This window comes from Rutidosis leptorrhynchoides, chromosome 9 (assembly GCF_046630445.1).
Source record: "Rutidosis leptorrhynchoides isolate AG116_Rl617_1_P2 chromosome 9, CSIRO_AGI_Rlap_v1, whole genome shotgun sequence".
NCBI classification, from domain to species: domain Eukaryota; kingdom Viridiplantae; phylum Streptophyta; class Magnoliopsida; order Asterales; family Asteraceae; genus Rutidosis; species Rutidosis leptorrhynchoides.
The window spans coordinates 269,390,547-269,462,635 of NC_092341.1; the positions used below are offsets into that span (position 1 = coordinate 269,390,547).

General features: G+C 32.9%; 1 protein-coding gene and 1 non-coding gene across 2 annotated transcripts; both read right to left on the minus strand.

Annotated features, from left to right (window-relative positions):
* Positions 1-26,362: 26,362 nt before the first annotated feature.
* On the minus strand, positions 26,363-30,235 carry LOC139866309 (serine/threonine-protein kinase SRK2E-like). The gene is made up of 9 exons (XM_071854506.1): positions 29,776-30,235; positions 29,009-29,083; positions 28,815-28,916; positions 28,389-28,442; positions 28,191-28,283; positions 27,955-28,047; positions 27,736-27,840; positions 27,543-27,641; positions 26,363-26,913 (listed from the first exon to the last, which is right to left on the minus strand). The coding sequence occupies exons 1-9, from the start codon at positions 29,950-29,952 to the stop codon at positions 26,635-26,637; spliced, it is 1,077 nt and encodes a 358-aa protein (XP_071710607.1). The 5' UTR covers positions 29,953-30,235; the 3' UTR covers positions 26,363-26,634.
* Positions 30,236-36,585: 6,350 nt separating this feature from the next.
* LOC139869792 (small nucleolar RNA R71) lies at positions 36,586-36,692 on the minus strand. The gene has a single exon (XR_011766371.1). It is a non-coding gene; the product is annotated as a small nucleolar RNA R71 (small nucleolar RNA).
* Positions 36,693-72,089: the final 35,397 nt, after the last annotated feature.

Below are 72,089 nucleotides of genomic sequence, written 5' to 3' on the forward strand. Positions count from 1 at the left end.
TCCACTACAGAGTCGGAGTACATTGCTGCCTCATTGGCAGCTCAGGAAGCTGCATGGATGAAGAAATTCATCGACGACTTAGGAGTGGTCCCTTCCATTCAGGACCCTCTTGAGATCTTTTGTGACAACGAGGGTGCGATTGCTCAAATCAAGGAACCTCGTGCTCATCAAAAGACTCGTCACATTGAGCGGAGATTCAACTACATTAGGGATGAGGTTGAAAAGGGAAAGATATGTATTCACAAAGTTCACACAGATCAAAATGTTGCGGATCCACTCACGAAGCTTTTACATGGGCCAAAACATGAGGGACATGTTTGTGCATTAGGGCTTCGATATTCTAGTGATTGGAATTGATCTAGTTTAAGTATTGTATCGGAACAAATTAGTTCAAACTCATTAATATAATTATGGTATTAATTTAATTATGAGTCATGTTCCAATTTAGCATATTTTATCCATGAATAAACTATTATTCTAAAATTTCGTAGTTGATCACATTTGTGGGAACAAAGTGTGAGGTCTAGACTATTATGAACTTGGATTGGTTAACATTCATATGGTGAATGTGGGGCAAGGTTGCAACCAAGGTTCATAGATGTTTGTGGGACACAAATATTGGAAGACCCGCTCTCAAGATTTACTATATGGAGCCTTTGTGGTTGATCACATGTAATCTTGAGTAAAGGAGAATATCATTATATCCTCTGACCTGAGACACATATTGGGTTCAGACATTCACCGAATATTGTGCCTTGATTCTTTCCTTCGCTATTCTGAAACATGGTAGTACATAAGGGAGGCTTCAGGTATGGTACGAAGTGTAGTGTCTAGGACGTATGTAGTCAAGATGGAATTTGTCCCTCTTATTCGTTGAGAGTCAGATGTCTAAGGCCAGATAAAGTTAGATCTATAAGAGAGTGATCATTCTATGTCTCTTGGATCTAACATGACATCTAGGATGAAAGGATATATTGAAAGATTCACCTAATCATATTCGAGATGGGAACTCGAAAGGGATGATGTTATTGAATGGCACTAAGTCATAACACATTGGGGGTGATGGACGGTCGTTAGGTGGTATCCATCACTTGCATTAATTCCTTATGTTTCTCGTGCAAGTGGGAGATTGAAGGTATTTCATATGCCCGAGAGACATAATTAATTATTGTGGCCAATATGTTATGATCCAAGTCGGGTCATACCCAATAACAAACCGTCAACACTTTTATGTATTTATGTTAAATGAGTGGATCTTTAAAATAAATACTTGACACTTAGACTTTAGAAATTGGTTTTCTAAAGATAAAATGCAAGAAATAATTATATGGATAATTATAAGTGAGTTTAATTATCTATATGATTAAACTTATATATGTGTGTTTTAATTTTATAAAAGGTTTATAAAATTATATATATATAAAATGTGTAAGTATCAAATATTGATGCAAGACAATTTATATATAAAAGAATGCAAAAAAAAAAAAAAAAAAGAGAGGGAGTATGAGGGTGGACGGTTTTGGGGGACTCCATATGGGGTTCCCCATGCTTGCTTTTTACCTAACTCTCTTTCCTTTTATTACATGCATTGGTGGATCAAATATACACACTTAATACTTGCATTTCAAAATAACTAGCCAATTTTTTTCTCTCCTTCCTCTTGGGTGCCGAAATTTTGGGTTGAAGAAGAGGGTTCTTCAAGTTCATTTTGCTAGTTAATAAGTGTACAAAATCCTAACCAAGAAGAAGGGTGTTGATTCAAGGTTTGTGGGTATCAAAGTCTTGAGGTTTCAAGTTAGAAACTTGCCATTCTTCATCTTCATCTTCATCTTGCTTCAACCTCCATTTAGGAGAAGGTATAAACCCTAAACTAGCTCTATTTACATTTTAGTATATTGTACAAGACTAGATCTATGAAATGGAATACATTTTAAAAGGTTAAAACACACATGCAAACTTGAAAATGCTTCCGCTTGTTCTATATATATATGGCCGAATTTATATACATACAAAATGGGTTTTGTGACTTTGTTTACATGTGGTATTCCATCAAAATGAACGATTATTCGTACATATAAATACCCCGCCCATCGTGTCCGATTGAGTGTATATGGTAATTTATAGGGACGCCCAATTGTAAATCTTTATATTAACATTAACAAACTATCATTTAGTTAAACAAATATAAAGCCCATTAATAGCCCATAGTCTAATTTCCACAAGTGTCGTTCTTTTGTCCAAACCCCAATTATGGTACAAAGCCCAATTACCCAATTTTAGTAATTAGCCCAACATCATGATTACTTCGTTTTAAATAAGCATAATAATAACTTAACTACGAGACATTAATGTAAAAAGGTTGAACATAACTTACAATGATTAAAAATAGCGTAGCGTTACACGGACAGAATTTCGACTTACACCCTTACAACATTTGCTAACATACCCTTATTATTAGAATTATAATTAAAATTAAAATATAAATTATAAATATAAATATAAATTTTACGTATGAATGAGGAAGAAAAAGATATGAAATTTTGATCAGAATTCGGTTGGCTTTATAAGCAGTTTTCAATTTTGGGGCTCCGCGACTCGCGGTGAAAACCTCTTCAAACTCCGCGAGTCGCGGAGGTTACTTTTACAGCTCAGTCCTTGGAGTTTTTCTCTGCCGACGGTTTTTTATTTATAAATAAAATATATATATAATTAATATAATTAATTATATATTATATTATATTTATATACATAGTTAACTTGTAATTTTTAGTCCGTTGCGTCGAGCGTTAAGAGTTGACTCTGGTCCCGGTTCCGGATTTTTGAACGTCCTCGCGTACAATTTAATATCTTGTACTTTGCGTTTTGAATCTTGTACTTTTGTAATTTCGAGACGTTTCTTATCAATAATTGGAACCTTTTTGATTGTCTTTTGTACTTTTGAGCTTTTTGGTCGTTTGCGTCTAAAATTCGTCGAATCTGTCTTTTGTCTTCACCTTTTATTATACAACCGAATATCACTTGTAAATAGAACAATTGCAACTAAAAACTTGTCTTTCTTGAGGAATAATGCTATGAAATATATATTCGTTTTTAGCATTATCAAATATTCCCACACTTGAGCGTTGCTTGTCCTCAAGCAATATTGTCTTGAAATACTAGAATCACTTCTTTATTCTTCACACTTTGTACATCAGTGATTTCTATACGGCGGTATAAACAATGGTAGTAACGATATAGTTTACAGTCCCACATGACTATAAAAATTTAGATCCATTAAGGAAATTGGATCTTTATGAAAACATTTGATCTTTTGAAAATTAAATCTAGTTTTTACCCTAGATAAGTTTTCCGGGATAACCCTTTACCGGTGTTTGCAAAATATTTTTGTGGGTTTGGTGAGTTTCAGATTTGAAAATTTTAGCTCAAAACTTATGGTTTTGTGTCACCCACTTGCTAACCTTGTATTAGGAAAGCAACACGTCCAGTTTACTTGTTCCGTATATTACCTTTCGGCAAACTACCGTCCGGTTGAAAGGAAAGCGTTGAACAAGCAACTGTTAAGGCAATGTCCCGTGACATGCTTTTGATTATGGTCTATAACGTGTCGGACGCAATTACTATCCTTGGTAGGAGCAATAGTAAAGCTCACCCTTATAATTTTTCGGTCTGGCACAAGGTCCTGTCTTTGACCACTATGCAACCACCGTTCTTACGGTTGACACCCGATTTAGTTCAGGTGACCTAATGAATTCCAGGTGAATTCCTAGGATTTTACGTTCAATGGTAATGAACGCATTGAAAATAGGGTTTTCAGAAAACAAATCGGTTTGTAATTTTGATCAAAATATTTTCTCGTTCAAGCTCGAGTTTAGATATCATTGAATTCCATGAGTTTGTAATTCTCAATCTTTAAGGTCAATCTCTAGGATTGAGTAATATCAGTCTTAAAAGCTGATTTTTAATCTTTAAGGAGATTATCCTTTCTGGGGATCTGATTCATTAGTCTTATCCAGCTAATTTGCATGGTGCCCCCCATTGTACGAGATAAATCCTTCTCATGGTTAGGATAAATCTGACCACTTGGCGACCCTGTTTAATGCTGAGGTCCGTGGATTTCCTGCTGATTTTAGTGATGACTTTTCTAGATTTTTCGTCAACCTACAGCTGGTCTGGACGACAACTTCATGACCTAAATCAAGAAGCGCGTGTCTTTTTCGGAAGACTTTACTTCCTTTTAATGATGGAATTGATTCATCGTGTAGATCCATCTCTTCTTTTCTTTCATCGGGTAAAACAGTTTAGTTTAGTCCAAAGCAAAAGTATTTTCAGTTATTTGTTACAGATATATGTGACATATGTTTAAAATAACTTGGTAAATTTTCCCACACTTGGCTTTTATTTTCCTTTTTATCGTCCTCTATTCCATTTTAAATGAATTTTAACATTTTAGTTTGTTTCTTAATTTATGTCCTTTCCGAGGTAACAATAATTTCGGTGTTAAAACCTAGTTTTATCGTTCATAAATATGTATAAACATGATTTTGAATTCATTTAATTGAAAATTTTGAAAAATTTTACTAGAATTGGGTGGTCAGTATATAAGACTAGGGCTGTTCTTTTTTATCAGAGAGCACTAGATTCTAATACAACTACTGCTTTACTAGTATTTTTAATGGTAACCAAGTGTTTAATATAAAAATTTTAAAATCCGAAAGAATTTAACCCCTTCCCACACTTAAGATCTTGCAATGCCCTCATTTGCAAGAAATCAGTAACAATTTAAATTATTGAGGGTGATTTGTGTGAAAATGATTAAATTTTACCAAAGTTTCCAAATATATTGGCGTTTGTTTGCTGAATGATAAATGGTGCACATCATTTGTTCATTCCGTCTTGTTGTTATTTCACATATATTTTGCATCTTGTCGTCAAAATTAGTTGCTTTTGCTGAACTTAATGCCAGTCTTTGAAAATGCGTTGTTTTACCCTGTTGTGTACATAAGATAAACTGCAAACATATATACATATTTTTGAAGTTTGGTATATTACCCCACATTCAAAAATTATTAAAGTCTAAGAATAAAAGTTAGATAATTATAAAAATGATTACAATATTAACAAAAGTATTAAACGTATCAATAATTACAAATTACAAAATAATAAAAAATAATAAGTAAACTAAGGATGATATTGGTACCAATAGGGGTTCCAGGCATAACCATAAGTGCTATAGAATGCTTCGGCAGGGTCATACGTAGGATATGGTGGCTGCATCTCTATCGACCAAGGAGGGAAGATGGGTTTCGGTGTAGGAATATAGTTTCTACCTATATGTTGGCAATGAGCTATGATCTGGTTCTGATGAACTTGCCAATCTTCAAATGCTCTCTGTCTAACATTTTCGTATTCCTGAGAAGCTATAAACCTATGCATTTCTTGCATCTCATTCCCCCCTCCTACATTACCTTGCTGCTGGTTTCTCTCCACCTGTGGATGTCTACCATGGTATCGTACTGCGGCGTTATTTCTCCTCTTCAAAACTTTCGCACCATGGTATACATTTAAACCTATAGTATCGCGGGGTTCCGGCTCTTCTAGTAATAATCCCCCCCGACTTATATCCACACCGAGATATTCACCAATCAAAGTAATAAAAATACCACCTCCTATTATGCTATGTGGTCGCATCCCCCGAACCATAGCTGATAAATAATAACCCACACAATATGGTATACTTACAGCGCTTTGTGGGTCTCGAATACACATATGGTAAAACAAATCCTGTTCATTTACTTTTTCCTTGTTTTTACCCCTTTGTGTAATCGAATTAGCTAAAAACCTATGTATCACTCTTAATTCGGCTCTATCTATATCCAAATAAGAGTAATTTCCCCCTTTGAAACGGTGATGGCTTGTCATTTGACTCCACACACCGTGTGTATCAAAATTTTCATCTATCTTTCTACCGTTTAGTATCAATCCTCTACAATCGGCAGACGCTAACTCCTCAGGCGTATATATACGTAAAGCCTGAGCCATGTCCAGTAAAGACATGTGGCGCATCGAACCGCCTAACAAAAATCTAATAAAAGAACGATCGGTTAAACTAGCTACCCGATCATTCAACTCTATACTACATAACAATTCTTCACACCATACTTTATATACAGGTCTACGTATGGTGAATAAACATATCCAGTCATTAAAAGAAGAATTACCATACCTCTGTACAAGTAATTCCCTAATTGGCCCGGCCAATTCTACAGCTTCTAAGGGTCCCCATTCTATGACCCTTGGTACCTCAACAACCTTAGAATGAAGAGTATGCAAACCCCATTGATATTTTGGATAATCTATCCAAAGTCTGTCAAATCTCAGGTTCGGGTGCAACTCTTCCAAGTGCATATCGGAAAAAGTCATGACTGGATGAGGTACATCCTGCTTGTAGTAGTTATCCACCTCCTGTTGTTCCAAATTCTCAGCAGGAGCATTGCGGGCTTGGGATGAAGATTCACCCCTTTCATTCTGCAAAACACATCAAACACAAATTTTGTGCATCCAAATATGCATTAGTGTCAGCAAAATCATCAATCAAAATAATTACAATGACATTATCAATTTATATCAAACTTAAGCTCATTTTCATATTTTCATCAAATCTACACTTTTTCAAATAAGCATATACGAAAATGTTCGCCAAGTTCATAAGCATTCAACTCAAATAACATGTCAAAATAATCATTACTAGCAATTAAACAAGTCTCAAATGGCATTATCTTTCAAAAATCAAGTTCATGAATTTTAGACTTGAAAAAGTCCACTTTAATTCTCAAAATCATGTTTAGGCTCAAAGTTTGGATCATTTAACTACCTAAACATGTTACACTACTTAATTTAGCAACAATTCATGACAAAAATCGGCCATAACCTGTTTATATCAAAAAGCCCCAAATTTGCTCAAGAACACAAACCCTAGATTACTCAAAATGTGAAGTTTAAGGCTTCTAATCATGTTAAACAGCATCAATCTAGGTTATACAAGCATAATACATAAACAATTTAAGTCTAATTACACTAAAAAGCATCAAAATCAAATTGGGGAAAAAATAGCTCAAGAACACCAAATTTCGGATTAAATGGTGTTTAGGTGTAGAAATTTACCGTTTTTCTTGAGTAATTCTTAGATAGCATCCTACTCAACATGATTTTAGCAAAAAAATTTGGTGATTAACGGTTAAAAATTGGGATTTTTGGGGTGTTTTTGGGTGGTTTTTCGGGGTTTTTTCGCTGTGAAATTCGCTGTGTTTTTGAGTTGTGTAGTGTACTGATCGTTCAGCTCTTTTTATTTTTTTTTTCTGATTTTCGGTACCTCCGCGAGTCGCGGTGAAATACCCTTCAAACTCCGCGACTCGCGGAGTTTGTTTTTTTTTTTTTTAAATAATCATTAACTTATTAAAACAATTAAGTAATTAATTTTTAAAATTTTGTTTCCCTTGTTATTTAGGACGAGGTCGTTTCGGATCGATGTCCTAGTCCGTCTCTCGACAAAATTTTAAAATTTGTCTTTTTGTAGCGATTGTTTTAAAAGCTAAGATTTTTGGGTTTTTTAATGTTTTTGGCATACTTTAAATTAATAAGATTAAAAATAATGATAATAAAAGTTCTCGTCCCTCCCTTGGGTAAAGCAATTTCGGTTTAAAGACCTAGTCTTCAACTTACGACGAATTTTAAAAATCATATTCTTAACTTAATGAGATAAAGTAAATTTTTGTTTTTAAATTCACACAACTTAAATATAAAATTCAAAATTAATATTAAAAATTCACACCAAACTCAAAATTTAAAATGCATAAAATTAAAATTTTATATTTTAAAAATTAAAAATTCACACCAAACTTAAAATTTGAAATGCATAAAATTAAAAATTTATATTTTAAAAATTCACACCAAACTTAATTTAAAAATTCATAAATTCATATCAAACTTATATTAATTTTTCAAATATTTTAAATATATTGTTTTTACAAAGTTTACAATATTAATTTAAGATTTAAATATTAATTTTAAAAATATGGTAAAAATAAAATTAAAAATCTTTTTGTCTTTTTATCCCACTTTAATCAATCAAATATTATCAAAAATATGCGCCCCTCTTTTCGGTAAAGTAATTTCGGTTCCAAGACCTAATTTAACTCATGACGAATTTTTGAAATATTTTGGGTTGATTGATTAAAGATATTTATACCTTAAGAATAAACGTTAAATTTCGCAGTGATGTAATAAATTTTTGAATGATATCAATAATTTCGGTCGCCAAACCTAATTTTATTTAATACCAATTTAATACTTTTTAGCGAACAAATTAGCGTTTATTATCAAAAGGTTAAAAATAAAAAATAAAAATAAAAACTGTACAGACATACCTGTGGAATAGATTTCTTAGTTATATGATCTATCCCATTCATAAGATAGTCGGTTTAATTGATTTTCCATGGCTACATAGGCGTAACCTCGAGCATTCAGTGTCTTTTCTTCTAAACATATGAACGGTCCGTCTCTACATAAAGTAACAAATTCGGTATTTGAATAGGTTTGATTATTTGAACATTTACCTCCATGTGACCATTTTTCGCATTTGTGACATCTTTCTAGGTGTCGTGCTCTTCTTTTCGCTGCGGATTTTGATTTTCCTTTACCAAATTGTAACTTATTATCTTCGCATCTGGATTCTTTTCTAACTCCGTCCATTCTTTCTCTGATTACTGATACTATTTCACTCGGTAGTATGTCATTATTACGTTTAGTGATCAAAGCGTGTAGCATTAGACCATGGTTTAGTTCACAGGCAGTCTTCATTTCGTAAAAACCTAAAAAAATAAAAATTCAGAATGGGGGGAGAAGACTAGTTCTTTAGGGTCTGCTAGGGAAAGACCATTCGGGTTCCATTTTCGAGAACTACACGAAAACAGACAATCTAACTCTAACAGAAATACATATTATCCTTTAAAGACTTGATTCTCCCCACACTTAGTTAGCTGTGGTGTCGAAATTGTGATTAACTTCGTTGTCGACTTCCATCGGACCATGTATGTAATGTTTAACTCTGTGACCATTAACTTTAAATTCTATCCCATTTGAATTTATTAATTCTATCATTCCGTATGGGAAAACTCTTTTGACTATGAATGGTCCAGACCATCTTGATTTCAATTTTCCAGGAAATAGCTTGAATCGTGAATTGAAAAGAAGAACTCTGTCTCCTTCTTTAAATTCTTTTGAACTTCTGATTCTTTTATCATGCCATTTCTTCGTTCTTTCTTTATAGATTAATGAATTTTCGTATGCTTCATGTCTTAATTCTTCTAATTCATTTAGTTGACTTAATCGTAGACGTCCGGCTTCATGTAAATCAAGATTACATGTCTTCAAAGCCCAAAATGCTCTGTGTTCAATTTCTACTGGAAGATGACATGCTTTTCCATAAACAAGTCTAAAAGGTGTGGTTCCAATTGGAGTTTTGTAGGCTGTTCTAAAAGCCCAGAGTGCATCCTCCAATTTAATGGACCATTCCTTCGAATTTGATCCTACGGTTTTCTCTAGAATACGTTTTAAAGCTCGGTTGGTATTTTCAACTTGTCCACTTGTTTGTGGATGATATGCGGTGGAGATTTTATGAATTACTCCATATCTTTTAAGAACTTTCTCAAGTTGATTATTAAAGAAATGAGTACCCCGATCACTTATTAAAGCTTTCGGTGTTCCAAACCTTGCAAAAAGACGTTTTAAATAGTTCACTACAACTCGTGCATCGTTAGTTGGGAGAGCTTGTGCTTCTGCCCATTTAGATACATAATCAATGGCTACGAGTATATATAACTTATTATGAGATTTTGGAAATGGACCCATAAAGTCAATACCCCAAATGTCAAATACTTCACATACTTGGATGACATTTTGTGGCATTTCATCACGTTGACTTATTTTTCCGGCCCTTTGACATGCATCACAGGATTTGCAAAGAAGGTGTGCGTCTTTGTAAATTGTAGGCCAATAGAATCCAGCTTCATAAACTTTTCTTGCTGTTAGTTGAGGCCCATAATGCCCTCCTGTTGGTCCTGTGTGACAATGGTTTAAAATTTTACTAGCTTCATCTCCAAATACACATCGGCGTATTATTCCATCGGGACAACTTTTAAACAGATGTGGATCTTCCCAGAAATAGTGTTTTATATCACTGAAGAATTTCTTTCGTCTTTGGTACGATAATCCTTTTTCAAAGAATCCACAAACTAAGTAGTTTGCATAGTCTGCAAACCATGGGATTTCTTTATAATCTATCTTCAATAGATATTCATCAGGAAAGTTGTCTTGTATGGCCGATTCATTTAGAACTTCTAATTCGGGATTTTCAAGACGAGAAAGATGATCAGCGGCGAGATTTTCTGCTCCTCTGCAGATTATGGTTGTTGCATTGCTCTATCAACTGAAAATTTAACACTCTCATCCTCTATACTTAGGGTCAGTTTCTTACCGAACACGTCTATCATTGCTTTAGCCGTGTTTAAGAATGGTCTTCCTAATATGAGAGGAACTTGAGAATCTTCTTCCATGTCCAAAACAACAAAATCTACTGGAAATACTAAATTACCAACTTTAACTAGCATGTTCTCCATTATCCCTCTAGGATATTTTATTGATCTATCGGCTAGTTGTATGCTTATTCTGGTTGGTTTTAATTCTCCAAGGTCTAGTTTAGCGTATAGTGAATACGGCATTAGATTTATACTAGCACCTAAGTCTGCCAATGCTTCTATTGAACTAAGACTACCCAGAAAACATGGAATTGTGAAACTTCCTGGATCAGATAGTTTTTCTGGTATCTTATTCAACAGCACTGCTGAACAATTAGCATTCATAGTAACAGCCGAGAGTTCTTCCATTTTCTTTCTATTTGAGATTAGATCTTTCAAGAATTTAGCATATCTTGGCATTTCTGAAATCACATCAATGAAAGGAAGATTTACATTTATCTGTTTAAACATATCCAAAAATTTGGATTGCTCGGCTTCAAGTTTTTCTTTCTTCATTTTACTCGGGTAAGGAAGTGGTGGTTGGTATGGTTTAACATAAGGTTTATCCTTAACTGTGTTATTTTCATTAACCTTTTCAACTACCGGTTCTTTTTCCTTATCTTGATCAGGTTGTGGTTCTTGTGGAGTAGGAATAGTTTCATCAGAAGTTACAGGTATTTCAGGTGGTTTAAGTGTTGTACCACTTCTTGTGGTAATAGCTTTAGCTGTTTCATTTCGGGGGTTAGCATTTGTATCACTAGGTAGACTTCCCGGTTTTCTTTCACCTATTAACCTTGCTAGGTTACTCACTTCTTGTTCCAGATTTTGAATAGAAGCTTGTTGATTTCTAAATGCTTGAGCATTTTGTTCATTAGTTTGTTTTTGAGATGTGAAAAACTGCGTTTGAGTTTCAACTAGCTTCGTCATCATATCTTCTAAATTTGGTTTTTTATCATCGGTTTGTTGTGGTGGTTTGTTTTGAAAATTAGGTCTTTGCTGATTGTAAGTATTATTGGATACTTGTTGATTGCTAGGACCTTGTTGGTTGTTGTATGGAATATTTCGGTTATAATTCTGATTTTGATTGTAAATTGGTCTTGGCGGTTGATAATTATTCTGATAATTATTTCCATGCCTTTGGTTTATGTATGAAATATTCTCTCTTTGTTCCATTGTTAATTCAATACTGAGACAATCTTTTGTCAAATGTGGTCCTCCACACTGCTCACAACTAATTCGTATTGAGTGAATATCCTTAGTCATCTTTTCCATTCGTCTCTCCACAGCATCTATCTTTGCGGAAATGGAATCTAAGTCATGACTAGAATCGGCTCTAGCTGCTTTAGATGATCTAATGATATCTTTTTCTTGGTGCCACTCATGTGAGTGGGAAGCAGTGTTATCAATAATTTTGTAAGCATCAGTTTCGGTTTTCTTCATAATAGAACCACCAGCTGCTATATCTATGTCTTTTCTTGTAGTGATGTCGCATCCTTGGTAGAATATTTGTACTATTTGACAGGTGTCTAAACCATGTTGCGGACATCCTCTTAACAACTTTCCATATCTTGTCCACGCCTCATATAGAGTTTCATTTGGTTTCTGTGTGAACGTAACAATTTCTGCTTGAAGTCTTACGGCTTTAGATGCAGGAAAGAATTGTTTAAGAAATTTGTCAATTAAAACATCCCATGTATCAATCGCCCCTTCAGGTAACGATTCCAACCAATCTTTGGCTTCTCCCTTTAAAGTCCAGGGAAATAACATGAGATATATCTGTTCATCCTCCACTTCTCGGATTTTAAATAGTGTGCAGATCCTATTAAAGGTACGTAGATGTTCATTTGGATCTTCCTTCGGCACACCACTAAATTGGCATTGATTAGTCACCATGTGTAGAATTTGTCCTTTGATTTCATAATCTGGCGCATTAATGTCTGGATGAGTAATTGCGTGACCTTGGCCAGTGCGTTTAGCTCTCATTCGGTCTTCCATACTTAAAGGTTCCAGATTCTCCATAATTGAATTTGTTGAATCGGTATCACTAGATGATTCTGATTTAATGGTTCGTTCCTCAACAATCTCTGTTTGAATGATTGGTGGTTCCGGAGGAAAGTTTAGTGGTTCAGGATCTACGAACCGTTCCTGAATATTCTCCGGATTCTCAATTGTGAGGTCGGGTTCAAAAAATGGATTATCGGAAATTTGAACTGAAGTACTTGGTCGACTGGATGACGATTCTAAAGAAAAATCAACGGCGGTTATATTTGTTAAACGATGTCTTGATCTAGTTACAGGTGGTGAACGTACAAAAGGTGATGAACGTCTTGCTCGGTGCATTCACTGAATATCCTATTAGTTTTTAAAAGGAAAGAAAAATTATAATAAGTTATCCAATCAATAGACTTTTCTGATTTTGCCCACGTTTCGAATAGCCAAAAGATGCAGCAGAGAGGCAGGATTCGTTTGGTCTCAATATAATTGAGGACTGTTTGGCTCCAATAACCCGGTCCACGTACAAATCCAACTATTACTACGAACCAGAAAATTTTGATGTCTATCAATTTAACCACTCAAAATAAATTTTCGTAATTTTAAGAAATTTAGATAAGAAGTAGAATAAAAATCTATGTCCTAAAAACTAGAATAGCGAGAAATGAGAGAGAAAAAGAGTTCGTCGAAAAAGGTTGAAAAAGAAAAAAATGGTTGAAAAATAAAAGGTGACGGAAAAATAAAAGAAACTTATAAAAATTTAAAAATACTTAACTAACCTAATCTTATTACTACAACTAACTTAAAATTATAATCGCAAATTGATATTACTAATTGGAATGATAATTGGTACATAGTAAAAGGTGTCTAAAAATATTAAAGCTTACAGGAAAAACTAAATTCCAAATGGAAATAACTTAAAAAGAAACTAAAACTTAAAATGGCGTCGCAAAATTCTAAAGCACCTAAATCTTAGTCTAAAGAAAAAGCACTTAAGGAATTCTACGGCAAAGCCTAAAAATCTAGGAGTAAAAATAACTATAGCAAAAACTAAGTTTAAAATTAAATATGAGCTAAAAATACAAATATTACGCTACAACGATTAAAAAGGGACAAAATATAAAAATATACAAAAAGTTGTAAAAAGTACAATTTTTATAAAAATATTATTTTTATATTATTTATTTAATAAAACTACTAATTTTACAATTTAATTAAAACTGATTAATACTAAATACATAAATTAAATAAAAAGTAAAAGTAAAAATAAAACTAATTATAATAATAATAATAATTAGGGTTAAATAATAATTATAATTAATTATAAACCATAATTAATGCTGAATTAGGGCTTCCTGTCGCCTGTCAGATACCCTCCGCGAGTTGCGGTAATTAATGAAGAAAACCCCGCGAGTCGCGGGGTTTAAAAATTCAGATGACAGCTTATAATTTCAACGCGTTTTTCTTTATTTATTTTTTTTTTTATTTTCTGTTTTCTGTTTTTTTTTTTTTATAAATAAAAGATATTTAATAAAACTTATATTTTTATAAACTAAACTAAAAATAAAGAAACTTATAAAACTTAAATATTTAACAAAATCTTAAAAATACTTATATTTTTGTTTTTCTTTTTATATTTTTCGAATATTTAAAACGTATTTTTACAAAACGAATTTTAATAAAAGTTAACTAAAAATCTTTTTTTTTTTATATATATTAGCGTTGCGCTTCCGGCTTTTAAGATAAGTTCCCCGGCAGCGGCGCCAAAAATACTTGATGTTATGCGAGGTGTATATAAAATAGTTATTAATTTTAGCAGAAAACACTATTAAATACGATACAATTTTACACAAGATATTTATTTATTTATAGAATGGATATACTTAAACCTTGCTACAACACTTATAGGCAGTGTACCTAATCGTACAGTAGTGTAGTTTTTAGTAAGTCCGGTTCGTTCCACAGGGAAATCTTTAAACAAAGCTCAACGCTATATTAGTTTACTTTTATAAAAATACAAACATATATATAAGTAATATTATTATTATAAAGGGGGGTTTTTACCGTTTAATGACCGGTTTGTCGATTTTAAAACTTTAGTCGCAGTTAAAACCTAATGTAAAATATTAAATAAATAAAAGACTTAAATTAAAACTTAAAGTAAATAACGATAATGAAATTGCGAATAATAAAAGTGCGATAAACTTGCGATAATTAAAAAGTACGATAATTAAAAGTGCGATTAAACAACAATAAATAAAAGTGCGATAATTAGAAGTGCAATTAAATATAAAATAAAGGAAATTAAATATGAAATAAAAGAATTATGCTTATTTAAACTTCCGTAATCATGATGTTTGACGTGTTGATTTTAGTTTTATGCCCATGGGTTAATTGTCCTTTGTCCTGGATTATTTAATATGTCCGTCTGGTTTTTGTCCATAACAGTCCATCAGTCATAAATATAAAGTGCGAGTGTCCTCATCAAATTATTCTTATACCCGAAGTTAAATATTCCAACTAATTGGGGATTCGAATTGTAACAAGGTTTTAAAACTTTGTTTAATGAATACACCAGGTTATCGACTGCGTGTAAACCAAGGTTTTACTACTTTGTTAACAATTATACCAATTACCCTTGAATGTAATTTCACCCCTGTTTTAATTATTCTAGTGGCTATTAATCCATTCCCGTGTCCGGTTAAATGAACGATTATTCGTACATATAAATACCCCGCCCATCGTGTCCGATTGAGTGTATATGGTAATTTATAGGGACGCCCAATTGTAAATCTTTATATTAACATTAACAAACTATCATTTAGTTAAACAAATATAAAGCCCATTAATAGCCCATAGTCTAATTTCCACAAGTGTCGTTCTTTTGTCCAAACCCCAATTATGGTACAAAGCCCAATTACCCAATTTTAGTAATTAGCCCAACATCATGATTACTTCGTTTTAAATAAGCATAATAATAACTTAGCTACGAGACATTAATGTAAAAAGGTTGAACATAACTTACAATGATTAAAAATAGCGTAGCGTTACACGGACAGAATTTCGACTTACACCCTTACAACATTTGCTAACATACCCTTATTATTAGAATTATAATTAAAATTAAAATATAAATTATAAATATAAATATAAATTTTACGTATGAATGAGGAAGAAAAAGATATGAAATTTTGATCAGAATTCGGTTGGCTTTATAGGCAGTTTTCAATTTTGGGGCTCCGCGACTCGCGGTGAAAACCTCTTCAAACTCCGCGAGTCGCGGAGGTTACTTTTACAGCTCAGTCCTTGGATTTTTTCTCTGCCGACGGTTTTTTATTTATAAATAAAATATATATATATAATTAATATAATTAATTATATATTATATTATATTTATATGCATAGTTAACTTGTAATTTTTAGTCCGTTGCGTCGAGCGTTAAGAGTTGACTCTGGTCCCGGTTCCGGATTTTCGAACGTCCTCGCGTACAATTTAATATCTTGTACTTTGCGTTTTGAATCTTGTACTTTTGTAATTTCGAGACGTTTCTTATCAATAATTGGAACCTTTTTTATTGTCTTTTGTACTTTTGAGCTTTTTGGTCGTTTGCGTCTAAAATTCGTCGAATCTGTCTTTTGTCTTCACCTTTTATTATACAACCGAATATCACTTGTAAATAGAACAATTGCAACTAAAAACTTGTCTTTCTTGAGGAATAATGCTATGAAATATATATTCGTTTTTAGCATTATCACAGAGCTAGGCAAACGAGGTTGAAAGTTTCTGGACTAACAGGAGCACCGATAAATGCCATGTGGCAGATTCGTTTGGAAGTTGTTATGGGCACATTCCCATTGTTGAGAACGGAAACAATTGATTTCACAATCATAGATGGCAATTCTCGTTTTAATGTCCTTTTTGGAAGAACAGCTTTGGCTAAGTTTGGAGCAATAACATCGACGGCCCATGCAGAGGTCAGATTCCCCACTCCAAATGGAGTCGCAGCCATACATTCACAGTATGTGCCGCCAACAAGGGAAAGATCAACGTTTGCAAATGGTCCAGAAGGCAGAATGAATCAGAGAAGGCGTGATAGGTTATTCAGCGAGGAAGAAGTTCAGGAGTTTTTCATTCCGTAAGCAAGTGTGAAGGCCGGACAGCGCTGGGCGCTCGGCATATGAAGAAGCAATTTGTCAACAAGTTATCAAGAACAGTGTTTATCTTTTCAATAAAGAGCAGTTTCATTTAGCATTTCAAATAAAAGCAGTCTTTTACAATCGTTGTACTCATGCCTGTTTGGCATTTGAAGAACACATTTCGAATTATATGATGAAGCAGCGTTTATCAAACTTACTGTGAACCATTGTGGTTATTTTGCAGTGCATACATTAGCAATTGCATACATTAAACATTCATGACGTACTAATTAGACTTGATCCACCTAAAAGTCGTCATCAATCGTTTATGTACTGCCCAGTACTGAACAATAATTTTATATTTTTCTTAAACAAAGTGCTGCCCGTGACAAATGTAAAACATTACATTTATAACCTGCCCACAGAAGGATCGTATTTTTAAATACCTCCGATGGCGGAAGCTTTTGTGCCGGCCAGTAAAGGCACAAGGGATCGGCTAGAAAACGTTTAAGTTTTACTAGAACGCACCGAGGCATGATACAAAACTCAGATACTTGTCATGACAAACATTATAAAAAATTACTTCATAGAACGAAGTTATATATTTTATGTATGAAGGCAAAATAATTAGCAATTCTTCCTCATATACTTTATGACGGAAGGCGTAAGACGGAGAGTTTATTGATTTATAGTCATTCTTCTAAAACACTTCATAATTCTTCCTCATTAATTTTATGATGGAAGGCGTAATCAGACATCGTATTCTTGATACTGCAAGGCATTTACATATGAGTTACCTTATGCACTTTTCAAAATGATTTACTCAAATTATACACTGTACAATTGTGTATAGAAATTTTATGCTCAGGTGCATAATTGATTGGTTTTAAAGCGGTAAGCATAAAAATATTTGCAACAAGCATATAAGCACACATAGTCATCACAATAAAGTCAGTATATATATATATATAATGTTAAAGTCAGTAAGAAATTTATTACAAAACATTGTTTGAAATTTTTACAAAGATCAATTAATCTGCACGCCAAGTACATATTGAGCAGAAGAGTCTTCTTTGCTGCATACTTCATCATAAACATTTATCTTCATATTTATCAATTTGTTCTTGGCCTCATCAACTTTTTCTTGAGTACCAGGAGGCATAAGTTTGGCAATGGTAGCAGAAGGAGTTTGGTTGGGAGCAAGGCGTTTGAACAGCTTGCCGGTCACATCAGCAATAGCATGGGCGCAGGCAGCATCAACATAATCATTGTAGGGATTCCCTACAAGACTGGATCCAAGCACTTTAGCTATCAGACCTGGCACACCTTTCTTAAGCTCAGCAAAATTGCCCTCGCCTTTCTCCGCCCTCCGGAGTAGCTCAGCAGACTTCTCTCTCTCTGCACTCAGCTGTTTCTCCAGCTCACCCACTTTCACCTGCTCAGCATCCTTTTCCCCTTGCAGAACAGCAGCAACATCTTGAGCACTTTTTAACTCAACTTCTTTAGCCTTAATTATTTTCTGCGCATCATTTAAGGCACGCTCAGCATCAGCAGCTCTTTTACGAGCATTTGCACTTTCAGCTATGTCTTTACGAGCAAAAGCAAGAATAGACTCTTGATGTTCCTGCAGTTGCAGCACAGAATCCAGGTGGTTGGTTAGCAGTACATGAGCTGCCATAGTTGATTCCCTGAGTTGATGAGAACGGAGAGCAGAGAATTGGGGTTTCAGCTCAGGGATAACACAACCCTGTACATCAATAAAATTTTATGAGTTATTTCAAACAGCTCACATCAATAAAATACAAGCATATATATGCAGATGGTCTTATCGTTCATACCTGAATAAGAGTTGCAAATTCTTTATCTTTAGTGGCGGGGTTTGCAATGATGGCTTGTAAAGCCCTCACATGAGCAGGAAGAGTTGGCTCTTGAACATTGGAGGAGGTGACAGCAGGATTAGTGATATTAGGAAGAGGAGAATCATAAGCAGAGTTGCCTTCAGGCCTATTTTCATGAAATTCAGATTCATCGAAGGGAGCAAAGTTTGGATCAGGCATTTTCAGGCCATTCTCTCCTTCACTTTCAAGATTCCTCTCCGGCCTCCGGTCACCGCCCTCCGTAGCCTTCCCTTGGCTATCATCCGACTCTGCTAAAATTACTAACAAAAACAAATTAGTATTATGAACAAACATAACAGTTATAAGCAAAAACATGTGCATTTTCAAAAGAGAGCAGAATGGACATACTTCTCCTACGTTTTTGCTTTTTGCCCTCCTCAGTACTCTTCACCCTTTTAGAGCCTATGCTCTTCTTTCTTGTCTTTTGGATTGGAGGAGGAGTAGGGTTGGTTTCACCCGTAATGTCAACAGATGCCGATGTTTGCTGATCGGCGGTGGTGGTATCATTCGTTGTCCGCTCAGTGTCTGTATGATCAGACCCGGATTCGATGTCTGAGCTGCTCACAACAATTTCTTTCCCCTTTTCAGTATCAGCAGCAGCTTTAGCTTCAGCTGCAACTCTCTCCGCCTCAAGCTCTTCAACAGTTTTGTCACGAGCAGTGACCTCCACGTCATCATCAAGATCAGGGGATAAAAGAGCAGAGCGGACCTGCATCACGGAGTTACCTGCAAAGATTACATATTAATAGCAATATAAGTACACATGACAAACAGTAGACAAAAATCTATATATATAATAGGATGATCATATCACATCCTACCCTGTTTTTTCTCACGAAGTACTGGCACAGAATTGCTTGGCCATTCTTGGCTCACTTTGCACAGCACAAGGATTCCCTCATACCTTTCGTATGATCTTGGTGGAATACGGAGTCCTTTCAAGCTATTTACTATCCGCTGTTCTGCGGGAGAAATTTTAACACCCTTTCCTATGCCAGCATCAATAGCACCCCACTCCCGGACAACGGAGTATTCTTCCGGAATAACAGTTTCATCAACAAAGAAAAATGGACTTTTTCAGTCCTTCAAGTTTGAAACTCTATTTAGACCAACAAAATGATTATTTTTCTTACTATCAATAGTAAGCCAGCAATCGCTAATTGTGCGAATTCTAAACAAAGAGATAAAAACATTAATGCGAGGCTTTATATTAATAGCATTGCAGTACATTTCAAAAAGGATGATTTTTTGAAGACCATGGGGATGTATCTGACTAAGACAGGCCCCGTAATATCTAAGAAGGCGAAGAAGAAAGTTAGTAAGGGGAACACGGAGGTTTCCGTGGGTAATTTGTAAAGCGTATAAAGTAATTTTTCCCTCAGGAGGATTGTCAGCAGTTTGTCCGATAGTGGGAAGAACAGGGTTGTATTGATTGAGATGGCGAAAAGCAATCTTTAATCCATCTAAATATTCACTTGTGACGACCCGGAAATTTCTGACCAAATTTAAACTTAATCTTTATATGGTTTCGATACGATAAGCAAAGTCTGTAATGTTGAAGTCTCAAAAACTTTGAATGGTTTTCATATATTCAATTACATTCATTATTATTAATACTAATATTTGTACTATTAATATATTTGAAAATTATTATATGAAATTTAATACATATGAATTGTTGTGTTATTATTATAATTATTATTTTTAATATCATCGTTATTATAATTAGTATTTATATAAATAATTTTAGCCACTTTGATTAATAATTGGTATTATTATTAAATATTATTATTACTATTATCATTAAAAATGATTATTATATATTATCATTATTTGTTTCATTTATATTACATGTTAATGTTGGTATAATTAATATTAGTATGTTTCTTTAGGTATTTAATATACAAATACATATATATATATAAATACTTAAATCCCGTATATATATACAAATACAGTTAATATACGTAGTTGGTTTCCTATCTTTATCAAATTGCTCCCTAAATTGATCTATAACAGTAACCCAGTACAAATTAGCATCAATTAGTCATATTATCAAATGAAATTCACTTTAGTCGATTGTTTTCTTCTCAAAATTCTTCTGACAGAATCCAATTATGTCGAGTAAACATAAACTAGCAAACAAATGATAAAGGTGATGCATTAGCTGTAATTACATTTAATAACACACATATAATACTCGCCTAAAAGTAATTGATAGGAAAAACAACAAAAATCATCAAACCCTCTTGTTCACTACTACAATTCCTGCTATCCTCTTCTTCGATTCACAAGCACCACCATGACACCATCACCTTTTCAACAAAGAATGAAACCCAAGAACCAATCGAAAGCCATCTAAAGGCTGCTATCAGGTATGCTTCTGTAAAGATATTTCAGCAACAACAATAATAATGAATTAGTTTTGGCGTTTCAATTATTATATAAATAATGAATGATTGGAACGATGAAGAATCACGGCTACCAACTGCATTTCTTTTTCCTTTTTGAACCGACATCTACAAAGCAAACCCACTATGAAAATTGCTTGATTGCTTGTAAGGTCAAGCCCTATCATTCACATGCTATATTGCTTCGGATTTCTGTCTGTTTCCATTTTTTGTTCGTATACCACAAAAACCAAAACCATGAGTAATGTGAAGTGGGACGGTTTTAAATTTTATGGCAGACATAATAAACCCTACTTGATTATTAAAGAAAGCTACTTTTGCTGCCATATTTCGATTTGTTTAATTAGGCTGTGAGGAAATAGAAAACATATACAGCAACCATGAAGATGTAAGTAATGATGAAGTTGAAAGGAAGTGGAGGGGTCACGATTGGGGATATTCCTTGGATTCTACAGCCCACGTATTTTTCTTCCTCTTGGGGCCGACACTCTCTAAAGCAAGCAAACCCACTTGATAAACTTTTGAGTTGTCTGAATTTTCATTTGGGATTCGCATTGAAGCCATACAATATAGACAATAATAAAGCATAAAGGCATCGAAGATTACCGCAGTTTTTTTTTTATTACGTTTCCTGTTCTATTTAATGAAGACGTGAGAGTGATATTAGAAAACGAAGACTCACGATGACTGATGATGAATATGACGGTATGATATAGATGATTATGAGTTAGATGATGATTAAGTATGATGATAACCGAACGATGTCGATGATGAAGCTAAAGGTGATGAGTTTAAGATAATTACATACGTTGATGAAAGAGATATATGATTAGGAATATGATTATGATTTGATCATAATTCAATAAGAATATATAAAGATGATAATGATACATATGTTGAATAAATAGATGGTGATAATTAATAATCGAAAAGATAATGATTATGATAATAATTCGAATGATAAATGATATAGGATGATGATGATGAAGGTGTTAAGTGGGTTTGGTTTTAAGAAGATGAAAGAAACAGATTAAGGGTTAAAATGATCTAATGGGAGGTTTATTTCAGAAAGATACAGATAGATCGATGGTTGGGCTTGTGGTTGTTGAACGAGAGGTCGCGTGTTCAAATCCGGACTTGAGCATTATTTTTAAGGGCAACTCCTTTGAGGTAGTACTACTATTACCATTATTATTATTATTATTATTATTATTATTATTATTATTATCATTAAAATAAGTATTGGTATTATTACTAACATTATTATCATAATTATTATAATCTTTACAAACTAAAAGACATTTATATAAAAATATATTTTTACATCTATATTAATATTAGGTACTGTTTTGTTCTAATAAAATGTTATTATAATTATGTTACAAATAATATATAAATATATTTTTAAGTTAAATCATATATAAAAATATTAATTCTAACACATTTTAAGCATTTATATATAATAACATATATTATATTCTAATTAAAATACTTTAATAAGAATCTGTTATATATGAATATTAGTTATTAATTATTAATTTATTTACCAAAATAACATATAAATTATGAATATAAGAAGTATATTAATAATATTAATATAAACTTGTTAAATGTTATTATGTGTTTTAATATATATAACTGGTATAAGTTCATGAATCCGAGGCCAACCTTGCATTGTTCAGTTCTGCTGTATGCATATTTTTACTACAAAATATCGTATAGTGAGTTCATTTGATTCCCTTTTACTCTTTACATTTTTGAGACTGAGAATACATGCGCTGTTTTTATAACTGCTTTATTAAATGCTTTTGAAATATATTTTGAACTGCGAATACATGAAATGCTTTTATAAATGTTTGACGAGATAGACACAAGCAAAACATTCCTCGAATGAATTACTATACAGACAGAAGTTTTGTGGATTATTATTGAATTAGTTGGACGTTATAATTGCCACTAATTGTTGTGAATATTTTCCCCTGATTATTATTGCTTGGTAACCTAAGAATTAGAATCGGGTATGGCCCTAATTCACGCGAATCCTAAAGGTAGCTACCGGGTTTAACACCCCCACCCAGAATGTTCACTAGACGGAAGTGTTAGTGGGCGTGGTGTTTAGTACTTCAAAGTTTATATGATTATTATACAGACAAAATGTTCTGTTTTGGGGATATTATTATGCGCATTATATGTTAAGGTCGGTTACCAAGCCAAGCTATGAAAGCAATGAAAAGTGAATGTTATGTATCGAGAGAATGCTTTTATACACAGGTTATGTGTATGTTATTTTTGTGCACAAGATATGTGTACGGTTACTAAGATTTATGAAAAATGATTTCGTACACGAGAAAGGTGTAATGTATTTAAAAGATATCGCATGTACATTACAGGTGGGTATAGGATTCAGGCCCATTTGTACCATGCAGGATTTAAATCTTGTGGTCTATCAAAATGATGAATTTTATTGTTTTATGATAAACTTATGAACTCACCAACCTTTTAGTTGACACTTTAAAGCATGTTTATTCTCAGGTATGAAAGAAATCTTCCGCTGTGCGTTTGCTCATATTACATGGAGTCGTTCATGGCATATAGAGGTCAGAACCTCGCAATGGGACCAACTGTTGAAGACTTCGTCCAGATGGATTAGGACGGGGCATTTCATCACTAGTCAATGATGAAGCCATCGTGCTAACTTCTGGAATGTCAGCAGTATTTGATGAAGAAGGCTTGGCGTGTTCTTGGCCAGTACTCCGTGAAGAAGCCATGATAATACAGTAACAGATATCAACAAGAAGAAAATAGAAGTAAGATGAAATGTACTGACCTTGGAAGACGGTAAACCTTAAAAAGTTGAAGATTGAAGAAGGTGATGAAGATTTGGGAGAAATATGCTTTTTGGATCTTGGCAAAGGTAAAAAAGTGATGGTAACAGGGTTATGACGGTTTTTATAAGGGTTCATCGGTGCAATTTTTATGGTCATGATTGAGACACGTGTATGGGTGAGTTTAAACGAAGGGTGCAAGATAACACTTTTTACAGCTGGAGGCGCGTGGATGATCTTAGCCGTAAAAAATTAATCATAACAGTGTCAGTAAAATTCGTCTGCATTTAATGCCTAAAATGTTTTCCCCGATGCAAGTGGGCAATGAACAGGCTGGTTTGGCATGCGTTTTCAAAAGTTTAACGACTTAATCATTCTTCAAATGCTTAAGTCATTAAACTGGGGGGACTTAATGGTGTATCCTATCGTATACACACATAAAAGGTATAATGGTTGCATAAAAGTAGCATCAAGAAGGCTGGAAACAACAGTTCTGTAGAGTTATCCGTCCAGCGTTCTCCGTTGTACAGGCTGCTCCGTCATGCGTAAGCCCTGAAGGCCGCCTAGCGCATAAGCCCTGGCCGGAGAGCGCCGCATTTAGCATAAATTTCGGAGCACATGTAACAGAACGTATCATCATTTGACACGTGTCCCCAAACAAATCTGGTAGATCTGACACTATAAATAGACCCCTTGGGTCGTCATTTTACACAGGTTCAGATATTCTGACAACTTTGAGAGCTGAGACTTCACTTCTCTTTCTCTCTCTAATTTCTCTCACTAGAAGTCATCCGGTTAGCACTCTTACGCTCTACGGACGTCAGATTGATTAAGCCACCCCACAAGCTTCTACACTTGTGAACCGGGTCTGCAGGGATTATTTTCCGAGGGTAAAAATCAATCGGCAACACTCCGCCCTCCTAAAAGCTAGATCACTTCTAGTCTCTTGTTGACATACTAAGCCTTACCTCATAAGGAAATAGGTGTTAACAATATTCAAATAGAAAACACAAAAAGACAAAAAAAAAATGACACTATTCATTTGAAACTTTTTTGCAATTTTGTCACCTTACCCTTGGTTTTTAATTTCACCACTTTTGACTACCTTTTTAATTTTGCCCAACCCTCTAATTTTAAAGGATATATATATTAAACAAACTATAAATTTATTAGAATGAATATGTAGATCAGTTGGTAAGGATGTTTGTTGAAATTTGAAGGGACGCAGGTCCGAACCTTGAAATTGACCTCTTTTTTTTTTTCTTCTTCTTCTTCTTCAGGCTAGCGATCTTGGGCCCAGCGAAGCGGGCCGACCCGAATACTTGTTTTCAATTTCAAATAGATGTAGATAAAATTATTGTTTCTTACTACCAACTTTGAGGGGCGTTTGGTTCGTGGGATTTCGTGGGATTTTGAGGGATTTGCATTTCAAATCTCATGAAATCCCATGTTTGATTGGAGGATTTGGTTGGAGAGATTTGCATTTCAAATCCCATGAAATCCCATAGATGAAGGATTTGAAAATCCTTTGTATATATGAGGGATTTGAAATCCAATGTTCAAAGATTTTACGTTTATGATTTACGTTTCGCGTTCACGTTTCGGGTTCGAGTTTCGAGCTCGCGTTTTGGGTTCGCGAATCTGGTTCGCGTTTCGTGTTCCATTTTGGTCACATTTCGATTTCGGGTTCGTATTTGTGTTTTGGGTTCGTGTATCACGGTCGCATTCCCATTTTGGATTCACATTTCGATTTCGAGTTTGCGTTTTGCGATCGCGTTCCCGTTTCGGGTTCGCATTACAAATTCTGAGATTTGAAAACCTCGAACCAAACAGAAGATAGGATTTCAAATCTCAGGATTTCAAATCCCCTGATTTTAAATCCTGGGAATTGAAATCATTGAACCAAACGCCCCCTAAGAAAATATTATCAACACACAACAAAAATTTAAGACAAAGTTCTACGGATGGTCCCTATGGTTTATATCGAAATGATCCCTTGTCGGAGTTATAACCTCGTTTCTAACACTTTCAAATAGTTTAAAGGGTTGTATTAAAGATGCTACCTTTAGACTATTTGGAAACGTCAAAACAAGGTTTTAAGGAGATTTAACACCCGTGGAGGTCATGAATAGGTTTTTATTGCTGTATAAAATTAAAAAAAAAAAAAAACAAAAAAAAGTACTTCGTGATTTATATACAAACTCAAAAAAAGATGCCTAAAGAAATCCAATTCCTAAATGTAGACCAAAGTCGCCAAAAGTTAAGTCGCAAGTCGCAACTTGTGAGCATTATCCTGGATTTGACCATATTAAACTTGCAGGAAGAGCCATTAAAGCTACAAATACCACAATATGCACACATTAGTGGCGAATCCAGAAATCTTATAAAGGGGCAAATAAAATAATCTAAAACTTTTGAATTGGAGACTAAATTAAAAAATTCAAAGGTTGTTGGTCGACTGGGGGCACCTGCCCCTCTGCACACACATGTATCCCTCCAAACTCCTATAAATCCAAATCACAGCAACATGCATTATACATTGTACATATTTCCAAATTGGTCATTCTGTTACACAAAAAAGTATACACAACCATAATCGGTGTTCATTTTCAAATCCGGCGGTTCATACAAAAAGGTCAGGTCATCTTTTTTCCCTAACCATAGAGAAAAAAAGGACCTAGCCAAGATACAAAAACCACAAGCTGACTCCAATCTTGACAACATCCAACCACAACCGACAAATGATTCTACATACAACGAACAACACGCTACAGCCAATTTGTATACCATTGTTTGACCATCAGAGAGCGTATATGACCTCACCACTGCTATCAATATCGAGTTCATCAGGGTCAGAGTCAAAATCGTCAAGATCATCATCCATCATATCAAGATCGTAAAGGCCAGCAGGTGGAATTGTGGCTTCTGATATAATCCGCATGATTACGTCGACACTCTGCATCGGCTGATCAGGCTCTTCGAATTGGTCGTTCATCATTTTATTATCTTCGTCCATGAGATTAGTCGGGAGGTTCTTTAGAAACCACTCGTCTTCTTTTATTTCCGCCATTGTGATTCTCTGAGCAACGACAATTACACAACGTCTGAGAACTTTAATACAAAGTACTACTACATATTAATAAATGATAAATCATGCTGTAATAGAAATTAGAAATACAACCTAATAGCAAAAAATGGTAAACAAACTTCCTACAAAGAATTTTAGTGATATAGTTCATCGGTTCGGTTTTCGGTTTAATCGTATTTGTTCAACTTCTTAACTTCTAGAAGCAAAACCAAAACTGAACCGAGCTGAAAACCGAACATAAAAATCAAAACCAAACCAACTTACATTTTTATCCATTCCAAGTTAACCAACTTATATTTATTTCCTACTTTAAGCTAACCAATGTTCTATTTTTGGGTTGGTAAATGTTGCCAAAGATGGGATACTTCAACACTTGTGCTCAAGTTGATACTTATGTCTCTTAAAGCTTATAAATTATCCAAAATGTGATATATACTTTACTTGCCTCGCACGTACTGGTTTACCCAAAAGTGAAACATATTGAAATTTGCCATTCTTCTTAGTTTCTTATATATCGATAAAATACTATATCGCATATTTTATGCAATTGGCGCTAAAAGACACAAACATAATCGATTAAAGAACAGTTTTTTTTCTTTCGAGGTTATAAAATGACGAACCTGAGCAGGGTCTCCAACAAATATTCTGGAGATGAGGTGCCGGCATTCAGGGGATATTTGAATATTTTCTGGAATTGAATACTGAACATTAAGAATTCTCTGTAGATCATAAAAGGGTAGATTTATATAAGTTAATATATAACACGAAACTCAGCATCGAAAAATTGTATATATACATAAGTCAACACCATACATGTATCGTCTTACGAAAGTCTTTTGGTTCATTCGGGTCTTCAAAAGGGTAGCCACCAAAGAGCATAACATATAAAGTCACCCCACAAGACCACACATCTGCAATCTGATAACGAAAAAATAATTAATAACACAATTGGAATTATTAAAACAATTAAAAAAATCAGAAAAATGGACCGAACAACTTCTTTGATAGTGAAATACACGTGCAAAAATGTACCTTTCCATCGTATTCTTGCCTAAGCAACACTTCGGGAGCTATGTATGCTGGCGTACCAACTGTAGACTTTGGCTGTGAATGCAGCACCGACGACTGCAATACGACACCCAAGAAAAAGATTATGATTTTTTAACCAAAAATGTATAACCAACTAACCCAAAAAAAAAAAAAAAAAAAAAAAAAAAAAAAAAAAAAAAAAAAAGCTAACAAGCTAACACAAGGTGTAAAAAGACTACCTTGGAATACCCAAAATCGCAAATCTTTAAACGAGGAGCAGGGCTGCCATCCAACAACGTGTTTTCGAGCTTCAAGTCGCGGTGACAAACTTGCTTCAATAAGTAAAAACGAGAGAAAGAATACAATCGCTTAGGCTAAGTGCAAATATAAAAGCTCAATAACAAGAAAATAAGGAAAAAAATTTAAATTTCAACTACCATAGAGTGACAGTAGCTGACTCCAGATATGAGTTGTTGAAAGAAGAACCGGGCCTGTGCAAAGTCAACAAAAGTTAACATTTGAAGCAAGAAAATAGCGAATACTACCTTCTGATTAGAGGTGGAAATCATGACCCATTTAGTTACAAAAAAGGGTTGACTCGGGTTACAATTCAATTTCAAAAGATTCAAAAGGGTTAAACAAATATTGCCTAAAAGTAAAGGCCCAACATTGGTTACAAGTCCCCGTAGTGTATATGCAATCTCACCGAAGAAATATACTTTTTGTAGTCATAGTTGACACCACATAAATAAAAGATCTCAACTTTTAAAACCAAAAAGTGTTTCAGTCCCATACCAAAAATTACCATTGTTGCCCAACCCGCCCATTTGCCACATCTACTAATAAGATAGCAAAAGAATAACCTCGTCCTCATTGAAACGTCCTGCATTGCAAATTCGATCAAATAGTTCCCCTCCAGAAGCATATTCCATCACAATCGCCAAGTGGGTCGGGGTCAATATGAGCTGCAATCGATCATAACATAAAATTATCAACCAAATTTAATCCCGATTCACAAATAAATAATCCATCACAAAAAAATTTGAAATGAACTCACCTCCCTGAACCTAACTATGTTAGGATGTCTTAAAGACCTATGATTGATTATTTCTCTTTGAACATTTTCATCTATCTGCAAACAAACGTGGCCTCGTTAAACAACAAATCAACAACCAACAACCTTCATAACTCCCACACAATACAATGTAAATTCTACTTTTGACATGATTTTAGAACACGAAGTTCTTATTTCATTTCGAGCTGCATTCCTAGAGATATGTGTATCATCAACGTGCATATATGCTAATCATCGTTAAAAATGGCGAAGCAATCACCCTTAAAAAACAACTTATATACATTTCCTCTCATGTAAACCCTATATTCTCATAATCACAATTTGATCAACAAAATTAGATTATTGAAATATGCAAAATTCATCATTTTTTGCTTTTGACTTCACACAAATCACTAATCTTTATGCAACACCAAAAAAAAAAACTTCCCATTTGCAGTACATATAGTGACATACAACACACACTTAATATATATGATATATATCCATAAAAAGGATTAAATCAATTTACTAGCTATCAAAGTCAAAGATCCATAAATATAAATAGTAAATAGTTTTATAAATAAAACTTTCCTAATTTACTAGTATCTAAAGCATATAACTTTAATCAGAAATGGCTCAAATCATCAAATCAAAAATTATCAAACACCAGCAATAATTATATTTATATATTTACACACATACATCATCATCATAAAGTATAAAATGAAAAAATCAAAGAAACAAACAAAAAACAAAAAAAAATTAAATACCTTTTCACCTCTTTCAATATACTTAACAGCAACAAGTTCTTTAGTTTGTTTATCTCTCATAAGTCTAGCAACACCAAAATTACCCGACCCGATATCACGAACCAAATCATACCGGTCACTATCGTGCATAATCGGTAAATCCATACCCGGATTCGCAGAACCCATATTCCGATCCATTTCAAGATCAAATTTTTACATCAACCCACAAACCGAACTAACTGATTGATAACCGGCAGCTGATTGAATTTTATAAAATAACGATTCTTGAAAAAGGATCGTAGAAAGTAGTTTGTTTCTTCCCTAATTTGCCGGCTACTGGTGGTTATAGTGTATAGGATAAGATAATAATAATTTTAATTTTAATTTTAATTTATAATTAAATAGAAAGGATGTGTGGGGTCCAGATTTTGGCTGAAGTCGGTTGCTTTTGGGAAGAAATCGAGAGTTTAGATATTTTTGTTGTGGTCGGTCTGAGAGTGGGGTGGGGAAGGTTGAATTTATTTATTGAATTCTTTAAATTAAAAAAGTAATAGTAGTAGTAATTATTGCGTAAATATAATATTTTTTTATTGATGATTCTGATTTTGATGATCGGTGGTTGCAGCCTGGTGGAGTGATGGTGACGAAGGTTGGAGATTGGAGAAATAGATAAATATCTGGGTTGGATATGTGGGTACGGCGTCGTTTTTAGTTGTGGTTTTCATGACATCAAAGTTTTAGACTCTTTGATTTAAAAATAAAAATAAAAAAATAATTAATTCAGTACATAATTGCTTGCAAGTTGCATCAAAAAATATCTAGAGTGGGTTATATTATTTAATTAATTTTTTTTATATTTCCTTATCTTAAGGTTCTAATTTGTTGCGCGTCTAGAATTTTGTAGATCAAATTTTTTTAGTTAACAATAAAGTATATTATAGTCATCGAACCAAATTTTTTATACTGTTATTTTATTATTTGTATTTTATTTATAGTCATCTAAACAGCGATGATCTCGCGTAGTTGCTATACCCGCCCTCAACTACATTCTCACAAGGAAACTCGCACCATTTCATACGAGTCATGGACGGTAAAACCCCCTCCCATTAACACCCCGACCCCCCACCCCCCCCCCCCCTTTTCCCCAACACGATGTGAGAAAAGTGTCATGGGTGACACTTCATGGCATAGATGAAATTATGGGTTAAGATGCAGCCAATGGGGGTCGAACTCCTGATCTCCCCTAAAAAAAGGGTCAGCAACCACTGGACCACATCACAACTTCAAACTTTCAAAGTAATTCTATCAAATTCTAACATAATAACATTATATCCGAAAAAATAGAAAAGTCACTGAATCACTTCGTGTGTTTTTTTTTTTACGGACAAAGAATAAATAAAATAAATAAAACGATCTCTAGCACGACGTTAAGGGATAATTACAAATGAATAGATTGACACTATTTAAAAAAATTGACATGTTTACACAAATTTTCTGAAAATCCATTTTTAATGCGTTCATTACCATTGAATGTAAAATCCTAGGAATTCATTAGGTCACCTGAACCAAATCGGGTGTCAACCGTAAGAACGGTGGTTGCATAGCATGGTCGAAGACAGGACCTTGTGCCAGACCGAAAAAAAAACTATAGGGTGATCTTTACTATTGCTCCTACAAAGGATAGTAATTGCATCCGACACGTTATAGACCATAATCAAAAGCATGTCACGGGACATTGCCTTAACAGTTGCTTGTTCAACGCTTTCCTTTACAACCGGACGGTAGTTTACCAAAAGGTAATATACGGAGCAAGTATACTGGACGTGTTGCTTTCCTAATACAAGGTTAGCAAGTGGGTGACACAAAACCATAAGTTTTGAGTTAAAATTTTCAAATCTGAAACCCACAAAACCCACAAAAACAATTTCGCAAACACCGGTGAAGGGTTATTCCGGAAAACTTATCTAGGGTAAAAGCTAGATTGAATTTTCAAAAAGGTCAAATGTTTTCATAAAGATCTAATTTCCTAAAGGATCTAAATTTTCAGTCATGTGGGACTGTAAACCACAACGTTACTATCATTGTTCATACCGCCGTATTAAAATCACTGATGTACAAAGTGTGAAGAATAAAGAAGTGAATCTAGTATTTTTATTTCAAGACTATATTGCTTGAGGACAAGCAACGCTCAAGTGTGGGAATATTTAATAATGCTAAAAACGAACATATATTTCATAGCATTATCCCTCGAGAAAGACAAGCTTTTAGTTGCAATTGTTCTATTTACAAGTGATATTCGTTTAAATAATAAAAGGTGAAGACAAAAGACAGATTCGACGAATTAAAGACGCAAACGACCAAAAAGCTAAAAAGTACAAAGTACAATCAAAGTGGTTCAAATTATTGATGAGAAACGTCTAAAAATTACAAAGAGTACAAGCCGTGAAACACAAAGTACAAGATATTAAATTGTACGAAAAGGCGTTCGAAAATCCGGAACCAAGACATGAATCAACTTTCAGCGCTCGACGCAACGGACCGAAAATTATAAGTCAACTATGCACAAGAATATAATATTATATATAATTAATTATATATATATTATATATTATTCACGTTGAATTCATTTGGTGAGCTGGATTCCAGACCTCTGCACTCGCGGAGCTTTAATGAAGGAAACATCCGCACTCGCGGAGATTTACAGTGAAATGTGGGGCTATAAAAGGTCGCACATTCTGATCGATTTTAGGCACTCTTTTTCAATCTCTCTCTCACTATATATATATATATATATATATATATATATATATATAATTTTAATTTTAATTTAAGTTTAATAATAATAAGGTTATAGTGGCGAATGTTGTAAGTGTGTAAGTCGAAATTCTGTCCGTGTAACGCTACGCTATTATTAATCATTGTAAGTTATGTTCAACCTTTTTAAATTGATGTCTCGTAGCTAAGTTATTGTTATGCTTATTTAAATCGAAGTAATCGTGATGTTGGGCTAAAATATTAAAGACGTGGTAATTGGGCTTTGTACCATAATTGGGGTTTGGACAAAAGAACGACACTTGTGGAAATTAGACTATGGGCTATTAATGGGCTTTATATTTGTTTAATTGAATGATAGTTCGTTAATTTAATATAAAGATTTACAATTGGATGTAATTATAAATAACCACATACACTCAATCGGACACGATGGGCGGGATATTTATAAGTACTAATAATCGTTCATTTGACTGGACACGGGAATGGATTAATAGTCAATGGACTCATTAAAACAGGGGTGGATTACATGCAAGGTGTGATGACCCGGAAATTTCTGACCAAATTTAAACTTAATCTTTAACGTTTCTGACACGATAAGCAAAGTCTATGAAGTTGAATCTCAAAATTTTAGAACCGTTTCATGTATTCAATTACATTTGACTGCTCTCGACGATTCATGAACAATTATATGTATGTATATATATATATATATGTACAAGTAAAAACGACTTTCCTACAGTAAAACACTATTTGCTACAGTAAAAATGACTTTGCTACAGTAAAACACTATTTGCTACAGTAAAACACTATTTGCTACAGCGAAACCGTACTTTGCTACAGTGCTACAGTGAAACGACTTTGCTACAGTGAAACCGTGCTTTGCTACAGTGCTACAGTGAAAACAACTTTGCTACACTATTTGCTACAGTAAACACTATTTGCTACAGTAAACACTATTTGCTACATTAAAACACTATTTGATACATTAAACACTATTTGCTATAGTAAACACTATTTGATGTCGACGAACTAGCAAACAAAAACGGATAAGGCGGCCATGCGATCGCATGGAAAAAACACTGAAAACTCATGCGATCGCATGAGGTACTGTAGCAGGCCACATACTATAAAAGCTCGATCTGGTCTCCACATACTATTATTATTTATTATATTATTATTATTATTATTATTATTATTATTATTATTATTATTATTATTATTATTATTATTATTATTATTATTATTATTATTATTATTATTAAGATTAATATTATTATTATTAATCTTATTATAATATTATTATTAGTAGTATATATACATAAAATACTACGACGAGGTTATGAGCGTGTCACCTTCAAAATGAGTTTTTGAGCGGGATAGAGCTAAGGAAATTATGGGTTATTGCCAAGGAGGTTATGGGTAATGTTCGAGGGTATATTTGTGAATCAAATCTAGTGTTTATCATCTCTGTTGCGTCTACGTACTTTTCTACAATATTGAATCTCAATATTGATACGTAAGCATTCATATCTTATCTTTTATATATTAATTGTGTATCCATGTCTAGTGCTCGAGTATATATATTTATGCATGCTTGTATGCTAAATTTTGTCGTTAAACAGTTTATGATGAATCACGAATTTAATATATATATTACTGATAAAAGGTATATGATATGCATGTTTTTGGAAAGCTGGCGAAAAATCAATAACTTTTCATTTAGAAATCGCAAAATTTCGATGAACGAATTAAAAGATATGGGTAACTGAATTATGATCAACGTTAATTGAAATTGCTTTTGAATCTGCAATTAAGATTTAAACAACTTGTTTACGAGATTGATAAAATGGATTTTTAAATATTACCAGCCAAGTAAATGAATCCTTATTTAAGGCACGTCTCGTTTTGTTGAACAATCAAAATTGACTGTTTTATCATGTTTTAAAGCCTTATAAAAACTATAGACTAATTTTACAAGAATTGGGAAACTATGTAAAATGTTAAAATGTTTCGATTGCCATGATCATTCAACTATAGTATTAAGTCAGAATGACTTTTTGAAATGACTTTTGATAAGCTTTTGTATGTCGATCTCGAGCATTAGGATTGTGATACACTATGACCTGACCTAGCTTGATAGACATTTATTGACCAACATATGTTCTCTAGGTTGAGATCTACGGTTATTTGGTAATCCGAGTTTCGATCACCTTTTGGTGAACGACTTTATATGCTGCTAAGGTGAGTTTCATTTGTTCCCTTTTTAAATGCTTTTGCAATATATATTTTTGGGCTGAGAATACATGCACTTTATTTTAAACAATGGATACAAGTACATACTTAATTCTACACTGAGTTTGAACCGAAAATCCCTTAGCTTTGGTAACTAGTAATTGCCAGTACATAGGATATGAACTGGTGGGCGCGAATAATAGTATATGGATCCATAGGGCTTGACATCCCCGTCCGAGCTAGAGCGCTAGCCTTTTAACGGACGTATGTTATTTGAGTTTATGACACGTTGGTTTGCGTGTATAAAAACGAATGGGGTATTTATCATTATAACGTTAAAGTTTAGTTACCAGGGTGCTCTGTTATGTAGAATCTATTGATAAACGTTTCTGGATGAAACAACTGAAATCTTGTGATCCATCTTTATATACAGATTATGCGCAACAATAAAACTATGAACTCACCAACCTTTGTGTTGACACTTGTTAGCATGTTTATTCTCAGGTTTCCTAGAAGTCTTCCGCTGTTTGCTTATATGTTAGACAAGCTATGTGCATGGAGTCTTACATGACATATTTTTCAAGGAAACGTTGCATTCACCAAATCATCACCATGTATCTTATTTTGACTGCATTGTCAATTAAAGTATCAATGTAAACTATTATATTACGGTGATTGTCTATATGTAAAAATCATCAGATGTCGAAAACCTTTGATTTAAATATTCATTTATGGTGTGCCTTTTCAAAATAATGCAATGTTTACAAAACGTGTCATATAGAGGTCAAATACCACGCAATGAAATCGATGAATGACGTGTTCGTCCATATGGATTTGGAGCGATCGTCACACAAGGACACTTGGTGCAATTGATAATAAAGTATTAAAACCTTATTACAGTTTAAGTCCCCAATTAGTTGGAATATTTGACTTCGGATATAAGGATAATTTGACGAGGACACTCGCACTTTATATTTATGACTGATGGACTGTTATGGACAAAAACCAGATGGACATATCAAATAATCCAGGACAAAGGACAATTAACTCATGGTAATAAACTATAATCAACACGTTAAACATCATGATTACGGAAGTTTAAATAAGCATAATTTCTTTATTTCATATTTTATCGCACTTTTATTTACTGTCATTTTATTTATTACACTTTTAATTATCGTACTTTTTAATTATCGCAATTTTATTTACCGTCATTTTATTTATCGCACTTTAATTTATCGCACTTTAATTATTGTCATTTACTTTACACTTTAAATTAAGTTATATTTATTTTTAATACTTTACATTAGGTTTTAACTGCGACTAAAGTTTTAAAATCGACAAACCGGTCATAAAACGGTAAAAACCCCCTTTTATAATAATAATACTACTTATATATGTATTTATATATTTACAAATTCCGATTCAACAAATTCAATCATGGAAAATCTGGAACCTCTAAGTATGGAAGACCGAATGCGAGCGAAACGCACTGGCCAAGGTCATGTAATTACTCAACCAGACATTAATGCGCCAGATTATGAAATCAAAGGACAAATTCTACACATGGTAACTAATCAATGCCAATTTAGTGGTGCGCCGAAGGAAGATCCAAATGAACATCTTCGAACATTTAATAGGATTTGTACTCTATTTAAAATCAGAGAAGTTGAGGATGAACAGATCTATCTCATGTTATTTCCCTTGACTTTAAAGGGAGAAGCCAAAGATTGGTTAGAATCGTTACCTGAAGGGGCGATTGATACATGGGATGTTTTAGTTGAAAAATTTCTTAAACAATTCTTTCCGGCATCTAAAGCCATGAGACTTCAAGGAGAAATTGTTACGTTCACACAAAAGCCAAATGAAACTCTATATGAAGCATGGACAAGATTTGGAAAGTTGTTGAGAGAATGTCCACAACATGGTTTAGACACTTATCAAATAGTACAAATATTCTACCAAGGATGCGACATCACTACACGAAAAGACATCGATATAGCAGCTGGTGGTTCCATTATGAAGAAAACAACAACTGAAGCTTATAAAATTATTGATAACACTACTTCCCACTCACATGAGTGGCATCAAGAAAAAGATATCGTTAGATCATCTAAAGCAGCTAGAGCCGATTCTAGCCATGACTTTGATTCCATTTCCGCAAAGATAGATGCTGTCGAGAGACGAATGGAAAAGATGACTAAAGATATTCACTCAATACGAATTAGTTGTGAGCAGTGTGGAGGACCACATTTGACAAAAGATTGTCTCAGTATTGAACAAACAATGAAACAAAGAGAGAATGTTTCATACATTAACCAAAGGCCTGGAAATAATTATCAAAATAATTATCAACCGCCAAGACCAATCTACAATCAAAATCAGAATTATAACCGAAATTTTCCATACAACAACCAACAAGGTCCTAGCAATCAACAAGTATCCAATAATACTTACAACCAGCAAAGGCTTATTTTTCCAATTAAACCACCACAAACCGATGATAAAAAGCCAAATTTAGAAGACATGATGTCGAAGCTAGTTGAATCTCAAACTCAATTTTTCACATCTCAGAAACAAACTAATAAACAAAATGCTCAAGCATTTAGAAATCACAAGCTTCTATTCAAAATTTGGAACAAAAAGTAAGCAACCTAGTAAGGTTGATAGGTGAAAGAAAATCGGGGAGTCTACCTAGTGATACAAATGCTAACCCCCGGAATGAAACAACTAAAGCCATTACCACAAGAAGTGGTATTACACTTAAACCACCTGAAATGCCTGTAATTTCTGATGACGTTATTCCCACTCCACAAGAACCACAACCTGAACAAGATAAGGAAATAGAACCGGTAGTTGAAAAGGTTAATGAAGATAACACAGTTAAGGCTAAACCTTATGTTAAACCATACCAACCACCACTACCTTACCCGAGTAAAATGAGAAAAGAAAGACTTGAAGCCGAGCAATCCAAATTCTTGGATATGTTTAAACAAATAAATGTAAATCTTCCTTTCATTGATGTGATTTCAGGAATGCCTAGGTATGCCAAATTCTTGAAAGATCTAATCACAAATAATAAGAAAATAGAAGAACTCTCGGCTGTTACAATGAATGCTAATTGTTCTGCAGTACTGTTGAATAAGATACCAGAAAAATTATCAGATCCAGGAAGTTTCACAATTCCATATTTTCTTGGTAGTCTCAGTTCAATAGAAGCATTGGCAGATTTAGGTGCTAGTATAAATCTAATGTCGTATTCACTATACGCTAAACTAGACCTCGGAGAATTGAAACCAACACGAATAAGCATACAACTAACCGATCGATCAGTAAAATATCCTAGAGGGATAATGGAGAACATGCTAGTTAAAGTTGGTACTTTAGTATTTCCAGTAGATTTTGTTATTCTGGACATGGAAGAAGATTCTCGAGTTCCTCTCATATTAGGAAGACCATTCTTAAACACGGCTAGAGCAATAATAGACGTGTTCGGTAAGAAACTGACCTTAAGTATAGAGGACGAGAGTGTTACCTTTTCTGTTGATAGAGCCATGCAACAACCGCAATCTGCAGATGATACGTGTTATTATATTCAAACTATAGATTCACATGCAGAATTATTAGAAGAATTTCAAGAATTACAAGGAACAGGAGAATGTTCTTTAGGAGAAGGAACTGAACCAATTGATGAAGCTGAAATATTAGCTACACTCTTGGCTAATGAATACGAACCAACAACAGAAGAAATTCAAATGCTAAAAGAAGAAGACAGATATCGATATAAATCATCGATAGAAGAACCACCGACATTAGAGTTAAAGCCACTTCCAAACCATTTGGAATATACTTATTTACATGGTGAATCTGAATTACCTGTAATAATATCGTCTTCTCTTACTGAAAATGAAAAATCTCAACTCATTTCTATGCTAAAAGCTCATAAACCAGCTATTGCATGGAAGATTCATGATATTAAAGGCATAAGTCCTTCGTATTACACACATAAAATCCTTATGGAAGAAGGTCATAAAACGTATGCGCAACGCCAACGAAGACTAAATCCTAATATGCAAGATGTTGTTAAGAAAGAAATTATTAAACTGCTAGATGCAGGTTTAATTTATCCAATCTCTGATAGTCCATGTGTGATGGCCCCGTCAATACGCTTAACGGCTCCGTCACTTGGTCCCACAGCTTGATCGAACTTAAATGAATTTAACAAACGACATTGCATTCTTTTATTTCAAAAGTTTCTCAAAAAGGAAAGCATACCAAAATATGTAGTTTAAAAGTAACCCAACATATTAATAATCCAAAGTTGACACAAAACATTGTCAACAACCCACAAGTATTAATTACTCAAAAACCGAATGCAAGCCAAAGTTTCATAAATTGTTTCATTAAAATCTGCCCAAATGCATGCAGACTCTTCTAAACACAACGAAAGCATCACATAAACTCAAGTACCTGTGAAAACATGCGAGTAAACTGTCAACACAAAGGTTGAGTGAATTATAGGTTTAAATAATTGAATAAACTTTAGACCACAAGATTTAAAAAAATGTTAGAAAACATTAAACATTATTCCATTATCAATGAGCCACCTGGTAACCACTTAACCCTTTATTTACCCTTGCCAAACACAATAATAATATACACTGAACAGTGTATCTACAACAAAATACGAAGTACTAAATATTCCGATTATAAATTGCTAGCGCGACTAGCTCGAAATGGGGTTGTCAAACCCGATAGATCTATCCGTAGGATTCGCGTTCACCGGTAGAAACCAATGATTACAGTTACCAGACTAGGGAATATTTTTGTCCAACTCACAATGAATAATTTAAATTTAATTGTTATTTGTGTCTAAACGTGAAATAAAATGCATGTGATCACATCCCAAAAATATACTTTGAAAAGTATGTAAAAACGGGACTATAACTCACCTTAATAGTAACGAAGTAACTAACACAATTAAGCGAACAACAAATGTAGTACAGTGATCAGGAATGATCACAACGCCGACCTATAAATAAAGCAGGTCGATATAAATAACTAACTTGGGTCAAGTCTTAGTATGATAGCTATTGTACATGTTGCAAGTAGCCATAGAACAATACTCAATATGCATCGATTTGATCAGAACAGCTTACGGACACACACTTTCTATTTTTAGAAAGTTTCTATTTTTAGCAGGTTTTCATTATTGGAAAGTTTCTATTTTTGGAAAGTTTTCAAATTTAGAAAGTTGCTATTTTAGGAAAGTTTAAAAGTTAGGAAAGTTTCCTTAATTAGAAAGTCAACAAAAGTCAACTAAAAGTCAAAGTCAACCGAAAGTCAACTCAAAAGTCAACCTTTGGTCAAACATGGTCAACATTAATTTTAAAAGTGTAAGTTGTAATAATAATGTAAGTTATAATGTTTATTAAAGTTAAATATGTCTAATTATGTCATAACATAAGTTTAATTAGATTAAAATGAATTATTAAAGTTAATATAAGTTTAAATGATATAATTAATATAACATAAGTATTTAATTAATTAATTAAATATTAGTCATAATATAAGTATTATTAATTAATAATAAATTTTAAATCATATCATAAGTATTATTAGTTAATAATGAATTATTAATCATATCATAAGTTTCTAATTATAACCATTAAATCATAAGTATTTAATAATTAAATTATAATTAAATAATAACTAAGCCTTATAATAATTAAATAATTAATTAATCCTTATTATAAGTCTTATTATAATAATCTCATAATATAAGTTTAATACTTATCATAAGTATTTCCCATTAATAATAAAGTATTATTAATCATATGTTTAATTAAAATGTTAATTAAATCATAAGTATTAATTAAATGATATAATAAATATATATCATAAGTCTTAAATAATAATAATTACTTTTTTATCATAAGTAATTAAATGATAATGAAACCCATTATTTATATCATAAGTTTAATAATTAATCACAAGTTTTAAATCAAAAGTTCACCGGGTCGTATCTTGAGCCCCGGGTGTCGGTTTTCAGCGAGCCTTACATATATATCTGCCTAATCAAACCACCTGACACTTTGGTATACTCAAGAACACACCAAGAACAGCCCACAAGTCGTGATGTACAGCCAATACACTACTTGGAACTTCAATTCAATCAAAATCGTGTTTTAGACGTAACGGGTGATTCGTGGCTCGGATTTAGATGACCCGAACATGAAAGTTCGTCCCACCATTAATCCTAACATACTAACACACCCTAAAGTCACCAAATATGGTCACAAAGTTGGACTAAACCTGGTTCATACCAATATCACAATTCAATCTTAACAAAATACCATTTTGATCATATCTAGGGCTCCGGGAATCGAAACGACATGAATCCGGAGTCTAAAATTAATGTCTTGATGAGAGGAACTCATATAGATACTTTATTTTAACTTTTATAACAGTCACAATGTCATAAATACACGAAAAAGCTGCTGTCCCAATTTTATCAAACCGAAAACATGTGTTTACGAGTAATTCTATGCATACAAACACCATTACAACTACAAGTAATCATCATACAATTAATATATAATCAAAATACAGAAAAATAAAGAAAAATCAAAAGTTATAGGGTTAGGGTTTATACCCTAATCGAGAAACGAGAAGTATAATCGCGTAGAGAACGGAATGAGGAATCCGATTGTATAAACGATTTGATGATCCAAGTAATAAAATTGGTTGATGAAGATGATGTTGTGGGGTGTGGGTGCCGTCGCCAAAAAGGGAGAAAGGGAGGAAGGAGAGCAAAATTAGAATTTTAGGTTTATCAAAATAAGGTGTAATGTGAAAATGGAAAAAAAGAGAAAGGCTCCCCCCCTATGGGGTTCGGCCGATTTGGATTGGGTGGGCCCTACTTGTGGGCCATCTTGCTAATGTGATTAAATCCTAGTGGCCCGAACGAATCCCGAAACGCAAAAACACGCTTACGCGATTAAAAATTCGGAGAGATAACAAACGCGCGGCGAAAAATAAATATAAATACTATATATAATTATATGATCTTAAAATATCATATTTAAAATAATTAGGATTTAAATATCCCAAAAACGCGACCATTGGTTTGAAAACCGAAAAGATTCGCCGGATAGAAATCCGCGACACGTATAAACGTATAAATTAAAATATGAATACAATTATTCACATAACACTTAATAATTAATATATTATTATTAATATAATAATATAGATCATAGAAATGACGTAGCACAATTAACAGTTAAGGGTCGTTAAATAATTAATGGTAAAAGATAACGGAAAAAGTAGGGTCGTGACAGTACCTTCCCGTTACGGAAATTTCGTCCCGAAATTTAAGCAGGTGCAAGGGTTGACTCAGCATCTGGGAACAAATGCGGGTACTTCTGCTTCATCTGATCTTCACGCTCCCAAGTGAACTCGGGACCGTGTCTAGCGTTCTATCTAACCCGGACAATAGGAATTCGGTTCTGCTTAAGAGTCTTAACTTCTCGATCCATAATTTCAATAGGTTCCTCAATAAAGTGTAGTTGCTTATCAACATGAAGTTCTTCTAGAGGAATAGTCTTGTCGGCCTCGGCCAAACACTTCTTTAAGTTCGACACATGAAAAACATCGTGAACAACACTGAGTTCTTGTGGCAATTTCAAACGATATGCCGCCGGTCCAACTCTCTCAACAATCTCAAACGGTCCAACAAAACGAGGACTTAACTTTCCCCTCTTACCAAAACGGATCACACCCTTCCAAGGTGAAACCTTTAACATAACACGATCACCAACTTGAAATTCTACATCTTTCCTTCCCCTGTCGGCATAACTCTTTTGCCGACTTCTAGCAGTTCTCAATCTTTCATTAATTTGTACAATCTTCTCGGTAGTCTCGTGAATAATTTCTTCTAAAAAAAAAAAAACGCAGAACTATACCTCATTATCAAAACCATCATCGTGATTATCTTTTCATACTCTAACAATATCACTTATCAACATAAAATCATAACCTAATCTTTAACTTCATCGAACATCATCATCAATATCGAACATCACCATCATTGATTCATCATCATCGTGATCATACTCATCAACATAATCTCCATGATCATTACCGTAAACATCATAATTATTCATCATCATCTCCGGTCATCACCTTCGTCAATTAAATGGGTTCTTCGAACAATAACAGAAACAGTAACCAACGAGCTGCAGAAGCAACAACAGTTGAACGAAACAGATGGAAAAGAAGCTGAAACAGAAACCATTGCAAGGCTGATTTGGAGGGTGACGGTTCACGGCCAAAACAGGAAAAAAAAATAGAAATAGGTGGTGGTTGGTCGTGGGACGTTTTCTGACAGAAAAGAAAAAGAAAAAAAAATATATTACGATGTATGATGGTGGTTATGGGCGTTCAAGGTGGTGGTGATGGAGTTTAACGGTGGTTCACGATGGTGTTTAGTTCTTGCTCATGACAATCGAATAGCAACAATATATATATATATATAAGTAATATTATTATTATAAAGGGGGGTTTTTACCGTTTAATGACCGGTTTGTCGATTTTAAAATTTTAGTCGCTGTTAAAACCAAATAAATACAAGACTTTAAATTAAAGCATAAAGTAAATAACGATAATGAAATTGCGAATAATAAAAGTGCGATAAAATAAACTTGCGATAATTAAAAAGTACGATAATTAAAAGTGCAATTAAATACAATAACAATAAAAATGCGATAATTAGAAGTGCAATTAAATATAAAATAAAGGAAATTAAATATGAAATAAAAGAATTATGCTTATTTAAACTTCCGTAATCATGATGTTTGACGTGTTGATTTTAGTTTTATGCCCATGGGTTAATTGTCCTTTGTCCTGGATTATTTAATATGTCCGTCTGGTTTTTGTCCATAACAGTCCATCAGTCATAAATATAAAGTGCGAGTGTCCTCGTCAAATTATTCTTATACCTGAAGTTAAATATTTCAACTAATTGGGGACTTAAACTGTAACAAGATTTTAATACTTTGTTTAATAATTACACCAGGATGTCGACTGAGTGTAACCCAAGGTTTTAATATTTTGTTATCAATTATACCAAGTGTCCTTGTACATAATTTCACCCCTGTTTTAATTATTCTAGTGGCTATTAATCAATTCCCGTGTCCGGTTAAATGAACAATTATTCGTACATATAAATACCCCGCCCATCGTGTCCGATCGAGTTTAAGTATATAAATCTCTCTCTCTCAATATATCATAAATATTTATATTTATATTTTAATTTTAATTTTAATTTTAATTATAATTCTAATAATAAGGGTATGTTAGCGAATGTTGTAAGGGTGTAAGTCGAAATTCTGTCCGTGTAACGCTACGCTATTTTTAATCATTGTAAGTTATGTTCAACCTTTTTAATTTAATGTCTCGTAGCTAAGTTATTATTATGCTTATTTAATCCGAAGTAATCATGATGTTGGGCTAATTACTAAAATTGGGTAATTGGGCTTTGTACCATAATTGGGGTTTGGACAATAGAACGACACTTGTGGAAATTAGACTATGGGCTATTAATGGGCTTTATATTTGTTTAACTAAATGATAGTTTGTTAATGTTAATATAAAGATTTACAATTAGGCATCCCTATAAATTACCATATACACTCGATCGGACACGATGGGCGGGGTATTTATATGTACGAATAATCGTTCATTTAACCGGACACGGGAATGGATTAATAGCCACTAGAATAATTAAAACAGGGGTGAAATTATGTACAAGGACACTTGGTATAATTGATAACAAAATATTAAAACCTTGGGTTACACTCAGTCGACATCCTGGTGTAATTATTAAACAAAGTATTAAAATCTTGTTACAGTTTAAGTCCCCAATTAGTTGGAATATTTAACTTCAGGTATAAGAATAATTTGACGAGGACACTCGCACTTTATATTTATGACTGATGGACTGTTATGGACAAAAACCAGACGGACATATTAAATAATCCAGGACAAAGGACAAAAATACTTGATGTGGTAGCGGAGTGGTATAAAATACTATTAAATTTTACCAGGAAATACTATTAAATACGATACAATTTTACACAAGATATTTATTTATTTATAGAATGGATATACTTAAACCTTGCTACAACACTTATAGGCAGTGTACCTAATCGTACAGTAGTGTAGTTTTTAGTAAGTCCGGTTCGTTCCACAGGGAATCTTTTTAAACAAAGCTTAACGCTATATTAGTTTACTTTTATAAAAATACAAATATATATATATATATAAGTAATATTATTATTATAAATGGGGGTTTTTACCGTTTAATGACCGGTTTGTCGATTTTAAAATTTTAGTCGCAGTTAAAACCAAATAAATACAAGACTTTAAATTAAAGCATAAAGTAAATAACGATAATGAAATTGCGAATAATAAAAGTGCGATAAAATAAACTTGCGATAATTAAAAAGTACGATAATTAAAAGTGCAATTAAATACAATAACAATAAAAATGTGATAATTAGAAGTGCAATTAAATATAAAATAAAGGAAATTAAATATGAAATAAAAGAATTATGCTTATTTAAACTTCCGTAATCATGATGTTTGACGTGTTGATTTTAGTTTTATGCCCATGGGTTAATTGTCCTTTGTCCTGGATTATTTAATATGTCCGTCTGGTTTTTGTCCATAACAGTCCATCAGTCATAAATATAAAGTGCGAGTGTCCTCGTCAAATTATTCTTATACCTGAAGTTAAATATTCCAACTAATTGGGGACTTAAACTGTAACAAGATTTTAATACTTTGTTTAATAATTACACCAGGATGTCGACTGAGTGTAACCCAAGGTTTTAATATTTTGTTATCAATTATACCAAGTGTCCTTGTACATAATTTCACCCCTGTTTTAATTATTCTAGTGGCTATTAATCCATTCCCGTGTCCGGTTAAATGAACGATTATTCGTACATATAAATACCCCGCCCATCGTGTCCGATCGAGTGTATATGGTAATTTATAGGGACGCCTAATTGTAAATCTTTATATTAACATTAACAAACTATCATTTAGTTAAACAAATATAAAGCCCATTAATAGCCCATAGTCTAATTTCCACAAGTGTCGTTCTTTTGTCCAAACCCCAATTATGGTACAAAGCCCAATTACTCAATTTTAGTAATTAGCCCAACATCATGATTACTTCGGATTAAATAAGCATAATAATAACTTAGCTACGAGACATTAAATTAAAAAGGTTGAACATAACTTACAATGATTAAAAATAGCGTAGCGTTACACGGACAGAATTTCGACTTACACCCTTACAACATTCGCTAACATACCCTTATTATTAGAATTATAATTAAAATTAAAATTAAAATTAAAATATAAATTTAAATATTTACGATATATTGAGAGAGAAAGATATATGATATATTTTTACGATCAGAATGCGCGAGCTTTATAGGGAGTTTCTGAAATTGGGGTTCCACGACTCGCGGCATTTTTGCCTTCAAACTCCGCGAGTCGCGGAGTTTGAAATTACAGCTCAGTCCCTTTTGGAGTCTTTCTTGCCGACGGTTTATAATATATATATAATATATATATAATTAATATAATTAATTATATATTATATTATATTTATATACATAGTTAACTTGTAATTTTTAGTCCGTTGCATCGAGCGTTGAGAGTTGACTCTGGTCCCGGTTCCGGATTTTCGAACGTCCTTGCGTACAATTTTATATTTTGTACTTTGCGTTTTGAATCTTGTACTCTTGTAATTTCGAGACGTTTCTTATCAATAATTGGAACCTCTTTGATTGTCTTTTGTACTTTTGAGCTTTTTGGTCGTTTGCGTCTTCAATTCGTCGAATCTGTCTTTTGTCTTCACCTTTTATTATTTAAACGAATATCACTTTTAAATAGAACAATTGCAACTAAAAGCTTGTCTTTCTTGAGGAATAATTCTATGAAATATATGTTCATTTTTAGCATTATCAAATATTCCCACACTTGAGTGTTGCTTGTCCTCAAGCAATATCGTCTTGAAATACTAGAATCACTTCTTTATTCTTCACACTTTGTACATCAGTGATTTCTATACGGTGGTATAAACAATGGTAGTAACGATATGGTTTACAGTCTCACATGACTATAAAAATTTTAGATCCATTAAGGAAATTGGATCTTTATGAAAACATTTGATCTTTTGAAAATTAAATCTAGTTTTTACCCTAGATAAGTTTTCCGGGATAACCCTTTACCGGTGTTTGCAAAATATTTTTGTGGGTTTGGTGGGTTTCAGATTTGAAAATTTTAGCTCAAAACTTATGGTTTTGTGTCACCCACTTGCTAACCTTGTATTTGGAAAGCAACACGTCCAGTTTACTTGTCCCGTATATTACCTTTCGGTAAACTACCGTCCGGTTGTAAAGGAAAGCGTTGAACAAGCAACTGTTAAGGCAATGTCCCCTGACATGCTTTTAATTATGGTCTATAACGTGTCGGACGCAATTACTATCCTTGGTAGGAGCAATAGTAAAGCTCACCCTTATAATTTTTCGGTATGGCAAAAGGTCCTGTCTTTGACCACTATGCAACCATCGTTCTTACGGTTGACACCCGATTTGGTTCAGGTGACCTAATGAATTCCAGGTGAATTCCTAGGATTTTACGTTCAATGGTAATGAACGCATTGAAAATAGGGTTTTCAGAAAACAAATCGGTTTGTAATTTTTGATCAAAATATTTTCTCGTTCAAGCTCGAGTTTAGATATCACTGAATTCTATGAGTTTGTAATTCTCAATCTTTAAGGTCAATCTCAAGGATTGAGTAATATCAGTCTTAAAAGCTGATTTTTAATCTTTAAGGAGATTATCCTTTCTGGGGATCTGATTCATTAGTCTTATCCAGCTAATTTGCATGGTGCCTCCCCCATTATACAAGATAAATCCTTCTCATGGTTAGGATAAATCTGACCACTTGGCGACCCTGTTTAATGCTGAGGTCGGTGGATTTCCTGCTGATTTTAGTGATGACTTTTCTGGATTTTTCGTCAACCTACAGCTGGTCTGGACGACAACTTCATGACCTAAATCAAGAAGCGCGTGTCTTTTTTGGAAGACTTTACTTCCTTTTAATGATGGAATTGATTCATCGTGTAGATCCATCTCTTCTTTTCTTTCATCGGGTAAAACAGTTTAGTTTAGTCCCAAGCAAAAGTATTTTCAGTTATTCGTTACAGATATATGTGACATATGTTTAAGATAACTTGGTAAATTTTCCCACACTTGGCTTTTATTTTCCTTTTTATCGTCCTCTATTCCATTTTAAATGAATTTTAACATTTTAGTTTGTTTCTCAATTTATGTCCTTTCCGAGGTAACAATAATTTCGGTGTTAAAACCTAGTTTTATCGTTCATAAATATGTATAAACATGATTTTGAGTTCATTTGATTGAAAATTTTGAAAATTTTTACTAGATTTGGGTAGTCAGTATATAAGACTAGGGCTGTTCTTTATTATCAGAGAGCACTAGATTCTAATACAACTACTGCTTTACTAGTATTTTTAATGGTAACCAAGTGAATAAAGTAAAAAATTTTAAAATTCGAAAGAATTTAACCCCTTCCCACACTTAAGATCTTGCAATGCCCTCATTTGCAAGAAATCAGTAATAATTTAAATTATTGAGGGTGATTTGTGTGAAAATGATTAAATTTTTACCAAAGTTTCCAAATATATTGGCGTTTGTTTGCTGAATGATAAATGGTGCACATCATTTGTTCATTCCGTCTTGTTGTTATTTCACATATATTTTGCATCTTGTCGTCAAAATTAGTTGCTTTTGCTGAACTTAATGCCAGTCTTTGAAAATGCGTTGTTTTACCCTGTTGTGTACATAAGATAAACTGCAAACATATATACATATTTTTGAAGTTTGGTATATTACCCCACATTCAAAAATTATTAAAATCTAAGAATAAAAGTTAGACAATTATAAAAACTATTACAATATTAACAAAAGTATTAAACGTATCAATCATTACAAATTACAAAATAAAAAAAATATAATAAGTAAACTAGGGATGATATTGATACCAATAGGGGTTCCAGGCATAACCATAGGTGCTATAGAATGCTTCGGCAGGGTTATACGTAGGATACGGTGGCTGCATCTCTATAGACCAGGGAGGGAAGATGGGTTTCGGCGTAGGAATATAGTTTCTACCTATATGTTGGCAATGAGCTATGATTTGGTTCTGATGAACTTGCCAATCTTCAAATGCTCTCTGTCTAGCATTTTCATACTCCTGTGAAGCTATAAACCTTTGCATTTCTTGCATCTCATTTCCCCCTCCTACATTACCTTGCTGTTGGTTTCTCTCAACCTGTGGATGTCTACCATGGTATGGTACTGCGGCGTTATTTCGCCTCTTCAAAACTTTCGCACCATGGTATACATTTAAACCTATAGTATCTCGGGGTTCTGGTTCTTCTACTAATAATCCCCCCCGACTTATATCCACACCGAGATATTCACCAATCAAAGTAATAAAAATACCACCTCCTATTATGCTATGCGGTCTCATCCCCCGAACCATAGCTGATAAATAATAACCCACACAATACGGTATACTTACAACGCTTTGTGGGTCTCGAATACACATATGGTAAAACAAATCCTGTTCATTTACCTTTTCCTTGTTCTTACCCCTTTGTGTAATCGAATTAACTAAAAACCTATGAATCACTCTTAATTCGGCTCTATCTATATCCAAATAAGAGTAATTTCCCCCTTTGAAACGGTGATGGCTTGTCATTTGACTCCACACACCGTGTGTATCAAAATTTTCATCTATCTTTCTACCGTTTAGTATCAACCCTCTACAATCGGCAGATGCTAACTCCTCAGGCGTATATATACGTAAAGCCTGAGCCATGTCTAGTAAAGACATGTGGCACATCGAACCGCCTAACAAAAATCTAATAAAAGAACGATCGGTTAAACTAGCTACCCGATCATTCAACTCTATACTACACAATAATTCTTCACACCATACTTTATATACAGGTCTACGCATGGTGAATAAACGTACCCAGTCATTAAAAGTAGAATTACCATACCTCTGTACAAGTAATTCCCTAATTGGCCCGGCCAATTCTATAGCTTCTAAGGGTCCCCATTCTATGACCCTTGGTACCTCAACAACCTTAGAATGAAGAGTATGCAAACCCCTTTGATATTTTGGATAATCTATCCAAAGTCTGTCAAATCTCAGGTTCGGGTGCAACTCTTCCAAGTGCATATCAGAAAATGTCATGACTGGATGCGGTATATCCTGCTTGTAGTAGTTATCCACCTCCTGTTGTTCCGCATTCTCAGCAGGAGCATTGCGAGCTTGGGATGAAGATTCACCCCTTTCAGTCTGCAAAACACATCAAACACAATTTTTGTGCATCCAAATATGCATTAGTGTCAGCAAAATCATCAATCAAAATAATTACAATGACATGATCAATTTATATCAAACTTAAGCTCATTTTCACATTTTTATCAAATCTACACTTTTTCAAATAAGCATATATGAAAATGTTCGCCAAGTTTATAAGCATTCAACTCAAATAACATGTCAAAATAATCATTACTAGCAATTAAACAAGTTTCAAATGGCATTATCCCTCAAAAATCAAGTTCATGAATTTTAGACTTTGAAAAAGTCCACTTTAATTCTCAAAATCATGTTTAGGCTCAAAGTTTGGATCATTTAACTACCTAAACATGTTACACTACTTAATTTAGCAACAATTCTTGACAAAAACCGGCCATAACCTGTTTATATCAAAAAGCCCCAAATTTGCTCAAGAACACAAACCCTAGATTACTCAAAATTTGAAGTTTAAGGCTTCTAATCATGTTAAACAGCATCAATCTAGGTTATACAAGCATAATACATAAACAATTTAAGCCTAATTACACTAAAAAGCATCAAAATCAAATTGGGGAAAAAATTGCTCAAGAACACTAATTTCGGATTAAATGGTGTTTAGGTGTAGAAATTTACCGTTTTTCTTGAGTAATTCCTAGATAGCATCCTTCTCAACATGATTTTAGTAAAAGATTTGGTGATTAACGGTTAAAAATTGTGATTTTGGGGGTGTTTTTGGGTGTTTTTTCGGAGTATTTCGCAGTGTTTTCTGTTTTGGGGGTGTGGACTGATCAGTTTGTGCGTTTATATTTTTTTCTGTATTTTGGTCCTCCCGCGACTCGCGGTGTTTGGATCCTTCAAACTCCGCGAGTCGCGGAGTTTGGTTTTTTTTTTTTTTTTATTTATAATCTTTAACTTGTAAAACAATTAAGTAATTAATTTTAAAATTTTGTTTCCCTTGTTATTTAGGACGAGGTCGTTTCGGATCGATGTCCTAGTCCGTCCTTCGACAAAATTTTAAAATTTGTCTTTTTGTAGCGATTGTTTTAAAAGCTAAGATTTTTGGTTTTTTAATGTTTTTGGCATACTTTAATTCAATAAGATTAAAAATAATGATAATAAAAGTTCTCGTCCCTCCCTCGGGTAAAGCAATTTCGGTTCAAAGACCTAGTCTTCAACTTACGACGAATTTTAAAAATCATATTTTTAACTTAATGAGATAAAGTAAATTTTTGTTTTTAAATTCACACAATTTAAATATAAAATTCAAAATTAATATTAAAAATTCACACCAAACCTAAAATTTAAAATGCATAAAATTAAAAATTCATAAAATAAAAAATTCACACCAATCTTAATTTTAGAAATTCATATTATAAATTCACACCAAACTTATATTAATTTTTCAAATATTTACAATTTTACAAATATTGTTTTTACAAAGTTTGCAATATTAATTTAAGATTTAAATATTAATTTTAAAAGCATGGTAAAAATAAAATTAAAAATCTTTTTGGCTTTTTATCCCACTTTAATCAATCAAATATTATCAAAAATATGTGCCCCTCTTTTCGGTAAAGTAATTTCGGTTTCAAGACCTAATTTAACTCATGACGAATTTTTGAAATATTTTGGGTTGATTGATTAAAGATATTTATACCTTAAGAATAAACGTTAAATTTCGCAGTGATATAATAAATTTTTGAATGATATCAATAATTTCGGTCGCCAAACCTAATTTTATTCAATACCAATTTAATACTTTTTAGCGAACAAATTAGCGTTTATTATCAAAAGGTTAAAAATAAAAATAAAAATAAAAACTGTACAGACATACCTGTGAAATAGATTTCTTAGTTATATGATCTATCCCATTCATAAGATAGTCGGTTTAATTGGTTTTCCATAGCTACATAGGCGTAACCTCGAGCATTCAGTGTCTTTTCTTCTAAACATATGAACGGTCCGTCTCTGCATAAAGTAACAAATTCGGTATTTGAATAGGTTTGATTATTTGAACATTTACCTCCATGTGACCATTTTCCGCATTTGTGACATCTTTCTAGGTGTCGTGCTCTTCTTTTTGCTGTGGATTTTGATTTTCCTTTACCAAATTGTAACTTATTATATTCGCATCTGGATTCTTTTCTAACTCCGTCCATTCTTTCTCTGATTACTGATACTAGTTCACTCGGTAGTATGTCATTATTACGTTTAGTGATCAAAGCGTGTAGCATTAGACCATGGTTTAGTTCACAGGCAGTCTTCATTTTGTAAAAACCTAAAAAAATAAAAATTCAGAATGGGGGGAGAAGACTAGTTCTTTAGGGTCTGCTAGGGAAAGATAATTCGGGTTCCATTTTCGAGAACTACACGAAAACAGACAATCTAACTCTAACAGAAATACATATTATCCTTTAAAGACTTGATTCTCCCCACACTTAGTTAGCTGTGGTGTCGAAATTGTGATTAACTTCGTTGTCAACTTTCATCGGACCATGTATGTAATGTTTAACTCTGTGACCATTAACTTTAAATTCAATCCCTTTTGAATTTATTAATTCTATCGTTCCGTATGGAAAAACTCTTTTGACTATGAATGGTCCAGACCATCTTGATTTCAATTTTCTAGGAAATAGCTTGAATCGTGAATTGAAAAGAAGAACTCTGTCTCCTTCTTTAAATTCTTTTGAACTTCTGATTCTTTTATCATGCCATTTCTTCGTTCTTTCTTTATAGATTAACGAATTTTCGTATGCTTCATGTCTTAATTCTTCTAATTCGTTTAGTTGACTTAATCGTAGACGTCCAGCTTCATGTAAATCAAGATTACATGTTTTCAAAGCCCAAAATGCTTTGTGTTCAATTTCTACTGGAAGATGACATGCTTTTCCATAAACAAGTCTAAAAGGTGTGGTTCCAATTGGAGTTTTGTAGGCTGTTCTAAAAGCCCAGAGTGCATCCTCCAATTTAATGGACCATTCCAATGGATTTGATCCTACGGTTTTCTCTAGAATACGTTTTAAGGCTCGGTTGGTATTTTCAACTTGTCCACTTGTTTGTGGATGATATGCGGTGGAGATTTTATGAGTTACTCCATATCTTTTAAGAACTTTCTCAAGTTGATTATTACAGAAATGAGTACCCCGATCACTTATTAAAGCTTTCGGTGTTCCAAACCTTGCAAAAAGACGTTTTAAAAAGTTGACTACAACTCGTGCATCGTTAGTTGGGAGAGCTTGTGCTTCCGCCCATTTAGATACATAATCAATGGCTACGAGTATATATAGATTATTATGAGATTTTGGAAATGGACCCATAAAGTCAATACCCCAAATGTCAAATACTTTACATACTTGGATGACATTTTGTGGCATTTCATCACGTTGACTTATTTTTCCGGCCCTTTGACAAGCATCACAGGATTTGCAAAGAAGGTGTGCGTCTTTGTAAATTGTAGGCCAATAGAATCCAGCATCATAAGCTTTTCTTGCTGTTAGTTGAGGCCCATAATGCCCTCCAGTTGGTCCTGTGTGACAATGGTTTAAAATTTTACTAGCTTCATCTCCAAATACACATCGGCGTATTATTCCATCTGGACAACTTTTAAACAGATGTGGATCTTCCCAAAAATAGTGTTTTATATCACTGAAGAATTTCTTTCATCTTTGGTACGATAATCCTTTTTTCAAGGAATCCACATACTAAATAGTTTGCATAGTCTGCAAACCATGGTATTTCTTTATAATCTATCTTCAATAGATATTCATCAGGAAAGTTGTCTTGTATGGCTGATTCATTTAGAACTTCTAATTCGGGATTTTCAAGACGAGAAAGATGATCAGCGGCGAGATTTTCTGCTCCTCTTTTATCTCGGATTTCAATATCAAACTCTTGTAAGAGTAAGATCCAACGGATTAATCTTGGTTTAGCATCTTGTTTTGAAAATAGGTATCTAAGAGCAGAATGGTCGGTATAGACCACCGTTTTTGCTAGAACGAGATATGATCGAAATTTGTCAAAAGCAAAGACAATAGCAAGGAGTTCTTTTTCAGTAGTTGTATAGTTTGTTTGTGCTCCTTATAACGTCTTACTAGCATAATATATAGGTTGAAATCGTTTTTCAATCCTTTGTCCTAAAACGGCTCCCATTGCAAAATCACTTGCATCGCACATTAGTTCAAATGGTAGATTCCAATTTGGTGTTATCATGATCGGCGCATTAGTAAGTTTTTCTTTAAGAATATTAAAAGATTTGATACACTCATCTGAAAAGATGAATGGAGCATCCTTTTCTAGGAGTTTATTCATAGGAGTGGCAATTTTTGAAAAATCTTTTATGAAACGTCGGTAAAAACCGGCATGCCCTAGAAAACTCCTAACTCCTCTAACATTGGTGGGATGTGGAAGTTTAGCAATTACATCTACTTTAGCTCTATCCACTTCAATTCCTTCTTTTGAAATTTTATGTCCAAGAACGATGCCTTCTTTAACCATGAAATGGCATTTCTCCCAATTAAGTACTAGATTTGATTGTTCGCATCTAAGAAGCATTCGTTCAAGATTAACTAGACATGATTCAAATGTATCACCGAAGACTGAAAAGTCATCCATGAAAACTTCCATGCATTCTTCTATCATGTCATGAAAAATCGCCATCATACACCTTTGAAAGGTTGCAGGGGCGTTGCAAAGTCCAAATGGTGTGCGTTTGTAAGCAAAAGTACCATAAGGGCACGTGAATGTGGTTTTCTCTTGATCTTCTGGTGCTATTGGAATTTGAAAATATCCGGAAAATCCATCTAGAAAACAATAATAACTATTTCCGGCTAATCTTTCCAACATTTGATCTATGAAAGGTAAGGGAAAGTGATCTTTTCTGGTGGCGTCATTTAATTTTCTATAATCAATACATACACGCCATCCTGTTACAGTCCTAGTAGGAATAAGCTCATTTTTCTCATTTGTAATGACAGTCATGCCACCCTTCTTAGGCACGCATTGAACTGGGCTTACCCATGGACTATCAGAAATTGGATAAATTAGACCTGCATCTAGCAGTTTAATAATCTCTTTCTTAACTACATCTTGCATATTAGGATTTAGTCTTCGTTGGCGTTGCACATACGTTTTATGACCTTCTTCCATAAGGATTTTATGTGTGCAATACGAAGGACTTATTCCTTTAATATCACGAATCTTCCATGCAATGGCTGGTTTATGAGCTTTCAACACAGAAATGAGTTGTGATTTCTCATTTTCAGTAAGAGAAGACGATATTATTACAGGTAATTCAGATTCACCATGTAAATAAGCGTATTCCAAATGGTTTGGAAGTGGCTTTAATTCTAATTTCGGAGGTTCTTCTATCGATGATTTATATCGATATCTGTCTTTTTCTTTTAGCATTTGAATTTCTTCTGTTGTTGGTTCATATCCATTAGCTATAAGTGTAGCTAACATTTCAGCTTCATCAATTGGTTCATTACCTTCTCCTAAAGAACATTCTCCTGTTCCTTGTAATTCTGGAAATTCTTCTAATAATTCTGCATGTGCATCTATAGTTTGAATATAATAACATGTATCATCTGCAGATTGCGGTTGTTGCATTGCTCTATCAACTGAAAATTTAACACTCTCATCCTCTATACTTAGGGTCAATTTCTTACCGAACACGTCTATCATTGCTTTAGCCGTGTTTAAGAATGGTCTTCCTAATATGAGAGGAACTTGAGAATCTTCTTCCATGTCCAAAACAACAAAATCTACTGGAAATACTAAAGTACCAACTTTAACTAGCATGTTCTCCATTATCCCTCTAGGATATTTTATTGATCTATCGGCTAGTTGTATGCTTATTCTGGTTGGTTTCAATTCTCCAAGGTCTAGTTTAGTGTATAGTGAATATGGCATTAGATTTATACTAGCACCTAAGTCTGCCAATGCTTCTATTGAACTAAGACTACCCAGAAAACATGGAATTGTGAAACTTCCTGGATCAGATAGTTTTTCTGGTATCTTATTCAACAGCACTGCTGAACAATTAGCATTCATAGTAACAGCTGAGAGTTCTTCCATTTTCTTTCTATTTGAGATTAGATCTTTCAAGAATTTAGCATATCTAGGCATTCCTGAAATCACATCAATGAAAGGAAGATTTACATTTATCTGTTTAAACATATCCAAGAATTTGGATTGCTCGGCTTCAAGTTTCTCTTTCTTCATTTTACTCGGGTAAGGAAGTGGTGGTTGATATGGTTTAACATAAGGTTTATCCTTAACTGTGTTATCTTCATTAACCTTTTCAACTACCGGTTCTTTTTCCTTATCTTGATCAGGTTGTGGTTCTTGTGGAGTAGGAATAGCTTCATCAGAAGTTACAGGTATTTCAGGTGGTTTAAGTGTTGTACCACTTCTTGTGGTAATAGCTTTAGCTGTTTCATTCCGGGGGTTAGCATTTGTATCACTAGGTAGACTTCCCGGTTTTCTTTCACCTATTAACCTTGCTAGGTTACTTACTTCTTGTTCCAGATTTTGAATAGAAGCTTGTTGATTTCTAAATGCTTGAGCATTTTGTTCATTGGTTTGTTTTTGAGATGTGAAAAACTGCGTTTGAGTTTCAGCTAGCTTTGTCATCATATCTTCTAAATTTGGATTTTTATCATCGGTTTGTTGTGGTGGTTTGTTTTAAAAATTAGGTCTTTGCTGATTGTAAGTATTATTGGATACTTGTTGATTGCTAGGACCTTGTTGGTTGTTGTATGGAATATTTCGGTTATAATTCTGGTTTTGATTGTAAATCGGTCTTGGCGGTTGATAATTATTCTGATAATTATTTCCAGGCCTTTAGTTTATGTATGAAATATTCTCTCTTTGTTCCATTGTTAATTCAATACTGAGACAATCTTTTGTCAAATGTGGTCCTCCACACTGCTCACAACTAATTCGTATTGAGTGAATATCTTTAGTCATCTTTTCCATTCGTCTCTCCACAGCATCTATCTTTGCGGAAATGGAATCTAAGTCATGGCTAGAATCGGCTCTAGCTGCTTTAGATGATCTAACGATGTCTTTTTCTTGGTGCCACTCATGTGAGTGGGAAGCAGTGTTATCAATAATTTTGTAAGCATCAGTTTCGGTTTTCTTCATAATAGAACCACCAGCTGCTATATCTATGTCTTTCCTTGTAGTGATGTCGCATCCTTGGTAGAATATTTGTACTATTTGACAGCTATATCTTATTGGTAGAATATTTGTTCTATTTGCAAAATAAAAGGTGACGGAAAAATTAAAGAAACTTATAAAACTTAAAAGTACTTGACTAACCTAACCTTATTACTACAACTAACTTAAAATTATAATCGCAAATTGAAATTACTAATTGGAATGATAATTGATACATAGTAAAAGGTGTCTAAAAATATTAAAGCTTATAGGAAAAACTATATCCCAAATGGAAATAACTTAAAAAGAAACTAAAACTTAAAAAGGCGTCGCAAAATTCTAAAGCACCTAAATCTTAGTCTAAAGAAAAAGCACTTAAGGAATTCTACGGCAAAGCCTAAAAATCTAAAAGTAAAAATAACTATTGCAAAAACTAAGTTTAAAACTAAATACGAGCGAAAAATACAAATATTACGCTAAAACGATTAAAAAGGGAAAAAATATACAAAAAGTTGTAAAAAAAATACAATTTTTATAAAAATATTATTTTTATATTAATTATTTATTAAAACTATTAATTTTACAATTTAATTAAACTAATTAAACTAAATAAAACAAATTAAATAAAAAGAAACTTTAAAATAAAACTTAATTATAATAATAATAGATAATTAGGGTTTATAATAATAATAATTAATAAATACTCCGTAATTAATGCAGAGTTAGGGTTCTGTCGGTGGCGTCAGAGAAACTCCGCGAGTTGCGGTATTTAATGCATCAAACCCCGCGAGTCGCGGGGTTCAAAAATTCAACTCTGGTACAGTTTGAATTTGACGCGTTTTTTTCTTTTTTAATTTTTTTTTCTGTTTTTAATTTTTCTGTTTATATATTTAAAAAAAAATATGTGTATAATAAAAACTTATATTTTAAAAACTTAAATAAAATAGAACTACTTTATAATTTTAATAAATAAAATGCTTAAAACTAGATTTATATATTTTTTTTTTATGTTTTTAAATAAAAACAAAATACTTAAATAAAACTTATGTTTTTATAAAATAAAAATAAAGAAACTTTATAAAACTTAAATATTTAACAAAATCTTAAAAATACATAATTTTTTTTTTTTATATTAGCGTTGCGCTTCCGGCTTTTAAGAGACTCCCCGGCAGCGGCGCCAAAAATACTTGATGTGGTAGCGGAGTGGTATAAAATACTATTAAATTTTACCAGGAAATACTATTAAATACGATACAATTTTACACAAGATATTTATTTATTTATAGAATGGATATACTTAAACCTTGCTACAACACTTATAGGCAGTGTACCTAATCGTACAGTAGTGTAGTTTTTAGTAAGTCCGGTTCGTTCCACAGGGAATCTTTTTAAACAAAGCTTAACGCTATATTAGTTTACTTTTATAAAAATACAAATATATATATATATATAAGTAATATTATTATTATAAAGGGGGGTTTTTACCGTTTAATGACCGGTTTGTCGATTTTAAAATTTTAGTCGCAGTTAAAACCAAATAAGTACAAGACTTTAAATTAAAGCATAAAGTAAATAACGATAATGAAATTGCGAATAATAAAAGTGCGATATAATAAACTTGCAATAATTAAAAAGTACGATAATTAAAAGTGCAATTAAATACAATAACAATAAAAATGCGATAATTAGAAGTGCAATTAAATATAAAATAAAGGAAATTAAATATGAAATAAAAGAATTATGCTTATATAAACTTCTGTAATCATGATGTTTGACGTGTTGATTTTAGTTTTATGCCCATGGGTTAATTGTCCTTTGTCCTGGATTATTTAATATGTCCGTCTGGTTTTTTTCCATAACAGTCCATCAGTCATAAATATAAAGTGCGAGTGTCCTCGTCAAATTATTCTTATACCTGAAGTTAAATATTCCAACTAATTGGGGACTTAAACTGTAACAAGATTTTAATACTTTGTTTAATAATTACACCAGGATGTCGACTGAGTGTAACCCAAGGTTTTAATATTTTGTTATCAATTATACCAAGTGTCCTTGTACATAATTTCACCCCTGTTTTAATTATTCTAGTGGCTATTAATCCATTCCCGTGTCCGGTTAAATGAACGATTATTCGTACATATAAATACCCCGCCCATCGTGTCCGATCGAGTGTATATGGTAATTTATAGGGACGCCTAATTGTAAATCTTTATATTAACATTAACAAACTATCATTTAGTTAAACAAATATAAAGCCCATTAATAGCCCATAGTCTAATTTCCACAAGTGTCGTTCTTTTGTCCAAACCCCAATTATGGTACAAAGCCCAATTACCCAATTTTAGTAATTAGCCCAACATCATGATTACTTCGGATTAAATAAGCATAATAATAACTTAGCTACGAGACATTAAATTAAAAAAGGTTGAACATAACTTACAATGATTAAAAATAGCGTAGCGTTACACGGACAGAATTTCGACTTACACCCTTACAACATTCGCTAACATACCCTTATTATTAGAATTATAATTAAAATTAAAATTAAAATTAAAATATAAATATAAATATTTACGATATATTGAGAGAGAGAGAGAGAGATATATGATATATTTTTACGATCAGAATGCGCGAGCTTTATAGGGAGTTTCTGAAATTGGGGTTCCGCGACTCGCGGCATTTTTGCCTTCAAACTCCGCGAGTCGTGGAGTTTGAAATTACAGCTCAGTCCCTTTTGGAGTCTTTCTTGCCGACGGTTTATAATATATATATAATATATATATAATTAATTATATATTATATTATATTTATATACATAGTTAACTTGTAATTTTTAGACCGTTGCGTCGAGCGTTGAGAGTTGACTCTGGTCCCGGTTCCGGATTTTCGAACGTCCTTGCGTACAATTTTATTTTGTACTTTGCGTTTTGAATCTTGTACTCTTGTAATTTCGAGACGTTTCTTATCAATAATTGGAACCTCTTTGATTGTCTTTTGTACTTTTGAGCTTTTTGGTCATTTGCGTCTTCAATTCGTCGAATCTGTCTTTTGTCTTCACCTTTTATTATTTAAACGAATATCACTTTTAAATAGAACAATTGCAACTAAAAGCTTGTCTTTCTTGAGGAATAATGCTATGAAATATATGTTCATTTTTAGCATTATCAAATAGCAACGACAGAAATGGGTATTTAGTGGTAGCCGGTTGTTGTCAAGTGGTGGGAGGTGGTGGTGAACCATGGTGGTGGCGATGGATTGATGGTGTGGGTGATAAAGATGAGAGATTATGAACTCTCCAATAAAGTCGAATATATACATATATTTATTTGTATAATATTAATAATAATTAATAATTAATAATAATAATAATAATATAAATATCACTTAAAAGTCATGATTGCACATTAATTAAGTTCACAAGCTAAATAGTTTAGCAGCCGGAGATTTGGAGTATATCCAATTATATCGTGTCTATTGCTAAACAGTTACGGATAAAAGTGTTCCTAAAAAATCCCAAACTTTTAGGTTAAATATAATTAATTATTTCACTTATTAACTGTTTGAAACCTGATCAAAAAGGTTTGATAATTGTTTATTTTCTGTTCCAATTTATATGTACGGAGTATTAATATTTAACCTTAAAAAGGTAAAAATATTTTTAACACATCTAAAATCTTCGTAATCAATTTACAGTCCAACTTTTATCTTAATCATTCATGAACATGTATTATATCTATATTAAAACTAACAAAACGTTAACTGAGTGTCACTGACGTTACTAATTAGGCTCGAAATCAATTATTTTTAATATATTCTCTTTCTATATGCAAACAGTTTTAAATAGCAAGTTTTAATTACTAAAACAAATATATTTAATATAGCTATATATATTTACAAGTAAAATTTATATACATAACTACATATATCTATATATAATATTAGTTTTTATTACATCGCATATTATTTTATATATTTATTTCCAACAGTTTAGTGTATATGCTAGTTTATTAATGTTCATGTTATTATATATATACATATATTTATATATGCACATATTTATATATATCCACATATTTACAAGTAATGGTTCGTGAATCATCGGGAACAGTCGAAGGTCAAATGATTTCATGTAACCAGTTTCAATAATTTTCGAGACTCAATATTACAGACTTTGCTTATCGTATCGAAATCATATAAATATTAAGTTTAAATTTAGTCGGAAATTACCGGGTCATCACAGTACCTACCCGTTAAAGAAATTTCGTCCCGAAATTTGAGTGAGGTGGTCATGGCTAACAATAAAAATGTTTTCATGACGAATATGAGTTGATAACTTGAGTTTTATCATCATTGAGTAATATAGATAAAAATAACTCGATTATTCGAAGAGTACGAATGAATCTATCACAAAGGAGTGAAATGAGTAAATGAAGATTCGACTTAACCGGTGACGTAGTCACGATTGAATTCCGGAATTCAAGGGATTTAAAGAAAATCTTCGAAATCTAAAAGATTTGATTCTTCGGCGAGTAAGGAAATTAAGATCTCTATAATTAAATACGGAGATCTGCCTTGTTTACTCTGTCTGATATTTTTATTATAAATTAAGCTTCTTCCGTTCCATTATCCTCACCATTCCTATATTTTCCTTCTTAGTTCATATGTCCAAAGATTGTGAAAATGCTTAATCCAGTTCTAATCCTTGATATTTTCCTAATTATCATTTCTATCATCCTTCTTTTCAATCTTCCACCAGAAAAATCTGTTTACTTCTACTATTACCTTGGGGTGATACTATTCTTAATTATACCGTGTTTTTATATTGCTATTCATTTTAATATCCACGGTTTGTGATCTCTGTGTTGTTATTAGGCTTTATATTTTCTCTTATATTTTGAAACTCCTGCTTCTGTTTTCTATAATCATTGTCATCCACAGTTAATGCTCTCTCCTATTTTTGCTGCTATTTATACTCCAATTTTCTATTTCTTTTGAGCTTTGTCCCTTCGTTTCTTCTTTTTACGACTGAACATTTCTGGTAATGGTCCAGAATTCATAGATATGGAGTTTCGAATGAATCTAATGTTCTAAACAAGAAAGAACGTTATAGCACAATTTGATTTGTCAAATTACCAGAATCACTGAGAATAGAACTATCAAGAATATTTTTTTTTGATATGTTCAGAAGTTAATCAAAATGAAAGAGTTATGTAACATGACACATGATGACGTTATAATATGTGAATCATCATGTTCCATTTAGAAACTCAGCATGACTTACTATAATATAATCACGTTGATCAAGTGTCATTATATTATACTAACTCATGTATCAGTTCCCAACATTACTTCAATAACATTCATATTTTAAGCTCGAAAGTTTACAGAATATAGAAACTAACAGTTTCTATATGATGTAACACTGATAGCACGAAGAAATTATTGATTTCAGATAAGAATATCTTCAGATATATTGATGATTTTTAAAATAAACGTATGATGATATCTTAGAATTTTTGAATCAAGTTGTGATGAATAAATTCATTCATAATTCAAACTTGAATTTTAAAGAAATTTAGAAACTAAAGTGGTTTCCTTTATGATGTATCATAGATAGTAGGAAGAGATAAATAATTTTGAACAAGAATATTTATGAAAATATCCTCAGAAATATCGAAGATATTTATGATGATATTTTGAAATTTCTAAGTTTGATGGTTGATGGGGAAAGATTTTCCGCAAGATTTTAACATGACTTCGGAGCAAGATATTCTCTAAAGATTTCAACGGATCCAGAATTTTCTGAATTCTTTGAATATAGGGTATGGTCCTTGTATTTGTCTTTGGTCTCCTTCATGGTTAGCTCAATCCGTTTTTCAGTTCCAACTTTTTTGAGCTTTTCCGACATACTATTCTTTATCATTAAACTTCCGACGATTAAGGTCGTTTACGGTTGTCTACAGTTTCTGCTGCTTCATTCAGCTTTTTCAACATTCAGAGTATTAATTCGCAGACTGGGTACTTTTCAGAATTTCAGAATGAAAGATCATAGTTCTAAGAGATAAATGTTATATGTATACATATAACTGTTGATGTAGAAACGTTGCGAGATTTAAAATACTGATATGCTGATTCCCGGTAAGGCAATTCTTATTACAAAATGAGGATGAGTATATGATAGGGTATTTATGAATAAATATAGTGATTTATCAGAGAGATTTAAGCCAAGAAGCAATGAGGTTACTGGTACGGCTGTTGGTAATATGGTGAAATATAAAAGGTTCCCCGGTAACAATAAAGAGAACGCATATATAACAAAGTTATAATAAGATTGTTTCGAACGAAAAGTCGAAGTTAACTTGCTGGAGCTGTGACAAAATTTGCTACTTTGAAAGGAATCACCAAGTTATTTTGGGTAATAATAACACTAAAAGAATTAGCACAGATACGTGTTAAATGTTTAGTCAGGTTCTGAGTGTTTTCAGGTGTACAATTATATGACCAATCTTTTCTCCCATAGATGAAGTGTGGTTGGTTCATTCTCTCGATTGAGGTGTTTTTCAAGAATCATGAAATGTTTGAACACAAATTGGAATCGTCAAGATACAAATGAGGTTTAAGATGAGATCAAGTGGCAAACTTGAAGAATTATTTAGTTTCATATGTTATAATCTATATTTTAATTCATTTTAATTGTCCAATGTTGGTAGTCCTAAGTTGATAGTCCACAGTTAGCAATTCAATAATTCATATATAGTTTAATATACAATATTCGAATTAATTAATAAATATCGTGACCCGTGTACATGTCTCAGACTCGATCACAACTCAAAGTATATATATTATTTGAGAATCAACCTCAACCCTGTATAGAGAACTCGATCATTACTGCATATAGAGTGTCTATGGTGATTCCAAATAATATATATAGATGCGTCGATATGGTATGTCAAAACTTTGTATACGTGTCCCGATATTTAATGTGCGTAAAATAAATAACAGAAATTAAATGACGATAAATTAAATGCGTAAAGTAAATAACAGAAATTAAATGACAATAAATAAAATTGCGATAATTAAATTGCGATAAATAAACTGCGATAAATAAAATGTAATCAGTTAGCTAGGAACAGTTAGCTAGGAACAGTTAGCGTGGATTCTTAACAAATTTCAATTAATTAATTCGTTTGTTTCTAACAACTTTTATTTTGTCCAATGTTTTATTCATTATGCCACTTATTGGATTATGATAAGTCAAAATCCAAATATGAAATTGAATAAAAATGGTTATTCTGCGGTGAACGGATTCGTATCTATGTAGATGTAAGTAGGATAGTAAATGGATGTTGAATCAGATTCGAAGAATGTACAGTATAACCTATTAAAGTGAAATCTAAATATTCCTCGGGTATTACCTACCCGTTAAAATATTTTCACCATTAACAGTTTGTACGAAAGAATTTTTAATTACAATCTTTATGAAAATATACTTATATATATATTTTCTTCGGATGTAATCATAGATTCAATGAGTTAATATAATATTAATCTCATTTGATTTACCGTTATAACTAGAATACATAATCTCTAAAACATTAGAGATTACATAATCGCCATGAAGAACGAAGATAATTGATGTAGAACGATACGTAGAATGATGATTGTATTCGAGGTACTGAATGAGATGTTGAGGCATGGATTGTTGATGGTACTGGTGATGTTACTGATGGTACTGTTGGTGCCAGTGATGTTGCTGAAGCTTATAAATTTTGCACCATATTTTTCCAAGACTATAACTCGGGCGTGAAGTTCGCTGACTTCTTGTATTACTCCGGGATGATTGTCAGTCGGAACGAATGGATGAATAAGGTATCGGAATTTTAGATAGAATATAATCGTGGTGAGATATTCGGGAAATGAGGGTGAAAATGGTGTTTCGGTGTGGTTCGTCGGTAAGTGCTTCAGGTTCTTCACCAAGAGGTGAATTTGGTTGATGGAAAGGATTGCCTTCTTCTCGTCTCCATTAATTAAGTCGACTACGAACTCATCATATGAATTGGGGATGGTTGGTTGGTTGATTCATTCTGGTGACGCTGCTTTCGGAGCTTAGGTGAACGTCCACGTCGGAATAGCTGTCGGAATAACTATCAGAATAGCTATCGGAATTCGAGGGACTCGAACTGGTTGAAGGATTCATGGGACGTTTTCTGACAGAAAAGAAAAAGAAAAAAAAATATATTACGATGTATGATGGTGGTTATGGGCGTTCAAGGTGGTGGTGATGGAGTTTAATGGTGGTTCACGATGGTGTTTAGTTCTTGCTCATGACAATCGAATAGCAACGACAGAAATGGGTATTTAGTGGTAGCCGGTTGTTGTCAAGTGGTGGTGAACCATGGTGGTGGCGATGGATTGATGGTGTGGGTGATAAAGATGAGAGATTATGAACTCTCCAATATAGTCGAATATATACATATATTTATTTGTATAATATTAATAATAATTAATAATTAATAATAATAATAATATAAATATCACTTAAAAGTCATGATTGCACAGTAATTAAGTTCACAAGCTAAATAGTTTAGCAGCCGGAGATTTGGAGTATATCCAATTATATCGTGTCTATTGCTAAACAGTTACGGATAAAAGTGTTCCTAAAAAATCCCAAACTTTTAGGTTAAATATAATTAATTATTTCACTTATTAACTGTTTGAAACCTGATCAAAAAGGTTTGATAATTGTTTATTTTCTGTTCCAATTTATATGTACGGAGTATTAATATTTAACCTTAAAAAGGTAAAAATATTTTTAATACATCTAAAATCTTCGTAATCAATTTACAGTCCAACTTTTATCTTAATCATTCATGAACATGTATTATATCTATATTAAAACTAACAAAACGTTAACTGAGTGTCACTGACGTTTACTAATTAGGCTCGAAATCAATTATTTTTAATATATTCTCTTTCTATATGCAAACAGTTTTAAATAGCAAGTTTTAATTACTAAAACAAATATATTTAATATAGCTATATATATTTACAAGTAAAATTTATATACATAACTACATATATCTATATATAATATTAGTTTTTATTACATCGCATATTATTTTATATATTTATTTCCAATAATTTAGTGTATATGCTAGTTTATTAATGTTCATGTTATTATATATATACATATATTTATATATGCACATATTTATATATATCCACATATTTACAAGTAATGGTTCGTGAATCATCGGGAACAGTCGAAGGTCAAATGATTTCATGTAACTAGTTTCAATAATTTTCGAGACTCAATATTACAGACTTTGCTTATCGTATCGAAATCATATAAAGATTAAGTTTAAATTTAGTCGGAAATTTTCGAGTCATCACAGGGTGGGCCCCACTTGTGGGCCATCTTGCTAATCTGATTAAATCCTAGTGGCCCGAAAGCCCGAACGAATCCCGAAACGCGAAAACACGCTTACGCGATTAAAAATTCGGAGAGATAACAAACGCGCGACGAAAAATAAATATAAATACTATATATAATTATATGATCTTAAAATATCATATTTAAAATAATTAGGATTTAAATATCCCAAAAACGCGACCGTTGGTTTGAAAACCGAAAAGATTCGCCGGATAGAAATCCGCGACACGTAGAAACGTATAAATTAAAATATGAATACAATTATTCACATAACACTTAATAATTAATATATTATTATTATTATAATAATATAGGTCATAGAAATGACGTAGCACAATTAACAGTTAACGGTCGTTAAATAATTAATGGTAAAAGATAACGGAAAAAGTAGGGTCGTGACACCATGGGTAAGCCCAGTTCAATGCGTACCTAAGAAGGGTGACATGACTGACATCACAAATGAAAAAAATGAGCTTATTCCTACAAGGACTGTAACAGGATGGCGTGTTTGTATAGATTATAGAAAATTAAATGACGCCACCAGAAAAGATCACTTTCCCTTACCTTTCATTGATCAAATGTTGGAAAGGTTAGCCTGAAATAGTTACTATTGTTTTCTTGATGGTTTTTCCGGATACTTTCAAATTCCAATCGCACCCGAGGACCAAGAGAAAACCACGTTCACGTGCCCTTATGGTACTTTTGCTTACAAACGCATGCCATTTGGACTTTGCAACGCCCCTGCAACCTTTCAAAGGTGCATGATGGCGATTTTTCACGACATGATAGAAGAATGCATGGAAGTTTTCATGGATGACTTTTCAATCTTCAGTGATACTTTTGAATCATGTCTAGTCAATCTTGAACGAATGCTTATTAGATGCAAACAATCAAATCTAGTACTTAATTGGGAGAAATGCCATTTCATGGTTAAAGAAGGCATCGTTCTTGGTCATAAAATTTCAAAGGAAGAAATTGAAGTGGATAGAGCTAAAGTAGATGTAATTGCTAAACTTCCACATCCCACCAATGTTAGAGGAGTTAGGATTTTTCTAGGGCATGCCGATTTTTACCGACGTTTCATAAAAGATTTTTCTAATATTGCCACTCCTATGAATAAACTCCTAGAAAAGGATGCTCCATTCATCTTTTTGGATGAATGCATCAAATCTTTTAATATTCTTAAAGAAAAACTCACTAATGCGCCGATCATGATAACTCCAAATTGGAATTTACCATTTGAACTTATGTGCGATGCAAGTGATTTTACAATGGGAGCCGTTTCAAGACATTACAAGGAGCACAAACGAATTACACAACTACTGAAAAAGAACTCCTTGCTATTGTCTTTGCTTTTGACAAATTTCATTCATATCTCGTTCTAGCTAAAACGGTGGTCTATACCGACCATTCTGCTCTTAGATACCTATTTTCGAAACAAGATGCCAAACCACGATTAATTCGTTGGATCTTACTCTTACAAGAGTTCGATATTTAAATCCGAGATAAAAAGGGAGCAGAAAATCTCGCCGCTGATCATCTTTCTCGTCTTGAAAATCCTGAATTAGAAGTTCTAAATGAATCGGCCATACAAGATAACTTTCCTGATGAATATCTATTGAAGATAGATTATAATGAAATTCCATGGTTTGCAGACTATGCAAACTACTTAGTATGTGGATTCCTTGAAAAAGGGTTGTCGTACCAAAAACGAAAGAAATTCTTTAGTGATATAAAACACTATTTCTGGGAAGATCCACATTTGTTTAAAAATTGTCCCGATGGAATAATACGCCGATGTGTATTCGGGGATGAAGCCAGTCAAATCTTAAACCATTGTCACACAGGACCAACAGGAGGGCATTATGGGCCTCAACTCGCAGCAAGAAAAGTTTACGATGCTGGATTCTATTGGCCTACAATTTTCAAAAACGCACACCTTCTTTGTAAATCCTGCGATGCTTGTCAAAGGGCCGGAATAATAAGTCAACGTGATAATATGCCATAAAATGTCATTCAAGTATGTGAAGTATTTGACGTTTGGGGTATTGACTTTATGGGTCCATTTCCAAAATCTTATAATAATCTCTATATTCTCGTTGCCATTGATTATGTATTTAAATGGGCGGAAGCACAAGCTCTCCCAACTAACGATGCACGAGTTGTAGTCAACTTCTTAAAACGTCTTTTTGCTAGGTTCGGAACACCGAAAGCTTTAATAAGTGATCGGGGTACTCATTTTTGTAACAATCAACTTGAGAAAGTTCTCAAAAGATATGGAGTAACTCATAAAACCTCAACCGCTTATCATCCACAAACAAATGGACAAGTTGAAAATACCAACCGAGCATTAAAACGTATTCTAGAGAAAACCGTAGGATCAAATCCGAAGGAATGGTCCATAAAATTGGAGGATGCAATCTGGGCTTTTAGAACAGCCTACAAAACTCCAATTGGAACCACACCTTTTAGACTCGTTTACGGAAAAGCATGTCATCTTCCAGTAGAAAATGAACATAAAGCATTTTGGGCTTTGAAGACATGTAATCTTGATTTACATGAAGCCGGACGTCTACGGTTAAGTCAATTAAATGAATTAGAAGAATTAAGACATGAAGCATATGAAAATTCGTTAATCTATAAAGAAAGAACGAAGAAATGGCATGATAAAAGAATCGGAAGTTCAAAAGAATTTAAAGAAGGAAACAGAGTTCTTCTTTTCAATTCATGATTCAAGCTATTTCCTGGAAAATTGAAATCAAGATGGTCTGGACCATTCATAGTCAAAAGATTTTTCCCATATGGAACAGTAGAATTAATAAATTCAAATGGAATTGAATTTAAGGTTAATGGTCACAGAGTTAAACATTACATAGATAATCCAATGGAAGTTGAAGATGAAGTTAATCACAATTTCGACACCACAGCTAACTAAGTGTGGGAAAGTTCTAATCTTTTAAGGGTAATATATATTTCTGTTAGAGTTTGACATTCTATTTTCGTGTAGTTTCCGAAAATGGAATCAGAAATGGTCTTTCCCTAGCAGACCCTAAAGAACTAGTCTTTTCCCTCCATTCTGAATTTTTATTTTTTTTTAGGTTTTACGAGATGAAGAATTCCTTTGATCTGAACCATGGTCTACTACTACACGCTATAATTACTAAACGTAATAATGACACACTCTCGAGTGAAGTGGTATCATTTATAAGAGGAAAAATGGACGAAGTGAGGAAAGAACTCAGAAAAGATCATCATAAGATACATTTTGGAAAAGGAAAATCAAAATTCGCAACAAAAAGAAGAGCACGACACCTTGAAAGATGTTATAAATGCGGAAAATGGTCACACGAAGGTAAATGTTTAAACAATCAAACATATTCAAATACCGAATTTGTTACTCTATGCAGAGAAGGACCGTTCATATGTTTAGAAGAAAAGATATTAAAGAATCGAGGTTACGCTTATGTAGCTTTGGAAAACCAAATCACACAACTCTCCTATGAGTCGGCTAAAGCAGGTCTCTGAGAATTCTTTCTCATAGGTAAGTATGTACAGTTTTTATTTTATTTTATTTTATTGCTTTTAACCTTTTGATAATAAACGCTAAATCGTTCGCTATAAAGTATTAAATTGGTATTCAATAAAATTAGGTATGCGTAACCGAAATTATTGATATCATACAAAAATTTATTACATCACTGCGAAATTTACCGTTTATTCTTAAGGTATAAATATCTTTAATCAATCAACCCAAAATATTTCAAAAATTCGTCAGGAGTAAAACTAGGTTATGGAACCGAAATTACTTTACCGAAAAGAGGGGCGTATATTTTTGATAATATTTGATTGATTAAAGTGGGATAAAAGACCAAAAAGATTTTTAATTTTATCTTTACCATGTTTTTAAAATTAATATTATAATTTTTTAAAATCAATATATTTAAGTTTGTAAATATTTTAAACTACTATTTTTAATATAAGTTTGTAAAATTAAAAATATTAATTATATTTAAATGAATTTTTAATTTTATGCATTTTAAATTTAAGTTTGGTGTGAATTTAAAAACAAAAATTTACTTTATTTCACTAAGCTAAAAATATGATTTTTAAAAATTCGTCGTGAGTTGAAGACTAGGTAATTGAACCAAAATTGCTTTACCCGAGGGCGGGACGAGAAATTTTATTATCATTATTTTTAATCTTATTGATCTAAAGTATGCAAAAAAAAAAAAAAAGCCAATATGTTTGGAAACTTTGGTAAAATTTAATCATTTTTTTACGCTAATCACCCTCAATAATTTAAATTGTTACCGATTTCTTGCAAATGAGGGCATTGCAAGATCTTAAGTGTGGGAAGGGGTTAAATTCTTTCGGATTTTTAAAATTTTAATTTAGACACTTGGTTACCATTAATAATACTAGTAACGCAGTAGTTGTATTATAATCTAGTGCTCTCTGATAATAAAGAACAGCCCTAGTCTTATATACTGACTACCCAATTCTAGTAAAAATTTTCAAAATTTTCAATTAAATGAACTCAAAATCATGTTTATACATATTTATGAACGATAAAACTAGGTGTTAACACCAAAATTATTGTTACCTCGGAAAGGACATAAATTGAGAAACAACCTAAAATATTAGAATTCATTTAAAATGGAATAGAGGAAAATAAAAAGGCAAAGAAAGGAAAAATAAAAGCCAAGTGTGGGAAAAATTTACCAAGTTATTTAGAACATATTGTCACACCCCCCAAAATGGACCAGGGGTAATTGTGACCAATCATATCATAACACAGTTGTATAAACGAGAACGACTCTATATGAGACTTTTTAAATAAAACATTTGTTAATAAAACAGCGGAAGCAGTAATACATGTTTACATTATTATTAAAACGTAAAATAAATGTTTATGAACTAAAATATAATATGCAATGTGGACTCCATGCAAGCATTAAATCTATCATCACAAAGTTGCAAACAGCTAGCTCAATCATCACCTGAGACAAAACTTGCTTAAAGTGTCAACCAAAAAGGTTGAGTGAAATTCACAGGTTTATAAATAATATCCAAAGTTTTAGACCACAAGATTTAGTTTAAAGTTGATTGATATAGAAATATCAATCTAAAAGTGTTGCTGCATTTTGTAATATTGCTACTAACCAAGTTTACCCTATGACACCTTGTACTGTCAGTGTCGTGGAATCATTATTATGTAACCAAAGACTAACAGTCGAATGGTTAGAGACGTTA

Coding starts and splice junctions, on each gene's coding strand:
- LOC139866309 (XM_071854506.1), bottom strand. CDS start 29,952: ATGGATCGGAATATGGGTTCTGCGAATCCGGGTATGGATTTACCGATT. Junction 28,917..29,008: donor ACATAGTTAGGTTCAGGGAG/GTGAGTTCATTT, acceptor GATCGATTGCAG/CTCATATTGACCCCGACCCA. Junction 28,284..28,388: donor TCAGCTACTGTCACTCTATG/GTAGTTGAAATT, acceptor TACTTATTGAAG/CAAGTTTGTCACCGCGACTT.